The sequence below is a fragment of the Trachypithecus francoisi genome, unplaced genomic scaffold, assembly GCF_009764315.1.
Source record: "Trachypithecus francoisi isolate TF-2019V2 unplaced genomic scaffold, Tfra_2.0 Lachesis_group8, whole genome shotgun sequence".
Lineage (NCBI taxonomy): Eukaryota > Metazoa > Chordata > Mammalia > Primates > Cercopithecidae > Trachypithecus > Trachypithecus francoisi.
The window spans coordinates 64,727,854-64,799,034 of NW_022681473.1; the positions used below are offsets into that span (position 1 = coordinate 64,727,854).

General features: G+C 43.8%; 2 protein-coding genes across 6 annotated transcripts; one reads left to right on the forward strand and one right to left on the reverse strand.

Annotated features, from left to right (window-relative positions):
• Positions 1-247: 247 nt before the first annotated feature.
• LOC117081530 (cytochrome c oxidase assembly factor 4 homolog, mitochondrial) lies at positions 248-4,627 on the reverse strand. The gene is made up of 2 exons (XM_033207618.1): positions 4,400-4,627; positions 248-974 (listed from the first exon to the last, which is right to left on the reverse strand). The coding sequence occupies exon 2, from the start codon at positions 956-958 to the stop codon at positions 695-697; it is 264 nt and encodes an 87-aa protein (XP_033063509.1). The 5' UTR covers positions 959-974; positions 4,400-4,627; the 3' UTR covers positions 248-694.
• Positions 4,542-53,267, forward strand: PAAF1 (proteasomal ATPase associated factor 1). 5 transcript variants are annotated; one of them, XM_033207615.1, is made up of 12 exons: positions 4,542-4,713; positions 6,415-6,455; positions 15,796-15,899; positions 20,943-21,032; positions 26,961-27,059; positions 28,003-28,153; positions 31,567-31,761; positions 38,017-38,108; positions 40,742-40,857; positions 42,989-43,071; positions 49,175-49,257; positions 52,816-53,267. In XM_033207615.1, exons 1-12 carry the CDS (start codon positions 4,667-4,669, stop codon positions 52,891-52,893), a joined length of 1,179 nt encoding a protein of 392 aa, XP_033063506.1. In that variant the 5' UTR covers positions 4,542-4,666; the 3' UTR covers positions 52,894-53,267. The 5 variants fall into 5 exon arrangements, 4 of the variants coding, with proteins under 4 accessions (XP_033063506.1, XP_033063505.1, XP_033063507.1 ...); XR_004436188.1 differs by lacking the exons at positions 4,542-4,713; positions 6,415-6,455; positions 15,796-15,899 and adding exons at positions 17,723-18,168; positions 47,055-47,133 and having other exon boundaries at positions 52,816-52,875; XM_033207614.1 differs by lacking the exons at positions 4,542-4,713; positions 6,415-6,455; positions 15,796-15,899 and adding an exon at positions 17,709-18,168.
• The last annotated feature ends 17,914 nt before the right edge of the window (positions 53,268-71,181 follow it).

A 71,181-nucleotide genomic window follows, 5' to 3' on the forward strand; every position in this document is an offset into this window, starting at 1 on the left:
GGTTGGGAGCAGGTTAAAGCCAGACTCGGTATCTGTTAATTCAACAGAATCTAGTATTTAATAGGTACTCAGTATTTGAATAATTAGCTGGGTGTGGTGATGCACACACCTGTGGTTCCAGCTACTTGAGAGGCTGAGGTGGGAGGATGGCCTGAGCCCACTGAGGATGCAGTGAGCCCCGATTGCACCACTGCACTCCAGCCTGGGCAACAGAGACCCCGTCTCAAAAAAACAAAACAAAAACATATTTGAATAAAAAGTTTCCCCATTTGCTTTCTTCCACTAAACTGATTTAAACATCCAGAACAAGTGATGAAAGAGAAAGGCACTAATCAGATAACCAATTTACCATTAGATTGTGAATTTAATTTAAAATAAAATGTCCCTAAAATCATCTCAGTACTTGGCACACTGACCCAAGATGTGGGGTGGGGGAGCATCCCTTATCACATTCTTTGTTTTCCTGGCAAATACTGGTGGAACAAGATAGCTGAGGATGTGTGAGATCTGACCATGAACATATGACAGCTGTTTGTGCCAGTCACATCCAAACCCATGGCTCTCAACTCCAGATCCAAAAACTATCCCCAGGTTTTATACCTCCCACACCCAGCATTTAGGATTTCTTCCTCTATAATCTTGCTGGGTGCTGATCTTGGCAGGGCCATCTACTGAGGATAGGTGGTTTGAGGTCTCAGTGGTGGGCACTGGCTTGTTCTTTCCTCCTCTGCAGCTCCTCTCGCCGCCTCGACTGCTGTTCACTCATGCAATCCTTGAACGCCTGCACCTGTGGCTGGCATTGCCGCCAGTCCTGGTGCTGGGCCATGCACTCCTGCACTGCAAAGTGGGAGGCAGCACAGCCAGAGCGGGATATCAGCTGGTCCAGCGGGTCCTCCTCCTCATCCTCCTTCTTCACCCGTTGGGTCCAGGTATGGCCTTGAGGGGCTGAGGTTGACATCCTGGGGACGGGGAGTCTATAGAACATTAACAGAGACAAGGTTAGAGTGGGGATATAATATGTAAGGTTCCTAGATTATAAATAGCACTGACCAGACTGCATCGTTTAGCCTGTTTATGTCTCCCGTGGGAAACTAAGCTTGCAGACAGATGCTTGTTTTTTTTTTTTTTTAGGGTGTCTTGCTTTGTTGCCCAGGCTCACTGTAGCTTCCATCTTTAGGGATCAAGCAATCCTTCTGCCTCAGTCCCTCCCCGGCCAGAGTAGCTGGGACTACAGGTGTGCACCACCACACTCAGCTAATTGTTTTGATTTTTTGATAGAGACAAGGTTTTTCCATGTTGCTCAGCATGGTCTCAAACCCCTGGGCTCAAGCGATCCTCCTGCCTTGGCCTCCTGAAGTGCTGAGATTACAGGTGTGAGCCAACTGTGCCCAGCTGATGTTTGTCTTGATTTACTTTTGTGCCTCCAGCACTAGGCCTGGCCGAGAGCAGGCCTGCAAAGTGGTTTGAACTGAATAAGATAAACCATGTGAGAATGCTTGACATAATATTCAATAAGTTCAATGGATTTTGCTACTGGAATATTAATTAGGTGAAATGTCATCTTTTAGATAAGCTATCTCTGATCTACCTAAAAAGAACTAAACTTTCAGCTAGGTACGATGGCTCACACCTGTAATCCTAGCATTTTGGGAGGCTGAGGCAGGAAGATCCCTTGAGCCCAGGAGTTTGAGACCAGCCTGGGTTATGGCAAGACCTCATCTCTACAAAAAAATTTTAAGGCCGGGCGCGGTGGCTCAAGCCTGTAATCCCAGAGCTTTGGGAGGCCGAGACGGGCGGATCACGAGGTCGAGAGATCGAGACCATCCTGGCTAACATGGTGAAACCCGGTCTCTGCTAAAAAATACAAAAAACTAGCCGGGCGCGGTGGCAGGCGCCTGTAGTCCCAGCTACTCAGGAGGCTGAGGCAGGAGAATGGCATAAACCCGGGAGGAGGAGCTTGCAGTGAGCGGAGATCCGGCCACTGCACTCCAGCCTGGGCGACAGAGCGAGACAAAATTAGCCAGGCATGGTGGCGTATGCCTGTAATCCCAGCTACTCAGGAGGCTGAGGCAGGATAATCGTTTGAACCCGGGAGGCGGAGGTTGTGGGGAGCCGAGATCACACCACTGCACTCCAGCCTGGGCAACAAGAGTGAAACTCTGAGGCCTCAAAAAAAAAAAAATAAAATAAGAAAGAAAAAAAATTTAAAAATTAGCTGGGCATGGTGGCACACACTTGTAGTCCCAGGTTCTCAAGAGGCTGAAGAGGGAGAATCCCTTGAGCCCAGGAGTTCAAAGGCTGCAGTGAGCTATGATGCTGCCACTATACTCCAGCTTAGGTGACATAGTGAGACCCTGTTTCAAATAAATAAATAACCTTTCTTCTTTTATCCTACTAGCCTTATTCTATGCTGAAGAACAAAGTTTAAAAAGTGAAAGAGGCTGGATGTGGTGGGTCACACCTGTAATCCCAACACTTTGGGAGGCCGAGGCGAATGGAGCACGAGGTCAGAAGCTCAAGAACAGCCTGGCCAAGATGGTGAAACCCCATCTCTACTAAAAATATAAAAATTAGGCGGGCACGATGGCAGGTGCCTGTAATCCCAGCTACTTGGGAGGCTGAAGCAGGAGAATCGCTTTAATCCAGGGGACAGAGGTTGCAGTGAGCCAAAGATTGCACCACTGCACTCCAGCCTGGGCGACAGAGTGAGACTCCATCTCCAAAACAAACAAACAAAAAAACAAAGTGAAAGGGTGCCCAAATATCGGTAGGTTTTGACACATAGGAAGGACAGAAAGAGTTCAGTGTGGCTGTAGCATACAGCATGCAGAAACCTGGCCTTTGCATCCATAAGGTGAGATGGCTTTGTAAACTATACAAAAATGTGAGATGTATTTATTTGCCCAAACTGTCATGCCCATCTGCATCAGAACACTCAGCAGAAAGCAGCATACAGAAGGAACTTAAGGTCTGAAGAGAAATGACTTCAGCCTTTGCAAAAATTTCACCATGATGGGCTGTAAAGAACTAGAAGGACTCCTTATTGCCTTTACTGTGTCTCTCATTCACTCAACCAATGATTAAGTACCTATCATGTACAAGGCACTATGCTAGTGTTGAGGATTCAAGAGTGTCTAAGTCAGTTAAGTTCCTGGCTTCATGGAGTTTACAACCTAGACAAGGAGACAGGGCAGTTTACTATGCAGTGTACAGATAGCGAAGACTGGGACCACAGTGGAGGGATACCTAATCCAGACAAGGGCAGGAATAGGCAGGGAAGGCTTCCTAGAGGAAGTGATTTCCAATTTGAAACTTGACATATGGAACAAAAGTTAGCCAGAGATGGGAAAACTATTTTTGGTCAATGGAAGAGCAGGTGGTTGAGATAGAATCTGATACATGAGAGAAAAAAAAAAAAGTTCAGTGATGGGAAAATAGAGTATCAGAACAAGACAATATTAAACTGGTGGGCTTTGTAGGACATAGTAGGGAATTTAAGACTTTTTATTCTGAGGGCAATGGGGAAGTCACAAGAGGGAGTTAGGCACTTTACACAACTCATTTGCCTTGAAGGCAGTATAACTTAAGCAGGAGGGGGAAAATGGGCTTTGAAACAGACTCGGACCTAGCTTTGTCACTGCCTCATCATTTGATAACCTCTCTGGAAACACAGAGATGAAGCTGGGTGCCATGGCTCACGCCTGTAATCCCAGCACTTTAGGAGACTGAGGCGGGAGGACAGTTTGCGCCCAGCCTGGGCAACACTGATCATGCCACTGCATTCCAGCCTAGGTGACAGCGGGAGACCCTGTCTCAAAAAAAAAAAAAGGTTTGTAAGGAGGCTAGTACGTATAAAGAGTTCAATAAATGATAGTTTTCTCTTCCTAAACAGGCCAGCAGCAAATAATTTAGAGAAAGAACAGTGGAATGGAAAGTGCTTTGGATCCTAAACCAAGAGATCCGTATTCGAATCCCAGCACTACGCCTTACTATGTAAACTTTTTCATTTTAGTTTCCCCATTAATAATATTTAATTCGCACAATCGAATGAAGATTAACGAATGAAAAGTGCTTGGGCTACAATAGGACTCAGTAAATGCTACCGTACTCTCCTCTCACCACCTTCTGGCTTCAGTCTCCGGAGTAAAATGAGGACGACCCCTGCTCAGAGATCAGGGTAGGCTAGATGGTTGGCAGCTGGATCGTGGAGGCGGGCCTAAACTAGGAAGTCATGGAAAGGATCTTAAAGCAGAAAAATGCTGGCAGCCACGAAGCCTAAAGCGCCTCAGGGGTATCGCGGACTTTGAACTTTGAGGACGCATGCGCGCGCGCGCGGCCGCTAATCGCTGCACCTTTGGGCCCGCAACGCCTTCTGAAGAACGCGGCACGCGATGCTCACCGAATAAGTGGGAGAAGAGGGCCCGAACGCACTCTCCTACGCGGCGGCTTGAGCTTCGCAGGCGGTTGGGGGTCCTCTGTCCATTCTTCCAGGAACCAGCCCCTCGTGGGGAGGGCGCGCACGGAAGGGGCGGGGAAATGTGAAAAAGGCACGTTTTCATTGGCGGCCACTTGGTGTTGAGCCCACCCTCTGTTCTCGCCGCACCCTTCTCGGGGACCCACTTCCGGGAAGGGGCGGAAGAGGTGGGCTGGTGGAGGCGGGGTCGAGATGGCGGCGCCTTTGAGGATTCAGAGCGACTGGGCGCAAGCCCTAAGGTGAATCCAGGCCCGGAACAGAGTCAGAGGAGGAGGGTAGTGGATATTGCTTTTGCGTCAAGGAGAGCCATGCCTGGTCCAGGATATCAATAGAGGTTACTTCATCAATTGTTGAGGGATACAGAGGGAACAGGGTCCGGAAAAAGAAGTATCAAACCCGTATGGTCATTCTCTGAAAAGCTATCACCAGGCCAAGGGAGCACATGAGTTGTGTGATCCCCGCGTCAGAATTAATATCAGTGAGTTGGAGAAAGACAGGGATACTGGAAGGCAGGAAGGCTCTTGGCCAAGCAGTCATTTAGCAAATACTGATAGTCGTCAGTTATTTCCAGAAGTCCCTGAACTCACCACCACTTTGTGTATGTGATGGAACCTTTGTATTCTCCTGGGCCCCTAATGCTATATTGGGCATACTGGACGATACTATTAAGGAAACTAACACTATGTCCAGGCCCCGTATTGGATGCTTGGTGGAGCTCAGATGTATACTCCAAATATGATGGTTCCTGCTCTCAAGAAGCTGATATCCAGGCCGGGTGCGGTGGCTCATGCCTGTAATCCCAGCACTTTGGAAAACTGAGATTGGTGGATCACTTGAGGTTAGAAGTTCAAGACCAGCCTGACCAACATGGTGAAACCCTGTCTCTACTAAAAATACAGAAATTAGCCGGGTGTGGTAGTGGGCGCCTATAATCCCAGCTACTCGGGAGGCTGAGGCAGGAGAATCGGTTGAACCCAGGAGGTGGAGGTTGCAGTGAGCTGAGATTGCACCACTGCACTCCAGCCTGGGTGACAGAGCGATACTCATCTCAAAAAAAAAAAGAAAAGCTGAAATCTTAAGTAGGAATACACAGCAAACTATTCATTCATATAACGTTTATTGATCTTATACTGTGCCGGTTGTTTCTCTAGGAATCAGGATGGATATAGCAGTGCCATATTTGTCAACTGCTACTGCTAATAAGGGTTTTTCAAACTGAAACAATGGTGAAGATGAATGAAACAGCCTTCTGCATTTAAGAAATTTTCACCTTACTAAGTTTATACCTTACTTAGGTGGGCTAAAATACAGACTGGTTGCTAGTACACAGAATGTGATAAGTAGTAAAGAACAATAACATGAAGTGCCACTAGGTACCTATGAGAAAGTACAGCACCAGAATCAGGCTTAACTTGCCCAAGATCATGCATCTCGTCAAATGATAGAGGGTTGCTGTCAACCTAGATCTTTCTGTCTTAAAAGCATAGACCCTTTCCATTATACCCTAAAAGTGCTAGGGTGAAGAGATCAGGATTTGGATGATTGGGCAGGTGCTGAAATAATAAAAGGAATCTTGTTTGGTTATTGTGAGAGTTAATGATTGTATATGGAAAGTGCTTAGCACAGGGCTTGGTTTACAGTAATCCTGATAAATATCTAATTAGATAACCTTGATTTTTCAAAGTGAGCTCACTGTTGATGGATGAGCATTAATTTAACCAACAGATATCTGTTTGTTAAATAGTTAATCCACAAATATTTCTTGAACAAATAAAGTTTGTCTGTCTTAGAATGATCTATACCTGATGAGAGGTTGAACCAGCTCATGTCTAAGTACTGTGACCAAACTGGAGGTTACATGACCTTCTTTCTTCCCTTGTAACTATGGGATCCTGTTCAACTTTGGGTGAGCCTAATTAAGCTTTTGTCTTTCTTCATAGGAAGGATGAAGGGGAGGCCTGGCTGAGCTGTCATCCCTCAGGTAATACCCTATATGCTGTCACTTTAAAGAAGAAGGATTATTACCCTTAAAAGAAAGCTTCCTATTTTCTCCTGGCCCAGCCTCCTTACATAATACTCATAGTCTGCAAATATGCTTGACCAGTCAGTACTGTATGGCTAACACCCCAACTCCTCCATTCCAAGGGAAGGCCTTCAGATTGATTTTCCATTTGAAAGCCACAGACTTATTCATGGAGACATTGTTGATGCATCTTAATTAATCACTTACCCTGTGCTGTTGTATTCTAAGCACTTCTGCAGCTTTAACTGGGACCTTCTTGATGATAATTTCTCGATCTATAGCTCCAGCCCTGACTTCTCCATGTTCAAACAGAGATTGATCAGTTGTTTGCTGGAGATTTCTGCTTAAAGGTCTCACTGTCACCTTAAGTTACTTGACTTACTGAAGTCCAAAACCAAGCTGAGTACATTTGTTGTCAAGTGAGTTCTCTTTCTTGATTTTCTCATTTCTTAGTTACCATCATTTTTCTAGGCACCAGAGTGAAAAACCTAGTTACTTGACCCTGCCATATCCAGGAAGCTCCCAAGTCTTATCAGTTTTTCTTTTGAACAACACTCTTATTTCATTCACAGGATTCTTTTCAAATTGGTAACCAATGTGGTACCATTCTAAAACAAATCAACCTTCCTTCTAAATTCTGTGAGAAAGTTTTGCTGATTATTTTTCATTTCAAATGCTGCTGATATATTGTATTTCTATGAGAAATAAAGTTTTAGCCAGGCACAGTGGCTCACACTTATAATCCTAGCACTTTGGGAAGCTGAGGCAGGAGGATCACTTGAGCCCAGGAGTTCGAGACCAGCCTGGGAAACAAAGTGAGACCCCCCATCTCTATAAAAAATAATAATAAAAAAAAAGGCATAGTGGCATGCTTGTATAGTCCCAGCTACTTGGTAGGCTGAGAAAGGAGGATCTCTTGAGCCCAGGAGGTTGAGGCTGCAGTGAGTTACGATTGAACCATTGCACTCTTGCCAGAGTGACAGAGTGAGACCCCATCATTAAAAAAAAAAAAAGATTATTGTTTATATCAGTGGAATAAAGGACTGACTTTATAGTGTTGTGACTTGCCAGTCATCTTAAAGTATAAGGCCAGATGTGGTGGCTCACACCTGTCATCCACCATTCTGGGAGGCCAAGGTGGAGGATTGCTTGAGACCAGCGTGGGGAACATAGGGAGACCTCGTGTCTATAGCAAATAAAACTAGCTGGGCATGGTGTTGGGTGTCTGTAGTCCCAGCTACTTAAGAGGCAGAGGTGGGAGGATTGCTCAAGTCCAGCAAGTCAAGGCTGCAGTGAGCTGTGATCATGCTACTGGATCTCCTACCCTGGATCAGGGTAGCCGTGATCATGCTACGTGATCTCCTACCCTGGACCAGAAAGTGAGACCCTGTCTCTAAAAAAAGAAACACACACACAAATATACAAATATATATATATACACACATACACATATATATATATATGTAACAAAAACTCAAGGAAAATACTATATTTTATTTTACCGATTTTATTGTACTTAATTATGTTCAAAAATCCTGTTCTAACTGCTTGAGCTAGGATTGTGCCACTGTACTCCAGCCTGAGAGACAGAGCGAAACCCTGTCTCAATTAAAAAATAAAAATAAAAAAATAAAAAAGCTGGGCACAGTGGCTCTACTAAAAAAAAATACAAAAAAATTAGCCAGGCATTGTGGCGGTTGCCTGTAATCCCAGCTACTCGTGAGCCTGAGGCAGGAGAATGGCATGAACACGGGAGGCAGAGCTTGTAGTGAGCCGAGATCATGCCACCACATTCTAGCCTGGAACTGAGCAAGACTCCGTCTCAAAAAAAAAAGAAAAAAAAAAAAGCTGGGTACGGTGGCTCACGCCTGTTATCCAGCACTTTAGGAGGCCATGGTGGGCGGATCACCTGAGGTCAGGAGTTTGAGACCAGCCTGGCTAACATAAAACCCCTTTTCTACTAAAAATACAAAAAATTAGCCGGGCATGGTGGTGCTGCCTGTAATCCCAGCTACTCAGGAGGCTGAGGCAGGAGAATCGCTTAAACCCATGAGGTGGAGGTTGCAGTGAGTGGAGATCACGCCATTGCATTCCAGCCTGGGTAACAAGAGCGAAACTCCATCTCAAAAATAAATAAATAAATAAATAAAAGTTAAAAAAAAATACACAAAAGACTTACATTTTATTTAACTAAAATATATAAACATACATTAAAATTCACCATCTCTTCATTAGTTCACTGATTATTACGAGGACCTTGGCTTTCTTGTAATAAACCATAACCAAAAGGCACAGTTTCTTTAAAGCAAGGCAAATCTTTACTTACGCTGAAAAAGCAATCTAAGAGCAAAATGTCAACTGTGGTTTATATTTTTTTAGATCTTTTCCCTAACATTTTGCATTTATCTTGCCCATACATACTATTAAAGCAGTTTTTTTAAACAGAATCTTGCTCTGTCACCCAGGCTGGAATGCAGTGGCATGATCTCAGCTCACTGCAACCTCCAGTCCCGGGTTCAAGCGATTCTCGTGCCTCAGCCTCCTGAATAGCTGGGACTACAGGTGCATGTTACCATGCCCAGCTAATTTTTGTATTTTTAGTAGAGACGGGATTTCACCATGTTGGCCAGGCTGGTCTTGAACTTCTGACCTCAAGTGGTCCTCCTACCTTGGCCTCCCAATGTGTTGGGATTACAGGCATGAGCCACTGCCCCTGGCCTAAAACAGTTTTTAAAAAAATTATCAAGCCTTTACAAAGCAACAAACTTAGTTTTGTTTTGTTTTGTTTTTAATTACCAAGCTACCTTCAACAATCAAGGAGTTTTTTGTTTGTTTTTGAGATGGAGTCTCACTCTGTTGCCCAGGCTGGAGTGTAGTGGCGCAGTCTCGGCTCACTGCAACCTCTGCCTCCCGGGTTCAAGTGATTCTCCAGCTTCAGCCTCCCGAGTAGCTGGAACTACAGGCATGTGCCGCCATGCCTGGCTAATTTTTTTTTTGTTTTTTTTTTTGTGACGGAGTTTTGTTCTTGTTGTCCAGGCTGGAGGCTGGAGTGCAATGGCACAATCTTGGCTCACTGCAACCTCCACCTCCCAGATTCAAGCAATTCTCCCTCAGCCTCCCGAGTAGCTGGGATTACAAGCATGTGCCACCATGCCTGGTTAATTTTGTTTTTTTTTTTTTTTAACAGAGACACGGTTTCTCCATGTTGGTCAGGCTGGTCTTGAACTCCCAACCTCAGGTGATCCATCCACCTCGACCTCCCAAAGTGCTGGGGTTATAGGCATGAGCCACCGTGCCCGACAATTTTTTGTATTTTTAGTAGAGACAGGGTTTCACCGTGTTAGTCAGGATGGTCTCCATCTCCTGATCTTGTGATCCACTCACTGTGGCCTCCCAGAGTGCTGGGATTACAGGTGTGAGCCACCGCACCCGCACCTTTTTTTTTTTTTTTTGAGGGTAACTTGTAGGCTCAGTTTTCTTTATGAATTGGAGTTAATGATGTCAACTCTTAAGGAGGAGGATGGTTTTTGTTTTTGTGTGTATTTATTTTTATTTTTATATATTATTTATTTATTTATTTATTTTTGAGTTGGAGTTTCACTCTCGTTGCCCAGGCTGGAGTGCAGTGGTGTGGTCTCAGATCACTGCAACCTCCTCCTCCTGGGTTCAAGCAATTCTTCTGCCTCGGCCTCCCAAGTAGCTGAGATTGCAGGCATGTGCCACCACGCCTGGCTAGTTTTTTGTTTTTCTTTTTGTTTTGAGATGTAGTCTCGCTCTGTCGCCTAGGCTGGAGTTCAGTGGCACGATCTTGGCTCACTGCAAGCTCCGCCTTCCGGGTTCATGCCATTCTCCTGCCTCAGCCTCCTGAGAAGCTGGGACTACAGGCACCCGCCACTACGCCCAGCTAGTTTTTTGTGTTTTTGGTAGAGACAGGGTTTCACTGTGTTAGGCAGGATGGTCTCGAACTCCTGACCTTGTGATCCGCCCACCTCGGCCTCCCAAAGTGCTGGGATTATAGACGTGAGCCACCGTGCCTGGCCTGTTCTTATTTTTTTGAGACAGGGTCTTGCCCTGTTGCTCAGGCTGGAGTACAGTTACGTGGTTATGGCTCACTGCAGCCTTGATCTCCTGGGTTCAAGAGATCCTCCCACCTAAGCCTCCTGAGTAGCTGGGACCACAGTCATGCACCACCATACCTGGCTAATTTTTTGAATTTTTTATGGAGACAAGGTCTCCCTATGTTGCCCAGGCTGATCTTGAACTCCTGTGTTTATTTTTTAATGCGTGGGGTCTCACTGTGTTTCCCAGGTGCTGAAATTTGAACTCCTGTGCTCAAGTGATCCTCTCTCAGCCTCCCAAGTAGCTGGGACTCTAGGTGTGATCCACCATCTTGTTTCCTGTTTTTGTTTTTAAATAACAGCTTTATTGAGATAAAAATGTGTGCTATATATGTGCTAGTTGCTTTACATATATTATTTCTAGTATCACTCCCCCCCCTCCGAAAAAAGTCTATACCCGTTAACAGTCACTTTCCACCCCTCAATCCTAACATCCACTAGTTTACTTTCTATCTCTATGGTTTTGCCTACTTTGGACATTTCATATAAATGGAATCATAAAATACATAGCCTTTTGTGTGACTTCTTTCACTTAGCATAATGTTTCTTTCTTTCTTTTTTTTTTTTTTTGAGAGTCTCACTCTGTTGTCTAGGCTGAAGTCTAGTGACGCAATCTCAGCTCCTCATTGCAACCTTCACCTCCTGGATTCAAGTGATTTTTGTGCCTCAGCTTCCTGAGTAGCTGGGATTACAGGCACCCGCCACCACACCCGGGTAATTTTTGTATTTTTAGTAGAGACGAACGAGGTTTCGGCATGTTGGCCAGGCTGGTCTTGAACTCTTGGCCTCAAGTGATCTACCCACCTCGGCCTCCCAAAGTGCTGGGATTACAGGCAACTTAGTACAATGTTTCTATTTGTTGTTTTTATCAGTACTTCATTCCTTTTTGTGGCCCGGTAATACTCTGTTGTATGGATATACTATATTTTGTTTATCCATTCATCAATTGATGGACATTTATTTCTAGGTTTTGGCTATTATGAGGGAAGGAGATTTTGATGGCAGGATAGATGGCATGAGAACTGGCTGCTGTGGGGAATGGGAGAGGTGAAAGGATTACAAAACTGCTGAGTTTAGAAACATGAATTGGATTGGTGACAGTTGGCAGTTGTGTCCTTTTCTGGAGCAGTGCTCAGCAGCCTGCATGTAGGAATGTAGAAGATAAGTGGTTGGATTGATCCCAGTTCTGCTATTATATGGAGAAAACCAAGGCTGAGGTCATTTTAGTGACTTCACAAATGTAGAGAAGTCAGCTGGGCAGGGTAACTCACCCTGTAATCCTACCACTTTGGAAGGCTGAGGCAGAAGGATTGCTTGAGCCCAGTAGTTCAAGACCAGTCTGGGCAACAGTCTCTACTAAAAATAATAATAAAAAAAAATAGTTGGGCATGGTGGCATGCAGGCTACTCAGGAAGCTGAGGTGGGAGAATCACTTGATTCCAGGAGACAGAGGCTGCAGTGAACCATGATCATGCCACTGCACTCCAGCCTGGGTGACAGAATGAGACCCTGTCTCAAATGTTTAAAAACATATATATATGGCCGGGCGCAGTGGCTCAAGCCTGTAATCCCAGCACTTTGGGAGGCCGAGACGGGCGGATCACAAGGTCAGGAGATCAAGACCATCATCCTGGCTAACGCAGTGAAACCCCATCTCTACTAAAAAATTCAAAAAACTAGCCAGGCGAGGTGGCGGGCGCCTTAAGGCAGTTGGTAAACACAGTAGGGAATCATGGAGTGGGATAAAAAGTGAAGTTCCTTTAGTTCTGTTTTTGTGGCATCTTTCTGAAATAGTGCTTCATGATACTTCCTGTGAAAAGCATCTTTACTAGGTCTTCTGTAGGCCAAACTTCTACCCTAGACTTGAGTTTCTCTGGGATTTATCCCTTAACTATCATTTCCATGACTGCTATTACCAAACTGGTGTATTAATTGATGAGTCCTTCCCTCTTGTTTTTTCTGACTTTCTTTTATTATTTTTTTTTGAGATGATGTCTCACTCTGTCACCCATACTGGAGTGCAATGGCGTGGTCTCAGCTCACTGCAACCTCCGCCTCCCATGTTCAAGCGATTCTTCTGCCTCAGTCTCCCAAGTATTGTAGCTGGGACTACATGCCACCACACCTGGCTAATTTTTATATTTTTAGTAGAGATGAGGTTTCACTGTGTTGGCCAGGCTGGTCTTGAACTCCTGATGTTGTGATCCACCCGCCTTGGGCTCCCAAAGTGCTGAGATTACAGGCGTGAGCCACCATGCCCAGCCAACTTTCTTTCATTCTTGATATGCTCCTCCTTAATTTGGAGTTTTCTTTCCCTTATTTTCTTCCTAGCCAGCTCCTATCTTTCTTTGAGGATCCTACGCAAGTCCCATACTCTCTAGAAAGCCCTCCCGGCCGGACGTGGTGGCTTACACCTGTAATCCCAACATTTTGGGAGGCTGAGGTGGGTGATCAGCTGAGGGAAGGAGCTCGAGACCGGCCTGGCCAATATAGTGAAACCCCGTCTCTGCTAAAAATACAAAAATTAGCCAGGTGTGGTGGCAGGCGCCTGTAAACCCAGCTACTTGGGAGGCTGAGGCATGAGAACTGCTTGAACCCAGGAGGTGGAGGTTGCAGTGAGCTGAGATTGCGCCATTGCACTCCAACCTGGGTGACACTAATGAAACTCCATCTCAAAAAAAAAGCCCTCCCAGTCTTGTGTGAATCCATGATGATTTTTACTTCTCTCTTCTGTAACTTCAGTTTGGTTCAACATTTATTTACTGAATAATGAATGTAGCACCCTGCTAGACTCAAGGACTTCACAGTCTGTTGGGCAAGTCAGCCAGCCTAGGTGACAGAGCGAGACTACATCTCAAAAAAAAACAAAACAAAAAATTAGCCAGGCGTGGTGGCACATGCCTGCAATCTCAGCTACTTGGGAGGCCGAGGCAGAAGAATTGCTTGAACCCAGGAGGAGGAGGTTGCAGTGATCTGAGACCACACCACTGCACTCCAGCCTGGGCAACGAGAGTGAAACTCCAACTCAAAAATAAATAAATAAATAAATAATATATAAAAATAAAAATAACACACACAAAAACAAAAACCATCCTCCTCCTTAAGAGTTGACATCATTAACTCCAATTCATAAAGAAAACTGAGCCTACAAGTTACCCTCAAAAAAAAAAAAAAAAGGTGCGGGTGCGGTGGCTCACACCTGTAATCCCAGCACTCTGGGAGGCCACAGTGAGTGGATCACAAGATCAGGAGATGGAGACCATCCTGACTAACACGGTGAAACCCTGTCTCTACTAAAAATACAAAAAATTGTCGGGCACGGTGGCTCATGCCTATAACCCCAGCACTTTGGGAGGTCGAGGTGGATGGATCACCTGAGGTTGGGAGTTCAAGACCAGCCTGACCAACATGGAGAAACCGTGTCTCTGTTAAAAAAAAAAAAAAAAACAAAATTAACCAGCATGGTGGCACATGCTTGTAATCCCAGCTACTCGGGAGGCTGAGGGAGAATTGCTTGAATCTGGGAGGTGGAGGTTGCAGTGAGCCAAGATTGTGCCATTGCACTCCAGCCTCCAGCCTGGACAACAAGAACAAAACTCCGTCACAAAAAAAAAAACAAAAAAAAAAGTAGCCAGGCATGGCGGCACATGCCTGTAGTTCCAGCTACTCGGGAGGCTGAAGCTGGAGAATCACTTGAACCCGGGAGGCAGAGGTTGCAGTGAGCCGAGACTGCGCCACTACACTCCAGCCTGGGCAACAGAGTGAGACTCCATCTCAAAAACAAACAAACAAACAAACAAAAAATTCCTTGATTGTTGAAGGTAGCTTGGGCAAGTCAGGCATGTAAACAGTGTGTTATATGGGCTGTTTTTGACATGAATATATAAGGTGTAGAAGAAGAATGGAAACAGTTTTTAACTTCATCTGCGTGTGCTTATGTGTAGGATAATATCTTACTTAGCCCATATCTCTGCAAAATCAGTATTCTACTTAGGCACATTTTACAGGTTACTGAAGCTTAATTCTTTACTGTGTATTATGTGTATATACTGTGGATAAATACATGTATGCATATTGATCTTCACCTTTCATCCTGGAAGAATTACATTTCACAGCCAGTTACATCAGGTTGAGATCACTCTAGCAGCCCTCTCTACAAATGCTGTATCAAATCACTAAATCTTTGTTCTTTTTTAGTCTTGAAAATGTGTTTTAGTCAGGTCGGGCGCAATGGCCCACACCTGTAATCCCAGCACTTTGGGAGGCCGAGGCGGGCGGATCATGAGGTCAGGAGATTGAGACCATCCTGGCTAACACGGTGAAACCCCATCTCTACTAAAAATATAAAAAATTAGCTGGGTGTGGTTGCAGGTGCCTATAGTCCCAGCTACTCAGGAGGTTGAGGCAGGAGAATGGCATGAACCCGGGAAGTGGAGGTTGCAGTGACCCGAGATCGCGCCACTGCACTCCAGCCTAGGTAACAGAGTGAGACTCCATCTCAGACAAAAAAAAAAAAAAAATAGAATATGTATTTTAGTCTTGAAAGTGTATTCCCTTTCAAATTAGAGTTGCCTAGTGCTATAGTTTGGATGTTTGACCCCTCCAAATCTCATGTTGAAATTTAATCCTCAGTGTTGGAGGTAGGGCCTAATGGGGGGTGTTTTGGGTCATGGGGGCAGATGCCTCATGAATAGATTAATGTCCTCCCTGGGGAGTGAGAGTGACTTAGTTATCACTCTGTTCTTTCCTGAGAAAGCTGATTGTAAAAAAGATCCTGGTATCTCCCTCCTCTCTCTTACTTCCTCTCTCACCATGTGATCTCTGCACACACTGGCTCCCTTCTCCTTCTGCCATGCGAGGAAGCAGCCTGAGGCTCTCATCAGAAGCAGATGCTGGTGCCATGCTTCTTGTACAGTCTGCAGAACCGTGAGCCAAATAAACCTCTTTTCTTTGTAAATTACCCAGCCTCAGGTATTCCTTTATAGCAACACTAAACAGACTAAGACACCTAATCTAATTCTCTTTTTACTTCACCTGACTTTTAACACAGGTACCTGTTTTTCTTTCATGGGCCAATTTCATGGGTTTACTATTTATACAGATGCCTGAATTGGGTCTTCAAAGAGAAAAATATTAAATTTTTCTTATTTTTTGAGACATGCTTTTTTTGTACCATATAGGGAAACCGTCTTTGTATGGCAGCCTAACTTGTCAAGGAATTGGCCTAGATGGCATCCCAGAGGTTACAGCTTCAGAAGGATTTATTGTGAATGAAATAAATAAGGTATGTTTTTATATCTTCTAGATGGCATGATATTTAAAGCTAGGGTAGTACCCATACGGCTACTTTAGATATTTATACCATTATCGTGTATCTCCACTTCATTTATATGAGAATCATAGTTTTTGCTGCCTGTGAGTGTCAATAGTTTTCTTTTTCTCTTGTAGTTACATATACTTTTAAGTGCCATCAGACATCCTCTTACTTCCCTTATATCAGCTCTGATAATGCAAGATGTATGTGTAATTTAAAATTTTCTAGTAGCCACATTAGAGAGAGAAAAATAAATGATGAAATTGATTTTTGTTTTGTTTTGTTTTTTGAGATGGAGTCCTGCTCTGTCACCGAGGCTGGAGTGCAATGGCACGATCTCGGCTCACTGCAACTTCTGCCTCCCGGGTTCAAGCAATTCTCCTGCCTCAGCCTCCTTAGCAGCTGGGATTACAGGCACCCGCCACCACACCCAGCTAATTTTTGCATTTTTAGTAGAGATGGGGTTTCACCATGTTGGCCAGGCTGGTCTTGAACTCCCGACCTCGTGATCCACCTGTCTTGGCCTCCCAAAGTGCTGAGATTACAGGCATGAGCCACTGCGCCTAGCCGAAATTGATTTTAATAATGTATTTGATCTAACCTAGTATACCTAAAACATTATTTCAACCTGTAAATACTACTAAAAATTACTAGAGATATTTTACATTTATTTTTCTTATTAAGTCTTCAAAACTCCATGTATATTTTACTTTTACAGCTTAGTTCAGACTCTAATTTTTATTGGAAATACTTGATCTGTATTTTGGTTTTATAAAATTTACAGTTGAAAACATATGCCTGTATCCAAGTAGTTCTCAGTTGCCTGATATGGCTGTTACCTACTACACTGAACAATGTAGCCTTATAATCCATATCTGTTGAGGCCTTGATGAAGAGTCTACATTAATAGTACTTAACAGTTTTTCTTGTTTGTCTTTGAGGTGAGTAGATGGGTAAGCAAAGCATTGGTGCACCCATGATTTGCCTCTCCCTACTAATTCCGACTGCTGCAATTAGTATGCTCTGATGAGATGATTCCCTAAGGGTGGACCAACCTTTTGTTTCATTTTTCATTTTTTGTGTAATTAAACTTTTTAGTTATAAAAATACTTTGGATATACTTACAAGAATAGAGAATACTTCATTTTTCACATAAGATTTTTAGCAAATGTTCATTCATTCCCTAAGGTGAGATGATTCCTTAAGGGTGGACCAGCCTTTTGTTTCATTTTTCGTTTTTTTTGTGTAATTAAACTTTTTTTTTTTTTTTTTTTTTGAGGCGGAGTCTCGCTCTGTCGCCCGGGCTGGAGTGCAGTGGCCGGATCTCAGCTCACTGCAAGCTCCGCCTCCCGGATTTACGCCATTCTCCTGCCTCAGCCTCCCGAGTAGCTGGGACTACAGGCGCCCGCCACCTCGCCCGGCTAGTTTTTTTGTATTTTTTTAGTAGAGACGAGGTTTCACCGTGTCAGCCAGGATGGTCTCGATCTCCTGACCTCGTGATCCACCCGTCTCGGCCTCCCAAAGTGCTGGGATTACAGGCTTGAGCCACCGCGCCCGGCCGTAATTAAACTTTTTAGTTATAAAAAATATTTTGGGTATACTAACAAGAATAGAGAATACTTTGTTTTTTACATAAGATTTTTAGCAAATGTTCATTCATTACTCTCTTTGGGCCAGGTAATAGGCTACATGTTACTATATATTTCATATTTGTTTTTCATAAACAGCTATGGGTATTATAGGTGTCAGAAGATCTAAGTCTTAGTTAACTCTGACACTTATTAGCTATGTGATTTTGGACAAATAACTTAGTTCTCTGGGTCTCAGTTTCCTCATCAATAAAGCTGAGATCATAATCTACCTCCTAGAATGGTTAATGGGGAATGAGACTGCATGTGGATGAATCTATAAAATACTACAAACGTTAGTTTTGGTTGTTTTACCATAACAATCCTGTGGGATAGCCATTTTAAATTTTCATTTTGCAGATAGGCAAACAAACTCAGAGACGTTAATTAATCTCTAATAATCAAAGACAGACTGTATGCTGGAATTGAAACCCAGTTCTGTTGATTCCAAGTTTAGCACTACCATGCAAGCCTACGTTTTTCTCAGGTGTTTTTGCACAGCCTGGGTGCTGACTTCTTTCTTCCCTTCATACTCAGACCTGGATACAGTCCTTATCACTTCAAACATGATTGCTAATTTTTGCTGTGAACCTGCTAGGTGGGTTCAGACAGTAAGTGCTTATAGTTGAACATTCATTTGTTTCCTAACTGCCATGAGTCACTTTGCTATTTGATATTGCTACACTGTTCTCTTAAACAGTAGATCTGTCATTGTGCTTAAATGTCTAACCCTGGAGGATAAAAATGTTTGACTTAGAATTTTATCTTAGTGCAGCATACTCACACTTTTTCCACTTGGATTTTGTCTGTTCTGATCTCTCTTGCAGTTTTTCTTTAAAATATTTTCATTTTCATTAACAGCATGATTGTCCACTGCTAATATTGGAAGATATTTTAACATTTATCTTCCTTCATAGTCTGTGGATCAAAGGTTGATTTGCAAGATTGCAAAGTAGGAGAAAAGAACTGATTATTGAAATCTGTCACATAGCTTCAAAGAAATGAAGTCTTCTGCCGGGCGCGGTGGCTCAAGCCTGTAATCCCAGCACTTTGGGAGGCCGAGACGGGCAGATCACGAGATGAGGAGATAGAGACCATCCTGGCTAATATGGTGAAACCCCGTCTCTACTAAAAAATACAAAAAACTAGCCGGGCGACGAGGCGGGCGCCTGTAGTCCCAGCTACTTGGGAGGCTGAGACAGGAGAATGGCGTGAACCCGGGAGGCGGAGCTTGCAGTGAGCTGAGAGCCGGCCACTGCACTCCAGCTTGGGCGGCAGAGCAAGACTCCGTCTCAAAAAAAAAAAAGAAATGAAGTCTTCTGAGAGCTAACCCAATTCTTACAGAGGCCCAAACACTAAGCTTTTGAAACTCCTTGCATCCTTGCTAGTATGAATATTCAGCCAAGAGAATTTAGCTGACACTTTAGTTTCTGGTACAAAAGGTAGTTCCAAATCCAGGCCAGCACTCTTGCAGCTATATGGGCTTTGTCACGCAGTTAGAAGCAAAAACTCATTTAAAGAAAGGCCTGCGGGCAGCCAGGCATGGATTTGCTGGCTAAGAAAGTGCTGTTTGTGTAGATAGTCTAATTGTCATTTTAAAGGAGTAGATCTGTAAAGAACATACTGATTCAATGATGAGAATATTTTGACTTTGAAACCATTCTTTCTAATGAACTGTGACAGGACCTGTGCTTGTTGGATATAAGGCGATTCAGAAAATTTTGATTACTGGAGTCATTTTCGTTGTCCTGAAGAATTACCAGAGACTTGGCCGGGTGCAGTGGCTCACGCCTATAATCCCAGCACTTTGGGAGGCCGAGGTGGGTGGATCACGAAGTCAGGAGATCGAGACCATCCTGGCTAACATAGTGAAACCCCGTCTCTACGAAAAATACCAAAAAAAAAAAAAATTAGCCAGGCGTGGTGGTGGGTGCCTGTAGTCCCAGCTACTCAGGAGGCTGAGGCAGGAAAATGTCGTGAACTCGGGAGGCGGAGCTTGCAGATCGCACCACTGCACTCCTGCCTGGGCGACAGTGGGAGACTCCGTCTCAAAAAAAAAAAAAAAAAAAATTACCAGAGATTTTGAAGTACTACTACAGAAGAGATAAAAGGTTAGGGGTCCTTTGGTGAGTGTAGCTCCTCAATTCCTTATAAGAAATCTATACTTAGGTGATAGTATTGGTATTATGCTGGTTAGAGTAAGGGGCTGTCATATTGCAAGAGTCCTTGAGGGAGAGTTTACCAAGTCTTTTTTTGGAGACGGAGTCTCACTCTGTTGCCCAGGCTGGAGTGCAGTGGCACGATCTTGGCTTACTACAAGCTCCATCTCCCAGATTCACATTATCCTACCTCAGCCTCCGAGTAACTAGGACTACAGGCGCCTGCTACCAAACCTGGCTAATTTTTTTTGTATTTTTAGTAGGGACAGGGTTTCACTGTGTTAGCCAGGATGGTCTTGATCTCCTGACCTTGTGATCCTCCCACCTAAGCCTCCCAAAGTGCTGGAATTAGAGGCGTGAGCCACCGCGCTCAGCCACCAAGCCTTTTTTTTAACCTCTACACATGCTACCTTGAAACACCAATATTCTTATCTAAAATGGTTACAGATGGCCTTTAGCAAGTCATGTCTCCTGAATCTAACATCTAGTTCTAAGCATACTTTCCTAATATGCCACCAGTGTTATCTTCCTCCAGTAGTTGAAAGACAGGTGGTAATGACTAGGTAGAACACATGGGGCATCAAAATATAACTGTGTTACAATAACCAGTCTATGCACATGTACAGTCAATTTAAGTCTAAGCAGGGAGTAGGCACTGCAAGCCTGACCCAGGCCTACACATTTTATGGGTGTACCATAATTTGCTTTACCAATTTCATCTGGTCATTGTAAATGTCAGTAGTCTAACATTCTCTCTGAAAGTTCTTATAGACAGCAAGTGTACTTTTCGACTTGTCTTTTAGGACCTAGGCTTGGAGGCTGGTGCTGAGTTTCCTTATATCTCTTTATGTCCTCTTCTGCTGATCCTGTTCCTTGCCCCACTGCCAGTTGAGAGTATTGGTATTAGATTTTCTTCTTAAAACTAATGCTCTAATGCTTGTTGGTTGTATCATATTGCTTGTCTGTCTTCTGTGCAGCAGTTTATTTCAACATAAAAAGATAATGGCATCTTAGCAATACCAAATTACACTGTAGCCCTCAGCAGTTTAAAAGGGCTGCCAATCTATAGGGGAGGGATAGTTTTGTAGGGTGGGAAAGGATGATGAGAGAGAGTACACTGAGAAGATGAGAATGTCCTGTAGTCCTAATGTTTTCTTTAAGAGGCTTTAATTATAATACATTGGAGGAATTTTACTGACGAATCTCATCTTTTCCTCTTTGTTTAGAAAAGCATTCATATTTCATGTCCAAAGGAAAGTGCATCTTCTAAGTTTTTGGCACCATATACTACTTTTTCCAGAATTCATACAAAGAGTGTAAGTATTTTGATAAAATGAAGAGAAAATGTAATAGCATGTTAATTTTTCATTTTATTTGCTTGTCTGGTGCTATAAACATATTCAAAATTAATATGTCTTTCATTTACTTTGCATTGTAAGATGATACAGCTGATGAAGTGTGATGTGTTTGGCAAAACTGGTATTTGAGTCCACATAGAATATGTGTTCAGATCTACTCACTGGTAATCTTAGAGATTATATGAAATTTCCTTGTATATGTTTTAGGAGAGTTAGCAGCTTTCAGATAATGATGTAATACTTGATGCTTGGGTAGGTGCAGTGGTTCACACCTGCAATCTTAGCACTTTGGGAGGCAGAGGCAGGAGGATCACTTGAGGCCAAGAGTTTGAGACAAGCCTGGGCAACAGAGTGAAAAAAACAAAAATTAGCTGGGTGTGGTGGCACATACCTCCTGTAGTCCTAGCTACTCAGGAGGCTGAGGTGGGAGAAATTTTTGAGCCCAGGAGTTGGAGGCTGCAGTGAACTGAGATTATGCCACCATAGTGCAGCCTGGACTGTGTCTCCAAAGAATAAATATAAAAATAAATTTGTAATAGTTGATGCTTACATAATAACGCTGCTGCTCATATTTTATTCCTTTTCCTACAGGACAGGGACATTTTCTCAAAATTTCAAATATACCATGTTGAGGAATAATTTTTGAAGGTCTTTGTAATAAAGCCTTTTCTACTACCATGGGCTTCTTGGAAGCAGAAGTGAGAAACTGGTAGATAAAACTGATTATATTGAAGCCATTCACTTCTTACTGTGTGGTACGTTTTTTAAAAGAGTGATTTTTGGCCAGGCACGGTGGCTCATGCCCATAATCCTAGCACTTTGGGAGACCGAGGTGGATGGATCACTTGAGCTCAGGAGTTTGAGACCAGCCTGAGCAACATGATGAAACCTTGTCTCTACAAAAAAATACGAAAATTAGCCAGACATGGTGCCACATGCCTGTAGTTCCAGCCACGCTGAATGCTGAGGTAGGAGGATTGCTTGAGCCCAGGAGGTTGAGGCTGCAGTCAGCCATGATCATGCCACTGCACTCCAACCTGGGCAACAGAGTGAGACACTGCCTCACCAAAAAAAAAAAAAAAAGGCCGGGTGCGGTGCCTATCACCTGTAATCCCAGCACTTCGGGAGGCTGAGGCGGGTAGATCACGAGGTCAGGAGATTGAGACCATCCTAGCTAACATGGTGAAACCCCGTCTCTACTAAAAATACAAAAAAATTAGCTGGGCGTGATGGCGGGCCTGTAGTCCCAGCTACTTAGGAGGCTGAGGCAGGAGAATGACGTGAACCTGGGAGGTGGAGCTTGCAGTGAACCGAGATCGCGCCACTGCACTCCAGCCTGGGCGACAGTGCGAGACTCCATCTCAAAAAAAAAGAAAAAGAGCTCTTTTTTACCCTTATTACAAAACAAATATATACTTAGTGATGAAAATTTAGGACATGTAAAAAAAGTGAGAATCACTCATGTTTCTATATCCTAAAGGTAACTGTTAGGAAATTCTGCTGTATATCCCTTTTAAATAATAATCATAGTAGTAAAGCTCACATTGATTGCCTACTATGAGCCAGCACCATGGCAACTCAGCATATCATTATTTTACTTAATACTCTGTCTTTTCCTTAAATATTTTACCAAAATGGGTTTTTGCATTACATGTTATTTTGTAACTTGCTTTTTGTTTTGTTTTGTTGTGTTTTTGTTTTGTTTTTTCATTTTTTTTGAGATGGAGTCTCACTCTGTTGCCCAGGCTGGAGTGCTGTGGCATGATCTTGGCTCACTGCAAGCTCTGCCTCCTGGGTTCATGCCATTCTCCTGCCTCAGCCTCCCGAGTAGCTGGGACTACAGGCACCTGCCACCATGCCTGGCTAATTTTTTTTTTTTTTTTTTTGTATTTTTAGTAGAGACGAGGTTTCACCGTGTTAGCCAGGACTGTCTCGATCTGCTGACCTTGTGATCCTCTTGCCTCGGCCTCCCAGAGTGCTGGGATTACAGGCGTGAGCCGCTGTGCCTGCCCTATAACTTACTTTTTATTACATAATTATATGTCTATTATTCTATGCTGTCTTTCAATGTATTCTTCTGAGAGCTGCATGGTATTCTATTGATGAGTTTACTATAATTTAATTTAACAGTTTTATATTACTGGACATTCAAGTGTTTCCAGTTTTGTGATTTTGTATTTTGTATTTTTTTTTTTTAATTGAGACGGAGTCTTTGCTCTTTCGCCCAGGCTGGAGTGCAGTGGCGCTATCTCGGCTCACTGCAAGCTCCGCCTCCCGGGTTTACGCCATTCTCCTGCCTCAGCCTCCCGAGTAGCTGGGACTACAGACACCCGCCACATCGCCCGGCTAATTTTTTTTTTGTATATTTAGTAGAGACGGGGTTTCACCGTGTTGGCCAGGATGGTCTCGATCTCCTGACCTTGTGATCCACCCGTCTCGGCCTCCCAAAGTGCTGGGATTACAGGCTTGAGCCACCGCACCCGGCCTGATTTTGTATTTTTATGAATACATTTATAGCTAAAGTTTTGCTCCCAAAGATGGGAAGAAATTAGAATTCATTAGTAAAAGTGGAATTGCTGATTCATAGGGTGTGTCAGTTATAAGGCTTCGGGTGTGTTCTAATGCATCGCCACTTAACTGATTTATAGAGTCAATTTTTGCTCTGCGTTTCCTCTGTAAAACATACCATTAGGTTGAATGTTTATCAAGAGTCAGTTGTAATGCCAGTTATATTATTTTTGAAATTATATAAATTAATTAAATATTATGTTAAATCAATAAAATGTGAATGTGAAAAGCAGAGAGCAATTATTTATTTGAAAACTAGGCTGGGCGCAGTGGCTTTTACCTGTAATCCCAGCAGTTTGGGAGGCCGAGGCCGAGGCCGAGGCCGAGGCAGGCAGATCATGAGGTCGAAGTTCGAGACCAGCCAACATAGTGAACCCTGTCTGTATTAAAAATACAAAAAAATTAGCCAGGCGTGGTGGGGCACACCTATAATCCCAGCTACTCGGGAGGCTGAGGCAGGAGTATCGCTTAAACCCAGGAGGTAGAGGTTGCAGTGAGCCGAGAGCATGCCACTGCACTCCGGCCTGGGCAACAGAACAAGACCCCATCTCAAAAAAAAAAACCAAAAAACAAAAGCACCACAAAAAACAAAGTTGAATGCTTTGAAAAGACGTGATAAAGATGATTTAAAAAAAAAACTGCTTTAATAGTGTGCTGGGCAAGATAAATGCAAAATGTTCAGGAAAAGATAAAAAGAAAAAGCAACACTAGTTGAAATTTTGCTCTTAGATTGCTTTGTAAGTGTGAGTAAAGATTTGCCTTGCTTTAAAGAAACTGGAAGCTGTAAATTGCGCCTTTTGATTATATTTTATTACAAGAAAGTCAAGGTCCTTGTAATAATCAGTGGACTAATGAAAAGTTAGGGAATTTTAATGTATCTTTATATATTTTAGTTAAAATGTAGATCTTTATGTGTCATTAAAAAAAAATTGAGATAGGATCTCACTCTGTCTCCCAGTCTGTAGTACAGTGGTACAATCATAGCTCACCCTAGCCTTGAACTCTTAGGTTCAAATGATCCTCGCACCTCAGCCTCCTAAGTAGCTAGAACTACAAGGTTCATGCACAACACGTGGCTTACTTTTTTTTTAGATGGAGTCTCACTCTGTAGCCCAGCCTGAAGTGCAGTGGCATGATCTCACTTCCCTGCAACCTCTGCCTCCTGGGCTCAAACGATTCTCCTGCCTCAGCCTCCTGAGTAGCTGGGATTATAGGTACCCAATACCACACCTAGATAAGTTTTGTATTTTTAGTAGAGGTGGGGTTTCACTATGTTGGCCAGGCTGGTCTTCAACTCCTGACCTCAAGTGATCTGCCCATCTCGGCCTCCAGAAGTGCTGGGATTACAGGTGTGAGCCACCGTGGCTGGCCTAAAAAAAATGTTTTTTTTTTTTTTTTGAGACCTGTCGCCCAGGCTGGAGTGCAGTGGCCGGATCTCAGCTCACTGCAAGCTCCGCCTCCTGGGTTTACACCATTCTCCTGCCTCAGCCTCCTGAGTAACTGGGACTACAGGTGCCCGCCACCTCGCCCGGCTAGTTTTTTGTATTTTTTAGTAGAGACGGGGTTTCACCGTGTTCGCCAGGATGGTCTCGATCTCCTGACCGCCCATCTCGGCCTCCCAAAGTGCTGGGATTACAGGCTTGAGCCACTGCACTTCAGCCTGAGCAACAGAGTGAGACCTTGTCTTAAAAAGAAAAAGAAAAAGAAACTATAAAAGTGAATTTGGGCCGGGCGCGGTGGCTCAAGCCTGTAATCCCAGCACTTTGGGAGGCCGAGACGGGCGGATCACGAGGTCAGGAGATCGAGACCATCCTGGCTAACATGGTGAAACCCCGTCTCTACTAAAAAATACAAAAAACTAGCCGGGTGAGGTGGCGGGCGCCTGTAGTCCCAGCTACTCGGGAGGCTGAGGCAGGAGAATGGCGTAAACCCGGGAGGCGGAGCTTGCAGTGAGCTCAGATCCGGCCACTGCACTCCATCCTGGGCGACAGAGTCAGACTCCGTCTCAAAAAAAAAAAAAAAAAAAGTGAATTTGGAAAACAAAAAGTGAGTCTGATATTTCTCTATTCTTTATTCTGAAAGATCTATATCTGTATATTTTCTATAGCTATACCTCTATATAGGTATATGTGGAAATACCTGTGCTCTTGAATCCTCCTTTTGCATCTTAGAACATTATCTTTTGTGTAACTGGGTTCCTAAGAATTAGGAGAGGTATCTTAATTTTCTTTTTATTTTTTATATTTACTTTAAAATTTTTTGTAGAGATGGAGTCTCATTATATTGCCCAGGCTGGTCTCAAACTCCTGGGCTCAAGTGGTCCTCCTGCCTTGGCCTCCCAGAGTGTTGGGATTACACAGATGTGAGCCACTGCACTTGGTCTTAATTTTAAAATAAAATAGCAGAGCTGGGCCTAGTGGCTCATGCCTATAATCTCAGCACTCTGGGAGGCTGAGATGGGAGAATCACTTGAGCTCAGGAGTTTGAGACTAACTTGGGCAACATGGCGAAACCCCATCTCTACAAAAGAATACAAAAATTAGTCAGGTGCAGTGGTGTGCGCCTGTAGTTCCAACTACTCGGGAGGCTGAGGCAGGAGAATCGTTTGAGCCTGGGAGACAGAGGTTGCAGTGAGCTGAGATGCGGGCATTGCACTCCAGCCTGGGTGATGGGAGTGAAACTCTGTCAAACAAACAAATAAATAAATGCAACACATGGAAACTATGGAAATGAAATGGGGATAGGGAAAACTTTTTAGCTGAAGCATTAGACTACAGATGATTAGAGGAATATCTTTTTGTTTGAAGAAGTAAAAGGTGTTTACTTCAGCCTTGTTGGGAGGTTGATGATGATAACTCAACCTTTACATCAAACAGAAGTACCTTTTTTTGGCAACATAGGCTTCAGGAAGTCTTGGAAGAGTGAAACAAGGGAAGTTTATAACATATTTCAAGGGAATAAGAGTATTTCATTTTTTCCTTTTTTTTTTTTTTTTGAGACGGAGTCTCGCTCTGTGGCCCAGGCTGGAGTGTAGTGGCCGGATCTCAGCTCACTGCAAGCTCCGCCTCCCTGGTTTACGCCATTCTCCTGCCTCAGCCACCCGAGTAGCTGGGACTACAGGCGCCCGCCACCTCGCCCGGCTAGTTTTTTGTATTTTTTAAGTAGAGACGGGGTTTCACCGTGTTAGCCAGGATGGTCTTGATCTCCTGACCTCGTGATCCGCCCGTCTCGGCCTCCCAAAGTGCTGGGATTACTGGCTTGAGCCACCGCGCCCGGCGTATTTCATTATTTCTAACACATTGTTTTCTCTTTGAACAGATAACATGCTTGGACATTTCCAGTGGAGGAGGTCTTGGTGTGTCTTCTAGTACTGATGGGACCATGAAAATATGGCAGGCTTCCAATGGAGAACTCAGGGTAAAGGATTTGGATATGCTTTTAGGGTCTTAAACACAAAGGGTGGTCTGAGAAGCCTTGGACTGGGACATGGAACGAAGAATGGCCCATTCTAAAAATGTGGGACCACACTGCATGTCAGTTGATCTCTTTTCTCCCATTTTTGTGTTTTTTGTTGTTTCTTTTCTTTTCCTTTTTTTTTTTTTTGAGACGGTCTTGCCCTGTTGCCCAGGCTGGAGTGCAGTGCTGCCTCCTGGGTTCAAGCGATTCTTGTGCCTCAGCCTCCCAAGTAGCTGGGATTACAGGCATGTGCCACCGCACACATCTAATTTTTGTATTTTTAGTAGAGATGGGCTTTCACCATGTTGGTCAGGCTGGTCTCCAACTCCTCACCTCAAGTGGTCTGCCCACCTTGGCCTCCCAAAGTGCTAGGATTACAGGTGTGAGCCACCACTCCTGGCCTCCCATTTGTTAATTGGAGAACCATTCTCCAGCTCAGTGATTTGGCAGAACAGAGTGGGGCTGGAGCAGTTAAGGAGCCAGACCAGTGAAGGTCTAAGTGGGTGTGCCCTTGTTTTTTATTGCCTTCAGTGATCCATTTCCAAGACAGAATAGGATTTTAAACAGAGATGAGTAAAAGGGTCCCCAAGCCACCTCAGCGCTTTATTCTTAGAACTAGACCTAGAGATAGCTGTGAGAGCCATGGATTTTTTTTTAACCTAGGCTCTGGGGTGTTTTTACATGGAATTCAATTCTATAACCTCTATAGCTGAATTCCGGGAAAGAGCCAACACTGCCTGCTAGACAAATGAGCTAAGAGATCCTTTGGATATCCTTAGTTTTAAAACCTAGCATGTGGGTTTAGCATGTAGGTATTTCATATAAGGAACCAGAGTATGGGAGGTAAGAGAACATCAAGGGATGGACAAGAGAACTAGCATGGAATTTTCTTTTGTTTTTCCAGAGAGTATTGGAAGGACATGTGTTTGATGTGAATTGTTGCAGGTTTTTCCCATCAGGCCTTGTGGTCCTGAGTGGGGGAATGGATGCCCAGCTGAAGATATGGTCAGCTGAAGATGCTAGCTGCGTGGTGACCTTCAAAGGTCACAAAGGAGGTATGAAGTGTGGTTTCTCCAGAAGGCTTCTCTAATGATACCCAGAAATGAATCACTGAAAAGGTAGAAGCATCCAGCTGGGCATTTAGATGAGCTGCCATTTCCCTAAGGACCAGAAATTCCTTTGCCACACAATCTTTTTATTGCTGTCTTGAACTGTCTTACACAGTTGGTTTGATACCTAAAGCCTTTTCCAGCTGGGTGCAGTGGTGCATGCCTGTAATCCCAGCTTTATCAGTTGTTTTCTACAATTGATTAAAAAAAAAAAATCTTCTCCAGGAAATCAAATACTTATGTGCTGGGAAATAGAGAGAGTGAGAGAGAAGGAGGTGTGCCTACATTTTCTCATATTAGTCTTTTGGCTGAGAGAACAGTAAAAGCTGGGTAGCTAATGGCTGCATCATCAGACATTATAGATAGAGCTTGATGATTCCCATAGATTTAAATTACAATTCATGTTTTAAAAATGGATTAGCCTTATAACCAGTTAATATCAGATTATAGAGATAGAGTGGGAGCATCTTCCCTTTGTAACTGACTTTTGCGGGGAAAAATATAATGTAGGCATGTTTTATCCTTAATTGGAATATTGAAAAGGAGATAAAGATGCTATTCCTATTTTACAAGTTTGAATATTTTAAAAATATGTGATGGCCGGGCGCGGTGGCTCAAGCCTGTAATCCCAGCACTTTGGGAGGCCGAGACGGGCGGATCACGAGGTCAGGAGATCGAGACCATCCTGGCTAACACGGTGAAACCCCGTCTCTACTAAAAAATACAAAAAAAGCTAGCCGGGCGAGGTGGCTGGCGCCTGTAGTCCCAGCTACTCGGGAGGCTGAGGCAGGAGAATGGCGTGAACCCGGGAGGCGGAGCTTGCAGTGAGCTGAGATCCGGCCACTGCACTCCAGCCTGGGCGACAGAGCGAGACTCCATCTCAAAAAAAAAAAAAAAGTGAAATTTCCAGTAAGAATTGAGAGACATGGTTCATCACATTGGATTGGCACTTGTACGTTACGCTAAGTTGCTGTAGAGTTTTTGTCAGGGTTTGTGTATCTGAAGTCATTTCATTTTAAGAGGAATGAAAGTATGCTAAAGACCACTAATTAGCTATGTGACCTTTGGTCAGGTACTCTTAATTTATTGGGCACCTATACTAAGCATCGTTAAATGAGTTTTAATAAAACAAATACTAGCCCTGCCTGGATCACCATAGGGTTGCACTACCTCTCTACCCTATACAACTCTGTGTTTTTACACCTGTGCCATTGTATTGTAAGTCTTTTTTTTTTCCAGATATATTCTGTTTGTGTATTTTTTCTCTTTTTTTTCCGTTGTAAGTCTTTGTCTATAATTAAGTCTATTTTTTTGTGCTATGTATTCCTGAAGCTAGGGACCAAATATTCAGATTATAGATAATAAAGGGCTTCAAAAACTGTAAAACTGATAAGAGATTTTGGACATTATAACACTCGATCTTAATTCCATCATCTTTTTTGGCAGGCAATTCCCTGTTGAGGTGTGGTATGAGGGCTGGGTAGATAAGAATGCTCAGCCTCCTACTGGGCTCCCCTGACACTACCCTGGCAAAAGTGGAGCACTGACTTATACCGCCTCACATTGCAGACGGGGGAGGTGGAAGTTCAGCTTCCCCCTTGGTCCTGTGTCACCTTCTTGGTGAAAGTAGGACACAGTTGCACCACCTGACTTGCATCACCTCATTGCCTCCTAGTGGTGTTACAAGCTTGGTTCCCTGCTGACTGACACCTGGGAAGGGGTTATGGGCACCTCAGGGCACCTCTTTGTGCCTGTCAGTGCTAGACGGGGATGGAAGCTGAGCTCACTGCTGGATCCTGATGACAGTACCCTACTTAGCCTGGTCAGCCCCACTGGGTAGGGGAATGGGAGTGTTGCTGCCTGCTTCCATGGCGAGATAGACGATCACCTCCTGTTCAGCCCCACTGAAACCATGGGGGAGGGGGAGTAACAGTTTTTCTGTTGGTGTCTACTTGTATAGGGTGGATGTTGCCAAGAAGATTTCTATTTTGTGAGCTATGTCCTTCTCAGTCTGTGCGCTAGGGGCAACAGACTTTACTGGGAGTTTTGTTTTGTTTTGTTTTTTAACTCTGTTCCTGTTAGCAGTTTCGTGTTGGAGGCTTCTGCAATGTCCTGTCCAGGATATGTGGGAGGCAATAAAGAAATCCAGGAACTCATTGCTGTGTTGTTCTTTAAATCCTGAGGTCCTTAGGTGGTCCACCACCTTCTTTCTGTCATTCCGAGTCTTCCTTTGCTTGTTGTGTCCACGACTTTTCAGTTGTAAACGGAAGGACCTAGGAGCAATGGGACTACTCTCTCTTGGCCAGAACCAGAAGTCATGTCCTTTTTTAAATGGGGAGGCTAACCCTTTTAATCAATTATCAGTGAAAGCAGCAGCAGGATATATGTAATTATTTATATATAGTGGGGTCTTGCTCCACTGCCCAAGCTGGAGTGCAGTGAAGCAGTCGTGGCTTACTGTAGCCTTGAACTCCAGGGCTCAAGCAATCCTCCCACCTCAGCCTCCTGAGTAGCTGGGACTACAGGCACAAGCCTCATGCCTGAATTAAATTTTTTGTATAGACAGAGTCATGCTGTGTTGCCCAGGCTGGTCTCGACCTCCTGAGCTCAAGAGATTCTTCTGCCTCATCCTCCCAAAGTGCTGGAGTTACAGGTGTGTACCACTGTACCTCACCAAGGCAGTGATTTTCAAACTGAATTCTCTTAGGTGTCTATTTTTTTTTTCTCCAAAGTTCTTGTTAATGTGTCTACTTTATTTATTTATTTATTTGAGACGGAGTCTCCTCTGTCGAAGGCTGGAGTGCGGTGGTGTGACCTCAGCTCACTGCAACCTCCGCCTCCCAGGTTCAAGCGATTCTTCTGCCTCAGCCTCCTGAGTAGCTGGGATTACAGGCGTGTGCCACCACACCTGGCTATTTTGTATTTTTAGTAGAGACGGGGTTTCATCATATTAGCCAGGCTGGTCTTGAACTCCTGAGCTCAGGCAATCCACCTGCCTCCGCCTCCCAAAGTGCTGGGATTACAGGCATGAGCCACCATACTCGACCTCTTAATTTTTATTTTTAAAAAAGGGTTTTGAAGATAAAATAAAAAACTTGAACATGATTGCTCTAGCACACTCCACTAAAAGTTAAATCCAGAATTTGTTTTTCCATGCCTGTCTTTCACAACTAGACTTTGATTCATTGGGGAGCTGGGACTCTATTTCTGTTTTTCTAGCACTTGAACATGGCCAGCATGTAGTACCTGTTCAGAACATGTTTGTAAAGGGATGGAGTCATTTATGCAGCTCCATCTTCTCTGCCCTTGTAGTTCCTTTACTCCATCCTCCATCTTAGGGAGTTTTTTTCTCTTGCTAGGTATCCTGGATACAGCCATCATTGATCGGGGGAGGAATGTGGTATCTGGTTCTCGAGATGGGACAGCACGACTTTGGGATTGTGGGCGCTCAGCCTGCTTGGGAGTCCTTGCAGATTGTGGTTCTTCCATCAATGGAGTGGCGGTGGGTGCTGCTGACAACTCCATAAACCTTGGCGCCCCTGAGCAGATGCCCAGTAAGTTGATAATGATATGTAGGATTGTTTTTTTTCTTGGGCCCCCTTCAGTGATTGCCTTAGTTTCTCTATTTCTTCCTCATCCTTTTCTGCTCTGTACCTGGTATTTCTGTTTTTACCATACAATTAATGTTTATTCTGTACCTACTATGTTTCTATTGCTTTGGAATCTACAAAGGAAGTATATGTCATAGCACTGCATTTCAGTAAGTACAGTCTAATTTAGCAGACGAGATTAATGCCTATAAAACAGGGGTGTCCAATTTTTTGGCATCCCTGGGCCACATTTGAAGAAGACTTATCTTGGGCCACACATAAAACACACTTAACATTGATGATAGCTGAGCTAAAAATAAATAAATAAATCTCATAATATTTTAAGGAAGTTTATGAATTTGTGTTGGGCCTCATTCAAGCCTCCCTGGGCTGCAGGTTGGACAAGCTTGCTATAAAACATTTAGAGAACAGTAACATTTGGCTGAAATAATTAGTGATTCTTTTTATTTATTATATTCTTTTAGTGATAGAGTCCTGCTGTTTTGCCCAGGCTGGCCTTGAACTCCTGGGCTTAAGTGATCCTCCCACCACAGCCTGCCTAATAGCTGGGACTATAGGCATGTACCACCATGCCTGGCAAATTAGCGAGTCCTAATGCAAATATAATAGGTTTTCAGAGGGATGGAGTGTTCCCGGTTAGTATAGATAGGAAAGGTGTCACAAAAGAAGTTGGCTTAGGCCTTTAAAGGGTAAGTTCAAGTTGAACAGACAGGAATGGTAAGGATAGGACAATGGGAGCTAGGGCAAGGGGTAGGTGTAGGGGCAATTTGCATTACAGCTTGGATGTGAAACTGAGTGTTATATAAAAAGATATGCTTGGCTGGGCTAGAAAGTTGAATTAAGAGGGGTAGTAGTAGGAAATGGGTTGAATAGCTGTGGTGAGAGACTAATAAAGGTCCTAATAAGGCAACTTTCATTCCTATTTTCCCATAATAATAGTTGCATCTTTGTTCCATAGGACAGTTTTTTTTTTTTTGAAACGGAGTCTTGCTCTGTCTCCCAGGCTGGAGTGCAGTGGCACGATCTCGGCTCACGGCAAGCTCTGGTTCCTGGGTTCACACCATTCTCCTGCCTTAGCCTCCCAAGAAGCTGGGACTACAGGCGCCCGCCACCATGCCTGGCTAATTTTTTGTGTTTTTTAGTAGAGACGGGATTTCACCACGTTAGCCAGCATGGGACAATTTTTTTTTTTTCTACCATTGTCTTAGCCCTTCACATTTTAAAAAATAGACCTTATTTTTTAGGGCCATTTTAGGTTCACAGCAAAATTTAGCAGAAAGTATAGGGGGCTGGGCACGGTGGCTCACGCCTGTAATCCCAGCACATTGGGAGGCCAAGGAGGGCAAATCACAAGGTCAGGATTTCGAGACCAGTCTAGCCAACATAGTGAAACCCTGTCTCTACTAAAAATACAAAAATTTAGCTGGGTGTGGTGGTGTGTGTCTGTAATCCCAGCTACTCAGGAGGTTAAGGCAGAAGAATCGTGTAAACCTGGGAAGTTGAAGTTGAGTGAGCTGAGATTGCGCCATTGCACTCCAGCCCAGTGACAGTGTGAGCCTCTGTCTCAAAAAAAAAAAGTACAGGGAGTTCTTATATACCTTTTGCCTTAACCACCCACACGTAGCCCTCCTCACTATCAACATCCCCCACCAGAGTGGTATATTTGTTGCAGCTGATGAACCTACATGACACATTATTATCATCCAAAGTTCAGAGTTTAAAACTTATTATTGGCGTTATACATCCCATAGGGTCTGACAAATGTACAGGGACATGTATTCACCATTGTAGTATCAGACATAGTAGTTTCTTAGCCCTAATAATTCTCTGTACTCTGTTCAAGCAGTTCTTCTGCCTCTCAGCCTCTCAAGTAGCTAGGACTCTAGGCACGCACCACTACACCTATCAAATTTTTTTTTTTTTTTTTGAGACAGAGTCTCGCTCTGCCGCCCAGGCTGGAGTGCAGTGGCCGGTCTCAGCTCACTGCAAGCTCCGCCTCCTGGGTTTACGCCATTCTCCTGCCTCAGCCTCCCAAGCAGCTGGGACTACAGGCGCCCGCCATGTCGCCCGGCTAGTTTTTTGTATTTTTAGTAGAGACGGGGTTTCACCATGTTAGCCAGGATGGTCTCGATCTCCTGACCTCGTGATCCGCCCGTCTCGGCCTCCCAAAGTGCTGGGATTACAGGCTTGAGCCACCGTGCCCGGCCGTCAAATTTTTTTTATTTTTTATTTTTGTAGAGACAAGGTCTCACTATGTTGCCCAGGCTGGTCTTGAACTCCTGGCCTCAAGCGATCCTCCCATCTTAGCCTCCCAAAGTGCTGGGATTACAAGTATGAGCCACTGCTGCTGGCCCTAAAGTAATTTATTTTTTATTTTTTATTTTTTTTTTTGAGGCGGAGTCTCGCTCTGTCTCCCGGACTGGAGTGCAGTGGCCGGATCTCAGCTCACTGCAAGCTCCGCCTCCCGGGTTTACGCCATTCTCCTGCCTCAGCCTCCCGAGTAGCTGGGACTACAGGCGCCCGCCACCTCGCCCAGCTAGTTTTTGTATTTTTAGTAGAGACGGGGTTTCACCGTGTTAGCCAGGATGGTCTCGATCTCCTGACCTCGTGATCCGCCCGTCTCGGCCTCCCAAAGTGCTGGGATTACAGGCTTGAGCCACCGCGCCCGGCCAAGTAATTTAAATGAAAATATTATTTCTCGTTTTCTGTACTTTTTCATTTCCCATTTATTCTTCAGCCCATTCTAGGATGGTTTATGCCCAAGTACTTGACTAAAATGGCTGTTATTAAAGTCACCAGTGAGTTTCCTTTTTTTTTTTTTTTTTTTTGAGATGGGGTCTTACTCTTGCCCAGGCTGGAGTACAGTGGTACGATCTCTTGGCTCACTGCAGCCTCCACCTCCCAGGTTCAAGTGTTCAAGTGATTCTCGTGCCTCAGCCTCCCAAGTAGCTGGGATTATGGGTGCCCACCATCATGCCTGGCTAATTTGTGTATTTTTAGTAGAGACGAGGTTTCACCATGTTGGCCAGGCTGGTCTTGAACTTCTGGCCTCAAGTGATCCGCCCTCCTCAGCCTCCCAAACTGCTGGGCTTACAGGTGTGAGCTATGGGGCCCAGCCACCAGTGACCTTTCTCTTGCCGAATCCATCTTATTTCTCTGTGCTTATCTTTCTAAATTTAGTGGTATTTCACATAGTAAACCCTCTCCTCAGAGAACATTTTTTTCATGGCTTCTGTGATACCACACAACACTGGCTTTCTTCCTGTTTCATTGACTGCTACTTCTTAAAGTTCTCCTTTTATGAAACTCCTCTCTTCTACCTTTAAATACTAGAGGGCCCCACTATTAAGTTCTGGGCCCTCAACTGTAACTACAGTTTCTTCCTTGGTGATCTCATCTGTTCCATAGCTATCATTGTTTAAACTGATAATGATTTCCAAAGTTCATGTAAAGCATAGACCTCTCACCTGAGTTTTAGACTCCATTTCGATGTCTAAATAAATAAGTTGAACTTACCTTGTCTAACAAGGAGTGTTTGATCCCTCCCCACCCCAAACTGTTTTTTTCCATCTCAGAAAATGACACCACTATCTACCCATTTGCTCAAGCCTGAAGCCTGAGATTCACTCACAGTCCACCCCCTCTTTCCTCATGTCCTGCATCAGCAAAGTCTACCATCTCTAACTTCAAAGTGTTTCTAATTTTTCTATTTCTCCGTCTCCCCATCTCTCCCTTCCTCCTGCCAACATCCTGGTCCAAACTATCATCACCTATTTCCTGTACTACTGCCTAGACTATTCTCCTATAAGCCATTCTTTTCAGAGCAATCATTGTGGTCATTTAAGAAAATCGTGCCGGGTGTGGTGGCTCACGCCTGTAATCCCAGCACTTTGGGAGGCCGAGGTGGGCAGATCACAAGGTCAGGAGATCGAGACCAACCTGGCTAACACAGTGAAACCCTGTCTCTACTAAAAATACAAAAAATTAGCCAGGGGTGGTGGTGGGCGCCTGTAGTCCCAGCTACTCGGGAGGCTGAGGCAGGAGAATGGCATGAACCTGGGAGGTGGAGGTTGCAGTGAGCCGAGATCGCACCATTGCACTCCAGCCTGGGTGACAGAGCGAGACTCCATCTCCAAAAAAGAAAATCATAAGTCATGTCATGCTCCTGCTTAGAACGCTCCAGTGGCCTACCTTTGTACATGTTGAAATCCTAACCCCTTACATGGCTTATGACAAGCTCTTTTGCTTTCTGAGCCCTGCACTTCTCTCCAGTCTCATGTCATGCCATCCTCAGCCAGGCCCACTACATTTCAACTATAGGCCTTCAGTTTCTTCTTTCAGTACAGTGGACTCTCCCAGTCTCCCGACTTTGCCTTCTTCTTTTTTTTTTTTTTTTAAATTGAAACAATCTCCCTCTGTCACCCAGACTGGAATGCAGTGGCACATTCTCGACTCACTGCAACCTCCACCTCCTGGGTTCAAGCAATTTTCCTGCCTCAGCCTCCCGAGTAGCTGGGATTACAGACGTGCACCACCACACCCAGCTATTTTTTGTATTTTCGGTAGAAATGGGGTTTTGCCATGTTGGCCAGGCTGGTCTTGAACTCCTCACCTCAAGTGATCTACCCGCCTCGGGCTCCCAAAGTGCTGGGATTACAGGCGTGACCCACCGCACCTGGCCTGACTCTGCCTTCTTTTTCCCTTAGTCTGGAATATACTCCTGCAGCTCTTCACATAACTGGTTTCTGTTCACCTTTCAGATCTCACCGTTCAGTTGAAAAGTTACTTCCACAGAGGCTTTTTAAAGTTAAAGTTTAGGCTGGACGTGCTGTAAACCCAGCACTTTGGGAGGCTGAGGTGGGCGAATTGCTTGAGCCCGGGAGTTTGAGACTAGCCTGGGCAACATAGTGAGACCCCATCTCTATAAAAAGTATTTTAAAAAATAAATGAAGTTTACATTTAAAGTTACCCTCCCCACTTAGCCTCCCACCACCTATTCACTTCTGATCTTATTTTCCTATTTTGTTTTCTTTTAGAACTCATCACTTTCTGAAAGTATCCTACTTGTTTATTTACGTATTCACTAGAATCCTTGAGAGTAAGGACCTTATCTGTTTGTTCATCACTGTTTCCTTAGCAGTTAGGATAGTGTGTGATGTCATCACATAGAAGATGAAGGTAAAAAAGAAAAAGAAAAAAAGAATAGGCCTGATACATAGTAGGCCCTAAAGAAATATTTGGTGAGTGAATGATTACATTTCATTTTCTCCAGGCTGTAAGATCGTTGAGGTCAGAGACTGTATTTTCCAGCATTGTATCCCTGCGCCTAGTGTGGTGTCTTTTCACGGTACAAACAACTTAGTTTTTTTTTTTTTTTTTTTTTTGAGACGGAGTCTCGCTCTGTCGCCCAGGCTGGAGTGCAGTGGCCGGATCTCAGCTCACTGCAAGCTCCACCTCCCGGGTTTACGCCATTCTCCTGCCTCAGCCTCCCGAGTAGCTGGGACTACAGGCGCCCGCCACCTCGCCCGGCTAGTTTTTTGTATTTTTTAGTGGAGACAGGGTTTCACTGTGTTAGCCAGGATGGTCTCGATCTCCTGACCTCGTGATCCGCCTGTCTCGGCCTTCCAAAGCTCTGGGATTACAGGCTTGAGCCACCGCGCCCGGCAACAACTTATTATTTTAAAAGTTGGTTTTATTGCCAGCCATGGTGTGCACATCTGTAGTCCCAGCTATTCAGGAGGCTGAGGCGGGAGGATTGCTCGCGCCCAGGGATTCAAGGCTGTGGGGTGCTATGTTTGTGCTTGTGAATGGCCCATGCACTCCAGCCTGGACAACATACTAGACCCTGTCTCAAAAAAGAGTACACACACACTCATTTTAAAAATACATTTGGATTTACTGAGGTATCTTTTACATATGGTAAAAGTCACCCTTTTCCTTGGCTACTGGATACCATTAAAAAATATTTTTAGAATGTAAAAATAAAGTCAGTCTTTTTAGTTGTATAGTTCTGTGAGTTTTGTCAAATATATCCAGTTTATAAATAATACCACAGTGAGATACAGAACATAATAAATGTTTTCTTTGTAGTAAGTGAATTGCTAACAAAATCAGTAATCAACCATCAGTATTGGTGCTGTGTGGGCACTGCCAGCTGATCAGCCTCACTGTTATTAACATAGTTCATTTGTCATGCAGGTGAACGGGAGGTTGGAACAGAGGCAAAAATGCTGCTGTTGGCCCGGGAAGATAAGAAACTTCAGTGCTTGGGACTACAGAGCAGGCAGCTGGCAAGTGGTTCCTATATGGCCTTTGAACTCTGAGGCAACCTGGGTCATTCTGTTTCTTAGAAGGCTATTTTGGAAACATTTCTACTTGCTCCCTGTGTTCACTTTTGAGAAAGCTGCCTGAGTAAGAGGCAGTACAGCATAATGATTAAGAGTGTGGGATTTGGAATAAGGGCAACATTTATTTATTTTTATTTATTTTTATTTTTTTTGAGACGGAGTCTCGCTCTGTTGCCCAGGCTGGAGTGCAGTGGCCGGATCTCAGCTCACTGCAAGCTCCGCCTCCCGGGTTTACGCCATTCTCCTGCCTCAGCCTCCCGAGTAGCTGGGACTACAGGCGCCCGCCACCTCACCCGGCTAGTTTTTTGTATTTTTTTTAGTAGAGACGGGGTTTCACCGTGTTAGCCAGGATGGTCTCGATCTCCTGACCTCGTGATCCGCCCGTCTCGGCCTCCCAAAGTGCTGGGATTACAGGCTTGAGCCACCGCGCCTGGCCAAGGGCAACATTTAAATCCCAGTTTGTTTGTTTGTTTGTTTTTTGAGACAGAGCCTCACTCTGTCGCCCAGGCTGGAGTGCAGTGGCGCAATCTCGGTTCAGCTTACTGCAACCTCCGCCTCCTAGGTTCAAGTGATTCTCCTGCATTAGCCTCCCGAGTAGCTGGGATTGCAGGCCTACCACCATGCCTGGCTAATTTTTATGTTTTCAGTAGAGACGGGGTTTCACCTTGTTGGCCAGACTAGTCTCAAACTCCTGACCCATGTGATCTACCTTCCTTGACCTCCCAAAGTGCTGGGAGTACAGGTGTGAGCCACTGCACCCAGCCTTAAATCCCAGTTCTTGTGCAACACTTGCAGAGAATAAAAAAATAAAATAAATCTCAGTTCTTATGTTAATAATTAATGATTCCAGCATTGGACAAGTTACTTAACCTCTCTGAGCCTGCTTCCTCATCACTAAACTGGGCATAATAGGGTATATGATGAGGATTAAATGCTCTACTGTTTTGTGATCTTTGTTAAGTCACTTTCCTTCTCTGGGCCTTAGTGTGCTATATGTAAAATGATGAAGTTGTATAGATTTTCTTTCTTTATGAGTCCTGCTACCTCTTAGGTAATGTGAAGAAATTCTGAGTAAAGAACTCATGCGGCTGGGAACAGTGGCTCATGCCTGTAATCCCAGCTTTCTGGGAGGCCCAGAAAGGGTAGATTGCTTGAGTCCAAGAGTTCAAGACTGGCCTGGGCAAAAAACCGATCTCTATTAATAATACAAAAAATTGGCTGGGCATGGTGGCATGCACCTGTAATTCCAGCTACAGCTACTTGGGAGGCTGAGGTGGGAAGATCACCTTAGCCTGGAAGGTCGAGGCTTCAGTGAGCCAAGATTGTGCCACCGTACCCTGTCTCAAAAAAAAAAAAAAGGACTCATGTATTCAGGACTCTTGATCAATTAATGAACAGACCATTAGTTGGAGTTTCTTCCTACATCTGAATTTTTGCTGGGAAGATTATGCTGTTAACTAAATTCTCTCTTCCCAGAGATTAGATTTTTAAAATTTCCTTCTAGCTCCTGGAATTGTCATCCAGACAACTTTAATGATTTGGTTTGGCCACAAGGTTTGCTGTTTTCTTTTTTTTTTTTTGAGGCAGAATCTCACTCTGTCGCCCAGGCTGGAGTGCAGTGGCCGGATCTCGGCACACTGCGAACTCCGCCTCCCGGGTTCACGCCATTCTCTTGCCTCAGCCTCCCCAGTGCCTGCCACCTCGTCCGGCTAGTTTTTTTACTTTTTTAGTAGAGACGGGGTTTCACTGTGTTAGCCAGGATGGTCTCGATCTCCTGACCTCGTGATCCGCCCATCTCGGCCTCCCAAAGTGCTGGGATTACAGGCTTGAGCCACCGCGCCCGGCCTGCTGTTTTCATTTCATCTTGTTACTTCATTGTGCTGGTGATATTTCCATTTTCAAAGTTTGTTTCAGGAACATTACCATTTTTGCTAATATCGCCTTTGTACTTGAGTTTTCACACTGGCTTTTACTTCTAGAGGGAAATCAGGTTTTTTTGTTTGTTTATTTTGTTTTTTGCCTTTTCTTTTTAGAATGTTTGGGGAAGATATGATCAATTTGAGCTAACAGTAAGAAGTAAATGAAAATCTAATAATTTCTTTTTCAGATTCATGGGGAGAACTGTGATTCTTTACATCGCTACTTTATTTAAGCCTGTTTATTTTCCTACAAAATACCCTCCTTCAAAAGGTTGAAGTGACATGGAGCAAAACTTACATGTGGGAATTGCAAGTGTTTCTCAAATAGAAGGTTGTCATGAAAAAGGGGAAAAGAAGGAATTTTGTTGGTGAGGATACTGTGAGATAGTGTGTTGAGTGGTAATAGTTGGAAAACTGCCACCTCAGAGTATATTACATAAACTGCTCAAGTCCTTAACCAACCTCAGGTTCCTGAAATCCTGGGAGTATTTCCTTCTCAGTTTTTGGTGAATGTGTAATTTACCATTTGAGAATAATTAAAGGGGGAAAGAAGAAAATATCTCAAAATATAGTGAAATTTTTCCTTTTTTGGTGCCTGTTTATTCTTGGAAACAAATTAATCTCTAAGCAGCATTTTTGCCTCCTACTTGTTCCCAGGTGTTCCTCTTTATTGGCTCAGATGCTTTCAACTGCTGTACTTTTCTCTCTGGTTTCTTGCTATTGGCTGGGACTCAAGATGGAAACATTTATCAGCTGGATGTGAGGAGTCCAGGGTGAGTCACTATTCATTTACATGATGCAGGTCTTCTACAGAGTGGAAATTTTTATTGGCTTTAATGTTGATTTAGCCTAGCATATAGATGACTATTGAATCAAGGATATATTTTTCCGTTTACAAAGGTTTTCTGGTCTGAATTTTCTGATTGTTCTTATTATTCCTGGACTCAAAATATATGATTCATACTATTATGATTGACTAATGATTGCTGTGAAAATTAAGCTTAAACTAGCATTTCATTTAAATTGATTGTCTAGAACTTTTAACCTTAAAGAGCTCAGTAATTTTCTCTTACATTAGACCCTGCCTACCCTAAGATTGAAAGATTGAATTATTTTTATTTATTTATTTATTTTTTGAGCTGGATTCTCACTCTGTCCTCCAGGCTGGAGTACAGCGGTGCTATCTCGGCTTACTGCAACCTCTGCCTCCCGGGTTCGAGCAATTCTCCTGCCTTAGCCTCCTGAGTAGCTGGGATTACAGGCGTGCGCCACCACACCCAACTAATTTTTGTATATTTGATAGAGACAGGGTTTCACCATGTTGGTCAGGCTGGTCTCAAACTCCTGACCTCATTATCTGCCCACCTCAGCCTCCCCAAGTGCTGGGATTACAGGTATGAGCCACTGTACCCAGCCCTGAAAGATTATTTTTAGTTTAAGGAACCCAGCTCTGTTAATTATGTAGTTTTGATCATGACCTTTCTAAACAGGCTTTCCCTTGGTCTTAAAGATACCTAAAGAGAATCACACAATCTCTCTGTTGCAGGATTTAATAATTTCTACAATTCTGTCCCTTCCTCCTTTGATTTTCTTCCTTTTTTCAACTGATATTTATTGAAAATAGCTTCTGTGGGCATCAGGCTTGGTTCAAGGCACTGAAAAACAGAAATAAAAGGTACAGACTCTGGGCTGGGTGTGGTGGCTCACTCCTGTAACCCCAGCACTTTGGAAGGTCAAGGTGAGTGGATCACCTGAGGTCAGGAATTCGAGACCAGCCTGGCCAACATGGCGAAACCCTGTTTCTACTGAAAATACAAAAATTAGTTGGGCATGGTGGCGCGTACCTATTATCCCAGCTGCTAGCATAGCTGAGGCAGGAGGATCGCTTGAACCTGGGAAGTGGAGGTTTCAGTGAGCTGAGATCGTGCCACTGAACTCCAGCCTGGGCAACAGAACGAGACTCTATCTCAAAAACAAAAATAAAAAACAAAAAACAGACTCTGCCTTTGAGACACCTGGAGTCTAATGGTAAAGATGGACAAGTAAAAGACTATTGTGCAGTGTGATCGCTTGTCTGACAGGGCTAGCCACAGAAATTTAAGGAAGCACCAAAAAGGAGAGGGAAGGAGGTAAGACTACTTCTCCAAGGAAATGAGAAACATTGGATCTTGTTGAGTAAGAAGTTGCCAAGTAAAGAAGGAGGAAAAGAGCTGGGCTGGGTAGAATCCCATGTATACAATCCTATATATGAAGGCATGATTGTTTTCAGGAGTCTATGACAGGTATGTTCCCTGCATATGAGGGCAGTAATGAGAAGTGATGCCAGCAGGAAAACAGGAGCTGCTTTGACCTTACCTGCCATTCTAAGTTTATTCCAAGAGCAGAGAAGAAATTACAGTAGATGGTGTTTAGCTTATACCTTTTCTTCCATCATTTCAGTTACTTAATATTTTTTTCTTTTTTTTTTTTTCTCCACGGAGATAGGGAATCTCTTATCACTATTATAAAATCACCCTTGCATATATATTAAATTGATTCTCACTCAGCTTTCTCTTTCTTTTTAGAGTCCTGACAATTTTAATATTTTACAACAAATCTTAATTCTTTCATTAAGTGAAAAGGTTAACATTCTGCTAATATTGTTATCTTCAACCCATGTCATACCTGCCTTAAAAACCCAGGATTTGGGTGGTGACTTAGTTCTTGTTTAGAGACATGGATGGTTTTAAATGAATTACCTTAATCTGCCAGTTAAGGTTCTTGCCAGGAAAGAAACCATAGAAATCTTTAATTTCTCCACATTTTATCCTGTTTGCTCTTACGTGGTTAGTGCTATATACTGAATATGGTCAAGTATTGCTTTTGAAGAAAGAAAGTAAAATTTCCCCTTTCTTTGTATCCTAGGGCTCCAGTACAAGTCATCCACAGATCAGGAGCACCAGTTCTATCCCTGCTAAGTTTCAGAGATGGATTCATTGCTAGCCAAGGTGGGTCCATGGGCCAATTGAGAGAGATGCTTCTTTGTAGTTCAGTTAATTAAACATAGTTTTAAGTGTATAATCTCTGACTGGGTTGGGGCATAGTCCCCCATGATTCTTTGGCATATTGTAGCTATCAATAGTGTTCATCACTCTGCGTTGTGATTGTCTGCGTCCCCCTCTAGTTCAAGCTCCTTGAGGGTGGTGACTGTGCCTTATTCATTGTGTTATTCCCAGAATTTAGCTCAATGCCCACCACTCTTGTGCCCTAAGGGAGCTCACAGTAAGGCAGACAGACATGTGAACATATGATTGCAGTCCAGTTTGATAAGGACTACATCAGAAGACTGCATGGGGAAATGGAGAATAGCTAATTCTAGAGGCAGGAGTGCTGTCAGCAAGGTCTTTGTGAACTAGGTGACATGTAAACCGATAAAGATTTCACCCACTGGAGATGTAAAGATGGACACTGAAAGCTGAAGCTTTTGTGTATGCAAAGTCATAGATGGGGCAAGGGGGGCAAAAGAAGAAGGGCAGTAGCATTTCCGGAGAGCCTGCTATGTAGTAGGTACTGTGTTTGATGCTTTACATACATATTCTAGGTAAAGCGAGTACCTTGGTGTAGCCAGGACAAACTCTTTGGAATGGAGTTCAGGAATGGTGTTGGGGAAATGCCTGGAACAAAGTGTACATTAAGGGACACTGGATCCTTCTAGGAATGATGTAGGTGAGCAGGACTGGACTATACAGCCTGGAGGGACTACCTACCTACCTTGAGCATTTCAGTATATCAGTTAGGATGTTTTGGGCTGTTATTTACAGAACACTCAGCTGAACATGGTTTAAACAGTTAGGAAAGTGTACTGCTTCACTTAATAAGAAGTCCAGAGTCCATTTCAGAGTATATTAATTTAGTGATTTGAAAATAAAGTCAATCAAGGAGACTAAAGAAACTTGACAACTAAGTCCGTGGTATTCTAGATTGGATCCAGGATGTTAAGGAAAGACTGGTGAAAAAAAAAAAAAAAGTATGTGTTTAGGTAATAGCAGTGTACCAATATTGACCTCTTAGTTTTGACAAATGTAAGGTGATAACATTTGGGAAAACCTGAAACTGATTAAAGGCATATGGGAACTTTCTGTATTATTATTATTATTATTTTTTTTTTTTTGAGACAGAGTCTCGCTCTGTCACCCAGGCTGGAGTACAGTGGCCGGATCTCAGCTCACTGCAAGCTCCGCCTCCCGGGTTTACGCCATTCTCCTGCCTCAGCCTCCCGAGTAGTTGGGACTACAGGCGCCCGCCACCTCGCCCGGCTAGGTTTTTGTATTTTTTTTTTAGTAGAGATGAGGTTTCACCGTGTTAGGCAGGATGGTCTCGATCTCCTGACCTCGTGATCCGCCCGTCTCGGCCTCCCAAAGTGCTGGGATTACAGGCTTGAGCCACTGCCCCCGGCCAACTTTCTGTATTATCTTTAACTAACTTTTCTGTAAACCTAAAGTCACTCCAAAATATAATATTTTTATAAAACTTTTTTTTTTTTAATTTAAAAAACAAATGGGCTGGGCACAGTGGCTCATGCCTATAATCCCAGCATTTTGGGAGGCTGAGGCGGAAGGATCACTTGAGCCCAGGAGTTTGAGACCAGCCTGGGCAACATAGGAGACCCTGTCTCTACAAAAAATAAAAATTAGCCAGGCATAGTGGTTCATTTCTGTGGTCCCAGCTACTCAGGAAGCTGAGGTAGGAGGATCACTTGAGTCTAGGAGATGGAGGCTGCAGTGAGCCATGATTGTGCCACTGCATTTCACCGTGGGTGACAAAGCGAGACTCGGTCTCAAAAATAATTTTTTTAATTAAAAAAATATTAAAAAGATAATGACTGGGCATGGTGGTTCATGCCTATAATCCCAGCACTTTGGGAAGGTGAAACAGGTGGATCCCTTGAGGTCAGGAATTTGAGACCACCCTGGCCAGCATGATGAAACCCTGTCTCCACTAAAAACACAAAATTACTGGGCATGGTGGCGCACGTCTGTAGTCCCAGCTACTCAGGAGGCTGAGGTATTAGAATCGCTTGAACCTGGGAGGCGGAGGATGCAGTGAGCTGAGATCACGCCACTGCACTCCAGCCTGGGTGACAGAGCAAGACTCTGTCTCAAAAAAAAAAAAAAAATTAAAATTAAAAAATAAAGTTGGGCGCAGTGACTCGCACCTGCAATCCCAGCACTTTGAGAGGCCAAGGTGGATAGATCACCTGAGGCCTCGATATTTCTCACCTCTTCTCTCCTACCTACAGGCCATTTTACTGATTGTTATCCCAGCACTTTGGGAGATCCAGGAGGGTGGGTCACCTGAGGTCAGGAGTTTAAGACCAGCCTGGCCAACATGGCGAAATGCCATTTCTACTAAAAATACAAATATTAGCTGGGCATGGTGGTGTGCACCTGTAATCCCAGCTACTTGGGAGGCTGAGGCAGGAGAATCACTTGAACCTGGGAGGTGGAGGTTGTAGTGAGCCAAGATTGTACCACTGCACTCCATCCTCAATGACAGAGTGAAACTCCCTCTCAAAAAAAAAAAAAAAAGGCCGGGCGCGGTGGCTCAAGCCTGTAATCCCAGCACTTTGGGAGGCCGAGATGGGTGGATCACGAGGTCAGGAGATCGAGACCATCCTGCCTAACACGGTGAAACCCCGTCTCTACTAAAAATACAAAAAACTAGCCGGGTGAGGTGGCGGGCGCCTGTAGTCCCAGCTACTCCGGAGGCTGAGGCGGGAGAATGGCGTGAACCCGGGAGGCGGAGCTTGCAGTGAGCTGAGATCCGGCCACTGCACTCCAGCCTGGGTGACAGAGCAAGACTCCGTCTCAAAAAAAAAAAAAAAAATTCTCTGTTTGAAGATGATGTGTGGGTTATATGAGGAGTAGGAGGTGGAGAAGAGCTGACTCATGCTCTACTCTTTGTACTTTTTTTTTTTTTTTGGAATGTTAGAAATTTCTTTTCGTTTTTTTTTTTTTTTTTGAGACAGAGTCTTGCTCTGTCGCCCAGGCTGGAGTGCAGTGGCACCGTCTCAGCTCGCTGCAAGCTCCATTCCCGAGTTCATGCCATTCTCCTGCCTCAGCCTCCTGAGTAGCTGGGACTACAGGCGCCCGCCACCACACCTGGCTAATTTTTTGTATTTTTAGTAGAGATAGGGTTTCACCATGTTAGCCTGGATGGTCTCAATCTCCTGACCTCATGATCCGCCCGCCCTGGCCTCCCCAAGTGCTGGGATTACAGGTGTGAGCCACCATGCCTGGCCTGAAATTTCTTTATTATTACTTATTCTTACTAAGCACCAGCTTAATACTGCAGAAAATTTCAAATCACTGTTGATAACCCACTTTCTTTTCTCCCACTCGAATTCTTGATCAAGAGTTTTTCAAGTAAAAACATGCTCTTCTCTCTTGTGTATAAAACGTTGTGAAATAAAGGCAAAGTATTGTGTATATCTTGCTGGAAAATGCTGCCCAGGGCTCTGGAGATGGTGGCTGCCCCTGCTCCTTTCACTGTCCAGGTCTTGAAAGACTCTAGTTCACGAACTGTCTCTTCACAAAGCAAGTCCACCACTTGCTGCGTTTATCATTCTGAGGGTTGAAAACTTTCTTACAAAGTCTCAGTCCAGTCTCTTGCCTTAGCTGTTGTAAATAGGCCCTCATCACTTCATCTTCCTATTTGTTTGCAGGTTTGGGATAAATTGGGATAAGTGGAAAACCAGGCTCCCCAGGAATGGGAAAGTTAGTGATTCCCAGTGTATACATTTCTTTCTCACCCTGGCTTTTGGAATTGCACTTTTGGAGTTCCTTCAGACACTCAGAAACGTAGAGAGAGATATATATCAAGGTCCTATCAGCTTCATTATTAACTTCATAGTTTTTGAAGAAGACATTGGCCTTGAAGTAATAGATGGCTTCATCCACAGTATCAATATCTTTTGTCTCTCTTGGGGCAGGTCCTTTGAATTGACTTCTGATAGGTAACAGTGCCATGTTTCCAATGAGTTTGGTGTCAGGATCCATGAGAGAAGAGTGGTAAGCTGGCATCTTGGTGGCTCCTGGGTAGAAGGCAAGGCATAACTTCCAGTACTGATATCTAAAGGCAAAGGGAGTAAGATTATAGCTCTGTTTTCAGAGGACAAAACTAAGACCAGTAAGAGAAAGTTATCAGAAACCACATTCCAGTTAATTATAAAGGAAAAGCTTTCTTTTCCTTAAGAAAGAAGCTGCCCTTAAGGTAGTGAGCACCCCTAACTCTGGAGATGGGCAAGTGTAGGCTGTTTGGCCGCTCTGCCATGTGCTGTAGAGGGAGTTCTGTACTGGTTTAGAAGTTGAATATAGATGATCTTTGAGGTCCTTTGGAACTCTTTGATTATTAGTGAGGAGATTTAAATTGCAAGATGAAACAAAATAAAAAACTTTTTTGATGGAAATTGCCAGACATATCTAAAAGTAGAGAGAATAGCACAGTGAACCTGCTATAGCCATTGTCCAACATAAGCTATTATCAATATATGGCTAATCTTGTTTTACCCATTCCCTTGCATTCCTCACTTCATATATTTTTAAATATATCATGAGCATCTTATTTCACCTGTCAGCATTTCTATATGTCTGTCTCAAAGATAAGGATTCATTTTTGGAGAAGATGATTTTTAATAATAATGCAAGAAAGGGTAAGGTACTACCTTGTATATGCTGCTGCTTGGAATGTAGAATAACAGATAAATTTGGAAAACAGTTTTTCAGATTTCCAAAAAGTTTGAAAAGGTTAATTAGTATCTGCTGCTTCTTTTCCAGGTCTTTATATATACAAAGTCAGAAAAAACTGTATGCATAAAGACATTCATTTATGCACATGCTGTCAACCATGAAAAATAGGCACAAAAAAATAGATTAAAATGTTAACAGTAATTGCCTTTGAATGGTAGATTGGGGTGATTTTTCTACCTCTGCTTTGTTTATTTTTAAAGTTTTGTTCAATGAGCATGTACTACTTCTATTTATTTATGTATTTATGTATTTATTTTGAGACAGAGTCTCATTCTGTTGCCTAGGTTGGAGTGCAGTGACACCATCTTGGCTCACTGCAACCTCTGCTTCCTGGGTTCAAGCAATTCTCCTGCCTCAGCCTCCTGAGTATCTGGGATTACAGTCGTGGACCACCACGCTCAGCTAATTTTTTTTGTATTTTTACTACTTTTATATTAACAAAAAGAAATCACCTCATTAAGCAGTTTATAGATCACCCCAAGTTTCATTTGTTCATGCTCTTTTAAGAATTAGATATACTTTTACTTTCTTAGCGTAACTGTCCTCTTTCTCCTAGTGTATACAGTCAAATTTACAGATTGAGGAATAATCTGGGAACATTTTAATAGGCAATATCTACACAAATATTTCTTTAAAAAATGTTAAGGACTTTTTTTAGACATTCCCTATTAAAAATAATCTAGGATAAGTTTATAAATACACACACACACCTGTGGTTGATTGCTCTGTGCCTTTGGCTGGCATTGCTAATCAAAGACATCCCTTCTTCCCACAGAACTCGCACTTGCTCTTCAAATCTACCCCAGCTCAGCATTCTAGGCAGCCACTATGGGTTATCATAATTGGCCCACATAGGCTGAGCACGGTGGCTCATGCTTGTAATCCCAGCACCTTGGGAAGCTGAGGCGGGTGGATGGCTCACCTGAGGTCGGGAGTTTGAGACAAGCCTGACCAACATGGTGAAACCCCATCTCTACTAAAAATACAAAAATTACCCAGGTGTGGTGGTGGTCACCTGTAATCCCAGCTGCTTGGGAGGCTGAGGCAGGAGAATTGCTTGAACCCAGGAGGTGGAGGTTGCAGTGAGCTAAGATCGCGGCATAGTACTCCAGCCTGGACAACAAGAACGAAACTCTGTCTGAAAAAAAAAGATGGCCCACATAATAAGATCTATTTGCCATTCTGGGTCTTTGGACCATCTTCTTTACACTAGTGATCTACAGAAGCAGATAAAAATACTGAGTGTTTAAAACTCTGGATAGAGTTTTCTCTTAGTTATATCAATTTTCTTTCTGCCTTTCAGGTGATGGAAGCTGTTTTATTGTCCAGCAAGACTTAGACTATGTCACTGAGCTCACTGGGGCTGACTGTGACCCTGTGTACAAGGTACAGGCCTGAGACAACACTAGACCTGGGTGATTCTCCTGCGAGATCTAGGGCTTTTACGAGACTGAATCCAGATACCTTGTGGTCATTAGGGATGATAAAATAGTGCTTATTGTATAAGCAGTGTGGTAGGATGGGAAGAAATTAAGAGCTTAAGTCAGAAGTGACGTCTGGGCCAGGCATGGTGGCTCATGCCTGTAATTCCAGCACTTTGGGAGGCCGAGACAGGTGGATCACTTGAGGTCAGGAGTTCAAGACCAGCCTGGCCAGCATGGTGAAACCCGTCTCTACTAAAAATACAAAAAAATTAGCTGGGTGTGGTGGTATACGCCTGTAGTTCTAGCTACTTGGGAGGCTGAGGCAGGAGAATCGCTTGAACCTGGGAGGTGGAGGCTGCAGTGAGCCCCAAGATCGCACCACTACACTCCAGCCTAGGCAACAGAGTGAGACTCTATCTCTAAAAAAAAAAAAAAAAACATAGTGACTTCTGGCTGACAGCTGTACCCCCAGCACTTCTGGAGGCTGAAGCAGGTGGATCACTTGAGCCCAGGAGTTCGAAACCAGCCTGGGCAATAAGATGAGACCCCCACCTCTACAAAAAATACAGAAAAATTAGCTGGGTATGGTGGCGCACATGCCTGTAGTCCCAGCTACTGATTTGGGAGGCCAAGATGGGACGATTGCTTGGGCCTGGGAAGTTGAGGCTGCCATGAGCTGTGATCATGTCACTGCACTCCAGCCTGGGCAAAGAGTGAGACCCTGTCTCAGAAAAAAAAAAAAAAAAAGTTCATCACTTACTGGCTCTAGAAACTTAAAAACTTACTTTACCTCACTAGTCTGTCAATTCATCTGTAAAATGAAGATAGTAATATGAAAACTCCTTGTAAATACATTCTATAAATATTACTCATTATTATTATTATTAAGACTTCTGGACTGATTTTCTCATTTGATTAGAATAGAAAGAGAAAAACAAAAGGGGAAATATGGCCGGGCGCGGTGGCTCAAGCCTGTAATCCCAGCACTTTGGGAGGCCGAGACGGGCGGATCACGAGGTCAGGAGATCGAGACCATCCTGGCTAACACGGTGAAACCCCGTCTCTACTAAAAACTACCAAAAACTAGCCGGGCGAGGTGGCGGGCGCCTGTAGTCCCAGCTACCCGGGAGGCTGAGGCGGGAGAATGGCGTGAACCCGGGAGGCGGAGCTTGCAGTGAGCTGAGATCCAGCCACAGCACTCCAGCCTGGGTGACAGAGCAAGACTCCATCTAAAAAAAAAAAAAAAAAAAAAAAAGGAAATATTTATTGACCAGACACTGTTCTGAACGTTTTATATACATTATCTCATGTAATCTTTGTTACCATTTGTTGAGGTGTAGGTATTATTATTCCTATTTTTTCCTATAATTTAAAAAAAGTTGTACAATTAATATCTGTAAAAGTTCAAACAATACAGAATGATACAGATTTAAAAGTCTCCTTTTGGCCGGGAGCGGTGGCTCAAGCCTGTAATCCCAGCACTTTGGGAGGCCGAGATGGGCGGATCACGAGGTCAGGAGATCGAGACCATCCTGCCTAACACAGTGAAACCTCGTCTCTACTAAAAATACAAAAAAAAAACTAGCCAGGCGAGGTGGCGGGCGCCTGTAGTCCCAGCTACTCGGGAGGCTGAGGCAGGAGAATGGCGTGAACCCGGGAGGCAGAGCCTGCAGTGAGCTGAGATCCGGCCACTGTACTCCAGCCCGGGCGACAGAGCCAGACTCCGTCTCAAAAAAAAAATAAAAAATAAAAAAAATAAAATAAAAGTCTCCTTTTTGGTTCCCTTCCTCTTTTCCAGAAGTAACTAGCGTTAACAGTTTGGCACATATTTTTCAAGACTATTTTCAGAGAATTTGTACACTTACATCTTTATGTATTAATGTGAATAATATACTTTTATCTTCAGTTTGTACATAATTGAGACTATTCTCTATATAGTACCCTGTGACTTTTATTTAAATTACCATCTTAGAGCTGTTTCCAGGTAAATGCATATAGATCTGCCGGGCGCGGTGGCTCAAGCCTGTAATCCCAGCACTTTGGGAGGCCAAGACGGGCGGATCACGAGGTCAGGAGATCGAGACCATCCTGGCTAACACGGTGAAACCCCGTCTCTACTAAAAAATAAAAAAACTAGCCGGGCGAGGTGGTGGGCGCCTGTAGTCCCAGCTACTCCGGAGTCTGAGGCAGGAGAATAGCGTGAACCCAGGAGGCGGAGCTTGCAGTGAGCTGAGATCCGGCCACTGCACTCCAGCCTGGGCGACAGAGCGAGACTCCATCTCAAAAAAAAAAAAAAAAAAAAAAAAAGCATATGGATCTATTTCTTTTTTCTTTTTTTTTTTTGAGATGGAGTTTCGCTCTTGTTGCCCAGCCTGGAGTGCAATGGCACAATCTCAGCCCACTGCAGCCTCTGCCTCCCAGGTTCAAGCAATTCTCCTGCTTCAGCCTCCCAAGTAGCTGGGATTACAGGCATGTGCCACCACGCCTGGCTAATTTTATATTTTTAGTAGAGATGGGGTTTCTCCATGCTGGTCAAACTGGTCTTGAACTCCCGGATGAGGCCTGCCTTGGCCTCCCAAAGTGCTGGGATTACAGGCGTGAGCCACTGTGCCTGGCCATCCATTTCATTTTTTAAAATTCTTGTGTAGTGTTCCAGCCGGGTGCGGTGACTTACGCCTGTAATCCCAGCACTTTGGGAGGCCGAGGCAGGTGGATCATAAGGTCAGGAGATTGAGACCATCTTGGCTAACACGGTGACACCCCATCTCTACTAAAAATACAAAAAATTAGCCAGGCGTGGTGGCAGGTGCCTGTAGTCCCACCTACTGTGGAGGCTGAGGCAGGAAAATGGTGTGAACCCAGGAGGCGGAACTTGCAATGAGCCAAGATGGTGCCACTGCACTCCAGTCTGGGCGACAGAGCCGAGATTCTCAAAAAACAAAAAACAAACAAAGAAAATTCTTGTATAGTGTTCCATATTTTGAATCAACATATTTCCATTGTACAAATGAGGCAGCTGGGGCCCGGGGGGTTGAGAAAGTTGCCCTAGGTCATCCAGCTAGTTGGTAGTAAAGCTGAGATAAGTTAGCTCCAGAATTCATGCTATTTTCCTTGAGGAGTTGATGAAATCCTCCTCAGAAAAAAAGACACACATTCAGAACTTTTTTGTATCCAATTTTATAAGGTTCAAGAATAGCCAAGCTCATCTATGAACCATCTCCTCCCCAGAGGCAGACCATCTGTACTCAACCTGAACAACACTAATGGGTTTGCTTTCCACTTGGGCCAATTAGTTTCTCTGTTCTATAGTCATGGGTGCATCCCAACCACTGGTGATTGGGATGCCGGCATCACTATGAGCCAGCAATTTTTGTAAGCACATAATCATGGATGTAATTCTGTTGCCTTCATAAAGCCTTCTCAGACTCCCTGGGACTAGTTTCTGTCAATCATAAGCCTCCATCTTTTTGAAATGGAAGAATCCCAGGCTTCCTTTTAACTGTGAATTCTTGTGTTCTAGGTAGCCACATGGGAGAAGCAGATCTACACATGCTGTCGAGATGGTCTTGTACGACGCTACCAGCTTTCTGACCTCTGACTTCTTGGAAAGAGCAGTCCTGGTTAGTGAAAAGGTTTGACCCTGATCAACAATGAACAGAAACATCATCAGACCTTCCCAAGGACCATGGCCCTTAGTGTCTTGGGCACCCCTTGGAAATCACAGAAAGTCAGCTGTACTGGCTATATGGAACTCTCATGCCAAGACCTACTTTGAACTGAATAGGAAGGTCACTGGGCCCACTGCATTTGTCCCAACTTCTCCTTGTATAAACTGACCCCAGCAACACAGGGCAAGGATATAGATGCTTTTAGTTTGTTCTTAAACCAGTTGTGTTAAATGTTTACAAGGATCTCAGTACTAAACCTTGTTTTCTGGAGGAAATAAAGAAAATATGTTTGGAGGTGCCTGAATATGAAAAACTTTGTTAAAAACTCTTACTCCAGCAAAATTCGGTCAGGATGATGGAATTCCTTCCTCAGCACTCCCTGTTGCCTGACCATAGAGAAGGCCTGCTTGGCAGTAGCAACAAATGTCCTATAAGAGATTCTTATGCAGGTGGTAACCAACTGTCCCAGTTTGCTTGGAACTATGGGGTTTTCTGTGACTTGAAACTTGCAGTGCCAAAACTGGGGCAGTCTCAAACCAACATAATTGGTCAGCCTATATGTAGGTGAGGAAGTTGAGTCATAATCATTGTAAAGGCATTGGCTGTCAAAAGTGTGGTTCTTAGAACAGCAGCATCAGTATCACCAGGGAACTTGATGGGAAATAGAAATTGTTAGAGCCAATCCTAGACCTAAATCAGAAATTCTATGGGTGCAGCCAGCAATCTGTATTTTAACAAGGATTCCAGGTGATTCTGATGTATGCTAAAGCTTGAGAGCCACTGATCTGGAGGAAGAGATGGTGGAGGGCACTTTAGTCACAGCTGGAACCCAGGGCTCAAAATGACAAGATTGGTCTGTAGGAGATGAGGCCACAGGGGTTGGCAGAGCCCAGCTAGTGAAGGAGCAGGAACATCAGCTAAGAAGCTCACACTTCAAGTGGTTGGCAGTGGGGAACCACTGAAGGGTTTTAAGCAAGAGAATGGCATGGTCCTTTTTTCTCTGAACATAAAAATGGAATCATAATGTATGTATTCCATGGCTTATTTTCACTTAATGTCTCTGAGATTTTCCATCTCAGTACATGTAAATGTTCCTCATTCTTTTTTAATAATGTCCAGAATGTGGATACCATATTATTTATATTTTTGAGATTATTAGAGAAAAGTTTCTTGAAAGATGTGACACTTGAGCTGGGACATGCAGATTAAGATTTCAATTTATTTAAGGGAGGATGGTCATTCATTTCTGGCTGGGGTAATACTATTGTTGACAGAGTTCTTTTTTTTTTTTTTTTTTTTTTTTTTTGAGACGGAGTCTCGCTCTGTCACCCAGGCTAGTGCGATCTTGGCTCACTGCAACCTGCACCCCTCAGGTTCAAACGATTCTCCTGCCTCAGCCTTCCGAGTAGCAGCCTTCCATAGTAGCATGCACTACCATGCCCGGCTAAATTTTTTTTGTGTGTATTTAGTAGAGATGGGGTTTCACCATGTTGGCCAGGCTGGTCTCAAACTCCTGACCTCGTGATCCACCTGCCTTGGCCTCCCAAAGTGCTGGATTACGGGTGTGAGCCACCATACCCGGCCACCAGAGTTCTTAATGGCGTATTCTTGTGTAAATTTTTTTTTTTTTTTTTTTTTTTTTTTTTTTAAGACAAGGTCTTGCTCTGTTGCCCAGGCTGGAATGCTTTGGCATGATTACAGCTTACTTCAGCTTTAACCTCCTGGGCTCAAGCAGTTCACTTCAGCCTTCCAAGTTGCTGAAACCATGGGTGCACACCACCACACTTGGCTAATTTTTAAAATTTTTTGTAGCGACAGAGTCTCACCATGTTGTCCAGGCTGGTCTCAAACTCCTAAACTCAAGTGTTCCTCCCACCTTGGCCTCTCATAGTGCTGACATTACAGGCATGAGCCACCACACTCAACCAGGAACTTTGTCTTAACTTTAAATCTCATTTTTTTCTGCAACACCCTGTTGCTTAAACCAAAGTGTAAAAAGAAAATACTGTAATTCATTTAATATCTACTCTGTTCTAGATACTATATTTATATATCTAATCAAAAAGCAAATGTTGGCCGGGCGCGGTGGCTCAAGCCTGTAATCCCAGCACTTTGGGAGGCCGAGACGGGCGGATCACGAGGTCAGGAGATCGAGACCATCCTGGCTAACATGGTGAAACCCCGTCTCTACTAAAAATACAAAAAACTAGCCGGGCGACATGGCGGGCGCCTGTAGTCCCAGCTGCTTGGGAGGCTGAGGCAGGAGAATGGCGTAAACCCAGGAGGCGGAGCTTGCAGTGAGCTGAGACCCGGCCACTGCACTCCAGCCTGGGCGGCAGAGCGAGACTCCGTCTCAAAAAAAAAAAAAAAAAAAAAAAAAAGCAAATGTTATTATTTGTTTTATTCTGATAAGGAAACTGAGACTCAATACAGTAAATACCAGAGGCTTCCTTGGACAGTCTATACACCTACTACACTGTGTAATCACAGGCAGGTAGCAAGAGACCTTTGTGACCAGAGCAATTTCATTTCAAGGTGCAATTTGTGACAGGGTCAGGTAGACCAGAATGGACATATTCCAGAACTTAGAAATATTAAATCCTAGGAGCTCCAGGTGGAACATCTAAGAAGTCAGATTAAGAAAACAGGATGGGCGCAGTGGCTCATTCCTGTAATCCCAGCACTTTGGGAGGCCAAGACGGGTGGATCACCTTAGGTCGGGAGTTCGAGACCAGCCTGACCAACATGGAGAAACCCTATCTCTACTAAAAATACAAAATTAGCTGGGCATGATGGCGCATGTCTGTAATCCCAGCTACTTGGAAGGCTGAGGCAGGAGAATCAGTTGATCCCAGGAGGCAGAGGTTGCGGTGAGCTCAGATTGTGCCATTGCACTCTAGCCTGGGCAACAAGAGTGAAACTCCGTCTCAAAAAAAAAAAAAAAAAAAACAGGATGAAATGGGCTGGGTGTGGTGGCTCTCTCCTGTAATCCCAGAACTTTGGGAGGCTGAGGCGGGCAGATCACAAGGTCAGGAGATCGAGACCATCCTGGCTAACACAGTGAAACCCCGTCTCTACTAAAAATACAAAAAAATTTAGCCGGGCAGGGTGGCAGGCGCCTGTAGTCCCAGCTACTTGGGAGGCTGAGGCAGGAGAATGGCGTGAACCCGGCAGGTGGAGCTTGCAATGAGCCGAGATTGGGCCACAGCACTCCAGCCTGGGCAACAGAGCAAGACTCTTATCTCAAGAAAAACAAAACAGGATGAAATGTTGTCATTTATTTGTAGAATCTGAAACATTTCAACTCATAGAAGCAGTGAGTAGAAGAGCCAGCGTGGTGGCTCATGTCTGTAATTCCAGCACTTTGGGAGGCTGGGGTGGGTGGATCGCTTGAGCCCAGGAGTTGGAGACCAGTCTGGGCAACATGAGGAAATTCTGTCTCTACTAAAAATACAAAAATTAACCAGGCGTGGTGGTGGGCACCTGTAATCCCAGCTACTCAGGAGGCTGAGGCAGGAGAATCACTTGAACCTGGGAGGTGGAGGTTGCAGTGAGCCAAGATCGCACCACTTCACTTCAGCTTGGGCAACAGAGTGAGACTGTCTCAAAAATATATATATATATACACACACACACATACGTGTGTTTATATACACATATGTAATAGATATGTGTATATATATTTTGATACTTTTATATTTTTATGTATATATACATATATTTTATATATACATATTTACATATATGTATGTGTATATAATATACTATAATATATAATATATATAATATATGTGTGTATATATATAGAAGCAGTGAGTAGAATGGTGGTTACAGAGACGTGGGGAGGAGGAATGGGGAAATGATAGTCATAGAGCTTAAAGTCTCAGGAGGAATATATTATTTTTTGAGATCTGTTGCATAGCATGTAGATTGCTAAGAGTAAATTTCAAATGTTCTCAACCCAAAAAATGTTAAGCATATGAGGTGATGGATATGTTAACTGGCTTGATTTAATTATCCCACATTGTATTTATAAGTCACAGTAGGACTTTGTGTCCCATAATTATAAACAAGTATAAATTGTCAATTTACAATTTAAAAAATCAATTAAAAAAAAAAACAGGATAAGGAAGGATATGGCTGAATACACACAACACGTGAATGTCTGTGAGTTCCCATTCCAGGGCTCACTATTCTACATTGCCACCACATTCGTCCACTCCTTTTCATAGGTCTCTAGAGTCGATGTCCTAGTTGTGATATATGCAGTGACCCTTGACGGCTGCTCTGAAATCTGGACCCAAACAGAAGGAAAGGAGGCCAGCTCTCAGGTGCTTCATAGCCTTGTCCACTGTGAAAGGAAGGAGCCCCTGTTTTTAGCAGACAAAGCTTTTTCTTTTTTTTCTTTAGGATTAAGGAGTGCATTCTGGGTAAGGAAGGGTAGGACACTGACAGCTCTACAGACTCAGTGAACTGTGCTAGACGGTGTTTCTTGGCTTTGGGATGCCGCCTTGTGACTTCTTACGAGAAATACCTTTCTCTCCAGACCAGAAAAGCTGGCAGTAGCATCAGCTATTCAGCATGTACTTGGTACCAGGCACAGGCCTCACAATAGGTAGATTTCTAAACAATACTCTTTGTGCATATACTTTTATGTTCTTTTTCTGTTTTAACTTTTATTTTGCCCAATAATCTTAAACTTGCAGAAAAATTGCAAGAATAGTACAAAGGATAGGAAACAGACATGAGAAATATTTAAAAATAATGAATAAAAAAGAATAGTATCAAGGATTTCAGTACACCCTCACCCAAATCTCCCAGTTGCTGACTTTTTTTTTTTTGAGACAGAGTCTCACTCTGTCACCCAGGCTGGAGTGACGTGGCGCAATCTTGGCTCACTGCAACCTCTGCTTCCTGGGTTCAAGCGATTCTCCTGCCTCAGTCTCCTGAGTAGCTGGGATTACAAGGGTGCACCACCATGCCTGACTGATTTTTGTATTTTTAATAGAGACAGGGTTTCACCATGTTGGCCAGGTTGGTCTCAAACTCCTGATCTCAAATGATCCACCCGCCTCAGACTCCCAAAGTGCTGGGATTACAGGTGTGAGCCACCGTGCCCGGCCCAGTTGTCAACTTTGTATTATGTTTGCTTTATATATGTGCAAAGTCTCTTTCTGTATATATGTGCACAGATTATATATGCTATATTTTTTCTGACTCATTTGAGAGTAATATGTAAATGTTATATTCTATTACTCTATTACCATTTGTGATGGTAAATTTTATGTGTCAGCTTGACTGGCCATGGTGCCCAGATAGTTGGCCAATTTTCGGGATGTTTCTTTCAAGGTATTTTTTTTTTTTTTTTTATGAGATGAACATTTAAAATCAGTGAATTTGGGGGCTGGGTGAGGTGGCTCAGGCCTGTAATCCCAGCAGTTTGGGAGGCCAAGGCGGGCGGATTACTTGAGGTCAGGAGATAGAGACCACTGGCCAACATTGTGAAACCCTATGTCTACTAAAAGTACAAAAATTAGCCAGGTGTAGTGGCAGGAGCGTGTAATTCCAGCTACTCAGGAGGCTGAGGCATGAGAATCATTTGAACCCAGGAGGCAGAGGTTGCAGTAAGCCAAGATTGCACCACTGCACTCCAGTCTGGGCAACAGAGGTAGGCTCTGTCTTTAAAAAAACAAAAAAAAAAATCAGTGAATTTTGGCTGGACACAGTGGCTGATGCCTGTAATCCTAGCACTTTGGAAGGCTAAGGCAGGAGCATCGCTTGAGCCCAGGAGTTCAAGACCAGCCTGGGCAACACAGGGAGCCCTTGTCTCTACCAAAGAAAAAAAATTAGCCAGGTGGCGGGGGGTGGCACACTCCTGAAGTCCAGCTACTCAAGAGGCTGAAGTAGGAGGATCGATTGGGCCCTGAAGGTTGAGGCTTCTGTGAGCCATGATCATACCACTGAGCTGCAGCCTGGGCAACAGAGCAATACTATGTCTCAAAAAATAAATGAATAAAATAAAATCAGTGGATTTTGAGTAAAGCAGATTACCCTCCATAGTGTGATAGTGTGAGTGGGCCACATCCAATCAGTTGAAGCCCTTAATACAACAAAGACTGTTGTTCCCCAAGCAAGAAGTTCTGTCAACAGACTGCCTTTGGATTCAGACTGCAGTTCTTCCCTGAATCTCCAAACCATCAGCCTACCCTATCAGTGTCTGGATTTGCCAAGCCTCCTGTGAGCCAATTCCTTAAATGTCTCTCTCTCTTTCTTTGTATATATACACATACATACACATATCTATATGAAAACAGAACCTACACATCTTATTGGTCCTGCTTCTCTGGAGAGACCTGACATATGTCATTGTATGGATATATACCACATTTTTATCCATTCATCAGTTGATGACATTTAGGCTGTTTCCACTTTTAGCTATTACGAAATACATTGCTAGCAGCATTCATGTGCAAGTTCTTGTGTTAACATATGCCTTCAGTTTTATTTGGTATATACCTAACAGTGGAATTGCTGGGTCATATGGTACCTATATTTAACTTTTTGAGGGGCTGCCAACTGTTTTCCAAAGTGACTGTAACCATTTTATATCCTCACTGGCAGTGTATGAGGGTTCTGGTTTTTCCATGTCCTTGTTTTTTATTTATTAATTTTTTTTTCTGAGACAGAGTTTCGCTCTGGAGTTTCCTCCAGGAGGCTGGAGTGCAATGGCATGATCTCGGCTCACTACAACCTCCACCTCCCAGGTTCAGGCGATTCTCCTGCCTCAGCCTCCTGAGTAGCTGGGATTACAGGCATGTGCCACAACACCTGGCTAATTTTTGCATTTTTAGTAGAGACAAGGTTTTACCATGTTGGTCAAGTGAACTCCTGACCTCAGGTGATCCACCTGCCCCAGCCTCCCAAAGTGCTGGGATTACAGGCTTGAGCCACAACGCCCAGCTATGTCCTTGTTTTTTTCCATTTTTAAAAGTTATAGTCCATTTTAAAGTTATAGTCCATTGATGTTAAGGTGGTTAAAATGGTGTCTTCCTGGTTTCTCCACAGAAAATTAATAAGCATTTTGTGGGGAGCTACTTTGAAACTATATAAATATCCTGTTCCCATGAAGCTTACATCAACTAAATGCTAAAGTTTTAGCATTCTTTGATGATTCTTGTCTGAATCAGTTATTCCCATGCTATTAGTAATTGTCAAAGGGTGACTTTCTTATTCCATCATTTTTTCTATATTTATAATTAGCATTCTACCATAAGGTAGAACTTCCCTTCTCCCTCATTTATTTATTTTTTAGTCATTTGCTTGTTTGTTCATTCATAGATATATCAGTGTGGACTACTCATGGATTCATATTCTATGATCACAACTCATTCTTTTTTTTTTTTTTTTTTTTTGAGACGGAGTCTTGCTCTGCCACCCAGGCTGGAGTGCAGTGGCCGGATCTCAGCTCACTGCAAGCTCCGCCTCCCGGGTTTACGCCATTCTCCTGCCTCAGCCTCCCGAGTAGCTGGGACTACAGGCGCCCGCCTCGTCGCCCGGCTAGTTTTTTGTATTTTTAAGTAGAGACGGGGTTTCACCGTATTAGCCAGGATGGTATCGATCTCCTGACCTCGTGATCCGCCCGTCTCGGCCTCCCAAAGTGCTGGGATTACAGGCTTGAGCCACCGCGCCCGGCCACAACTCATTCTTACTATCATTTACTTTGATGCTTAAATTGTCCCAGTTTGGCCAGTGGACACTCCTTCAAGCTGGATCCTGTGTCCTTTTGACATGTTCCCATCATTCTCTGAGCACTTCCATCTTTTCTGGTACCACAAGATGTTCCAGCCTCACCCTGTATTTTTCCAGCCCCAGCCCTAGAACCAGTGACTTGTGTAAGTGGCCCTGGTTCCATTTAGTAGAGAATGGTATTCAGAAACCAAGATCCAGGCACTAGTATACTCTATTACTGGAGTGTTCCTGCTTGGGGCCCTATCGGGGACAGTACACGAATGGCCCTTTCCACATCCATCATATTCTGTAGTAAAAAGCATGAGTTCACACTGATGTCTCCAGTTCCAGCCCACCTCCACATGTTTTATCCTAGCCTTCCACATACATACTTCCTTTCTTCAATAGTGAGGAACTTGCCTCTCCTAATCCTCAATATAGTCACTAATTTTGGAGTACCTCTGTGAATAACCAACCTGCCAGCACACAGGCCAGCTCCTCCTGTTTTACCTACCCCCTGCACACATGGTTGTCACTCACATGGGGTCTTCCTCTCTCCCTCCACCTCAGCCAGGTCTAGGCTGAGCAAGGCCTTCTCCCAACCTTCTGGATTTTCATTTTAATATATTTGTTTTCTAGTGGTAAGAGTGAAACAAATGACTAGCAAACATGAAAAGATGCTCAACTTCATTAGTAATTAAACAAATGCAAATTAAAATTCAAAAGAAGGCTTGGTAATGCAAGAAATTAAAAGGGTAATTCCATATTTTCATTTTGTAAATAGGAAAATGTGGCTAAGAAATAATTGTTTGGCCGGGCGCGGTGGCTCAAGCCTGTAATCCCAGCACTTTGGGAGGCTGAGACGGGCGGATCACGAGGTCAGGAGATCAAGACCATCCTGGCTAACCCAGTGAAACCCCGTCTCTACTAAAAAATACAAAAAACTAGCCGGGCGAGGTGGCGGGCGCCTGTAGTCCCAGCTACTCGGGAGGCTGAGGCAGGAGAATGGCATAAACCCGGGAGGTGGAGCTTGCAGTGAGCTGAGATCCGGCCATTGCACTCCAGCCTGGGCGACAGAGCCAGACTCCATCTCAAAAAAAAAAAAAAAAGGCCGGGCGCGGTGGCTCAAGCCTGTAATCCCAGCACTTTGGGAGGCCGAGACGGGCGGATCACGGGGTCAGGAGATCGAGACCATCCTGGCTAATACGGTGAAACCCCAGCTCTACTAAAAGATACAGAAAACTAGCCGGGCGACGAGGCGGGCGCCTGTAGTCCCAGCTACTCGGGAGGCTGAGACAGGAGAATGGCGTGAACCCGGGAGGCGGAGCTTGCAGTGAGCTGAGAGCCGGCCACTGCACTCCAGCCTGGGTGGCAGAGCAAAGACTCCGTCTCAAAAAAAAAAAAAAAGAAAAGAAAAAAAAGAAAAAGAAATAATTGTTTAAGGTCAGAAAACTAGTAGCTAACAGATAGGATTTGGAACTTGGTCTTTGACTCTACTGCCTCAAGGCTGAGGGAGCATCTTCTCTATGCTACATGCTTTCCTATAACTTACTATTTTAATTTTTTGTAGACACAGGATCTGGCTATGGTGCCCAGGATGGTCTCAAACTCCTGGCCTCAGCAGTCCTCTGTTTCTGCCTCCCAAAATGCTAGGATTACAAGTGGCTGAAGTAGGAGGATCGATTGGGCCCACCTGGCCACCTATAACTTTATATATTTCCCACCAACCCTGTGTTACAGTTGATTGTTAATAATCCCATTTATGTGAACAAACTTAGACTTAGAGCCATTAAGCAAGCTTGCTTCAAGTCATACAACTGGCAGGTAAGCTCGGCAGCATGAAGATTTGGTCACTTTCTGACCACTCAATTTACCCAAACCTTGCACTTTAGTTTTTAGCTCTTTAATAGACTTTTCTGTCCTTTGGCCCACCTCCAAAAGTGTGTTTTACTTATTCCAAATACACCTAAAGTAAGCCTTTTGCCTCAAATAATATGAAAGAGCTACTTTAAGGCAGGCCTTCCTCTGTGACAGTGTGGTTTCAGAGACCCAGGAAAGTTCTTAAATATCTCAGGCACTAGTATCTGAAATGCCATCAGGGAACCAAGCTTTTCCTTCTGCATTTAGAGATGAGATTTTAAACACAGCATTCCTTTTTCCCTATATGAGTGATGTTAGATTCTTCTCCTCAGCAGAGGAGTCTCTCTCTGTTGCCCAGGCTGGAGTGCAGTGGCATGATCTCACCTCACTGCAACCTCTGTCTCCTGGGTTCAAGCGATTCTCCCTACCTCAGCCTCACAGGTAACTGGGATCACAGGCCCCTGCCACCACACCTGTTTAATTTTTGTATTTTTTCAGTAGAGATGGGTTTCGCCATGCTGGCCAGGCTGGTCTCAAACTCCTGACCTCAGGTGATCCACCAGCCTTGGCCTCCCAAAGTGCAGGGATTACAGGTGAGCCACTGCACCTGGCCTGAGCCAGCGCACCCGGCCAGATTCTTCTTTTTTTTTTTTTTTTTTTTTTTTTTTTGAGACGGAGTCTGCAGATCGCCCAGGCTGGAGTGTCAGTGCCGGATCTCAGCTCACTGCAAGCTCCGCCTCCGGGTTTACGCCATCTCCTGCCTCGCCTCCCGAGTAGCTGGACTACAGGCGCCCGCCAACTCGCCCGGCTATTTTTTCTATTTTTTTAGTAGAGACGGGGTTTCGCCGTGTTAGCCAGGATGTCTCGATCTCCTGACCTCGCGATCCACCCGTCTCGCCTCCCAAAGTGCTGGTTACAGGCTTGAGCCCCGCGCCCGCCCAATTCTTTCTTAAGAGCACGTTTCCATTTGAGGGGAGTAAGAGGCTGACTGGTTGGGTGTAGTGGCTCATGCCTGTAATCTCAGCACTTTGGGAGGTGGAGGCGGGTGGATCACTTGAGCTCAGGAGTTCGAGATCAGCCTGGGCAACGTGGTGAAACCTCGTCTCTACCACAAATTATTAAAAAAAAAAAATCGGCTGGGCACAGTGGCTCACGCATGTAATCCAAGCACTTTGGGAGACTGAGGCTGGTGGATGATGAGGTCAGGAGTTCAAGACCAGCCTGGTCAAGATAGTGAAACCCTGTCTCTACTAAAAATACAAAAATTAGCTGGGCGTGGTAGCACATATCTGTAATCCCAGCTACTTGGGAGGCTGAGGTAGGAGAATCACTTGAACCCAGGAGGTGGAGGTTGCAGTGAGCCGAGATAGCGCTACTGCACTCCAGCCTGGGCGACAGAGCAAGACTCCATCTCAAAAAAAAAAAAAAAATTATCTGGGCATGTTGGCATGCCATTTTGGTCCCAGCTACTCTGGAGGCTGAGGTGGGAGGGTCACTTGAACCCAGGTGGTGGAGATTGCAGTGAGCCATGATCATGCATCATGCCACCGCACTCCAGCGTTGGCAATGGAGTGAAACCCTGTCTCAAAACCAACAAAGAAGAGGCTGACTGAAGGAGCAGTACTTAGGGAAGATACTCCTGAAGAAAAACAATGGGGAGAGGGAGAGAAAATTGTGGCATTGTGTTAGGGTGATCAGACCCAACACCAGGCTGTGGGGGCTACAAAGTATGGTGGAGTCAAAGCAATGAGACAAGACAGCTCTTCCTGGTGGAATCGTCATTGATTGGTCCCCTAAGGGGATTTTCAAACCAAATTGCACCAGAAGACCCTCTTGTAAAGCAAATGTAACAAACCGATGGAATTGCTGGCAATGGAATCATACACAATACATTCAGACGGAAGCTGATGCCCCTATCATATGGAATCCTGCTGGCATTGGCGCCCCTAGTCCAAAAATGATATCTCCTGCCATAGGACAGGATCATTCAGAATTATGAAAATTAACTGTAGCTCAAAGTCCAATTAAAATTTGGGAGGGTAAATATGAAAAGTACCACAGGAATTATTTTGTACACCTCAGCCTTACTTGCTATACAGTCTTCTCAAGTCCAAGTATCTACACCTTTCAACCAAACTTTATTTTGCTTACATTCGAGCTTGTTTGGACGGAATTGCTGAGTTTTAGGGCTGGAATGGTTATATTTTAAACTTTGCCCCAAAATCATTTGTAAAGCAGCCTGTGATTTATTTTTTCCAGGGATAACTGCCAACTAGACTTGTGTGCCAATTTGTAAGAATCCAGCGGCAGGTCCCAGGCATATTGGAGGATATTTATATCCTATTGATATATTCATTTTCATCCCTTCCTCATTAGAATGCATTGGCCCGCATCAGAGAAATGCAGATCAAAACCACAATGAGATACCATCTCACACCAGTTAGAATGGCAATCATTAAGAAGTCAGGAAACAACAGATGTTGGAGAGGATGTGGAGAAATAGGAACACTTTTACACTGTTGGTGGGATTGTAAACTAGTTCAACCATTATGGAAAACAGTATGGCGATTCCTCAAGGATCTAGAACTAGATGTACCATATGACCCAGCCATCCCACTACTGGGTATATACCCAAAGGATTATAAATTACTCTACTACAAAGATACATGCACACGTATGTTTATTGCGGCACTATTCACAATAGCAAAGACTTGGAATCAACCCAAATGTCCATCTGTGACAGACTGGATTAAGAAAATGTGGCACATATACACCATGGAATACTATGCAGCCATCAAAAAGGATGAGTTTGTGTCCTTTGTAGGGACATGGATGCAGCTGGAAACCATCATTCTTAGCAAACTATCACAAGAAGAGAAAACCAAACACCGCATGTTCTCACTCATAGGTGGGAACTGAACAATGAGATCACTTGGACTCGGGAAGGGGAACATCACACACTGGGGCCTATCATGGGGAGGGGGGAGGAGGGAGGGATTGCATTGGGGAGTTATACATGATATAAACGTCATGCACATGTACCCTAGAACTTAAAGTATAATAAAAAAAAAAAAAAAAAAAAAAAAAATAGAATGCATTGCCCGGCCGGGCGCGGTGGCTCAAGCCTGTAATCCCAGCACTTTGGAGGCCGAGACGGGCGGATCACGAGGTCAGGAGATCGAGACCATCCTGGCTAATACGGTGAAACCCTGTCTCTACTTAAAAATACAAAAAACTAGCCGGGCGACGAGGCGGGCGCCTGTAGTCCCAGCTACTCGGGAGGCTGAGGCAGGAGAATGGCGTAAACCCGGGAGGCGGAGCTTGCAGTGAGCTGAGATCCGGCCACTGCACTCCCGCCCGGGCGACAGAGCGAGACTCCGTCTCAAAAAAAAAAAAAAAAAAAGAATGCATTGGCCCTCGATTATCTATGGGCTTAGGCATCCAGTTTCTGTTGTTGTTGTATACTTCAATAACCGGGTCCATCCAACTCACAGACCTAATTAAAGGAGGAAATGGGACATATGCCTAATAAGTAAAATTTTGAGTTGCTCCTACAGTAGGGAGGTTTACCACCACAGTGAGTACTGCCAGCATGGCCATCATTAAGTTACTAGTTGTTTTTGGTTTGTTCTGTGCTCTCAAGCTGTCCTCTGCCATCTGCACCAGCTTCTTGATTCGTTCCCATGTTGGAGGATCTGCCTGACAAGTATTCTCAGTCTTCTCTTTTGTCTGTGAGATGTTCGTTCATGCCATCACTTGTATTGGGAGCTCTGGCTCTTCCCAGAGTCCTCTCTTCCTGGTGTGGATCATGATACATTTCAAATGTTTGGTGGGCACCCACACAGGTACCTCATTTTCACCTGGAGAGACACAAGCAAATCCTCTTCCCCATGTAAGTATCTTTCCTTTTTCCCAGCTTTTTGTATGAGTATCCCTCCACCATATATCTTGTTTGGCCTTTTTGTTTTCCTTTTGTCCTGTCAAGTGTTGTTCAGCTGCAGTCATGGATTGATCTTGTTGTAAATTTAGAAAACTTAATGTTGATAAAGCTAAGTATAATTGCGTATGCAGTATTTTGTATTCCTGGTCTCCCTCTTTTTGTTTTTGTTTTTGAGTTTTTAAGGTATGATTAGCTCTTTCAACTATTGCTTGTCCTTGTGAGTTATATGGAATACCTGTAATATGGGTAATATTCCATTGTTGAAAAAATGTAGCCATAGCTTTACTACAGTACCCTGGGCCGTTATCAGTTTTGATTTTTTTCTGTGATTCCCATAACTACAAAGCAAGATAAAAGACGTCTTTTAACATGAGCTGTAGCTTCTCCTGTTTGACATGTGGCCCAAATAAAATATGAGTAAGTATCTACTGAAATATGAACAAAGGACAACTTTCCAAAGGCAGGAACATGTGTTACATCCATCTGCCAGATGGAATTTGGAGATAAACTTCTAGGGTTAACTCCTGCTCCTTAATGTGGCAGATGTGAAACTTGGCAGGCAGAGCAATGTTGTACAATTTCCTTAGCCTGTTTCCAAGATAAGCCATATCTGTTTCTGAGGCCTGTGCATTAAGATGGGTTAAAGAATGGAATGTTTGTGCATCAGTAAAAGCTGCAGAAACCAGAGCATCTGTCCTTTGATTGAGTTTGGTTAAAGGGCTGGGGAGGTTAGTATGTGCTCTTGTATGAGTGATATACAAAGGGGAATGCCTTTGTTGTACTGCTTGTTGTAAAGAATGAAATAAAAGATTGAGTTGATCATCAGTTACGTTTTGAATTAAGGCACATTCAGTATTTTGCGTGGCTTGCATCACATAGGCTGAATCAGAAATAATGTAGCTGTTTAAAGGTTTTTAGTACTGTAATTATAGCCATAAGTTCAGCCCTTTGAGCAGAAGCAAAGTCAGTTTGAAAAACTTGTTGTTGAGGTCCTACAAAGAGGCCTTTCCATTACTAGATCCATCAGTAAAAACAGTATTGGCCCCTTCAATAGGGGTCTTTTGAGTATTGGAAACTAATATCCATGATGTCAATTTTAGAAATTGGAATATTTTGGATTTAGGATAATGATTATCAAGTATACCAATAAAACTAGCTAAATTAACTTGCCATTTCTGGGAATTAACATAAGCTTCCTGAATTTGCTGTTATTTAAAGGAACTATAATTTGATTTGGATCATGTCCCATTAATTTTGTTGTATACAGCCTTGCTTGACCTATCAGTACAGCAATTTGATCTAAGTGTAGAGTAAGTGTTTTAGTTGTATTGTGAGGTAGAAAAAGCCACCCAACCAGATCATCCTGTTGAACAATAACACCTGTAGTTGACTGTTTAGTAGGAAAAATTAAAAACTGTAATGACGTAGTGGATCAATTTGAGTCACTCGTGCCTGTTGAATTTTTTCTTCAATTAATTGAAGTTCTTCTAATGCTTCTTTGGCTAGAGAGCATTTGCTGTTAAGGTCAGAATCACCTCATAAGGTAGAAAAGAGGTGAGACATAACATAAGTAGGAATGCCTAAAGTGGGATGAATCCAATTAATGTCTCCTAATAATTTTTGAAAATCATTTAGATTTTTTTTTTTTTTTTGAGACGGAGTCTCGCTCTGTCGCCCAGGCTGGAGTGCAGTGGCCGGATCTCAGCTCACTGCAAGCTCCGCCTCCCGGGTTTACGCCATTCTCCTGCCTCAGCCTCCCGAGTAGCTGGGACTACAGGCGCCCACCACCTCGCCCGGCTAGTTTTTTGTATTTTGTAGTAGAGACGGGGTTTCACCGTGTTAGCCAGGATGGTCTCGATCTCCTGACCTCGTGATCCGCCCGTCTCGGCCTCCCAAAGTGCTGGGATTACAGGCTTGAGCCACCGCGCCCGGCCGCAAACTTTAGAGTTTTAAATTATCTCTTCGAATTTGAACCTTTTGAGGCTTAATGGTACTTTGTTCTACTTTCATTCCAAATATTGAAATGGAGTGGAAGTTTGGATTTTATCAGGGCTATGATTAATCCTGCTGCAGTTACAGCCTTTTCTGTTTGTAGCATAGTATTAATTCCTCCCTAGTTTCAGCTTCACATAAGATTTCATCCATGTAATGGATGATATAACATTTTTTAAACTGTTCTCTAACTGACTTAATAACTTTTCCGACATAAGTTTGACAAATAGTTGGGCTATTTAACATGCCTCGTGGAAGTACTTTCTTTCCAATAGTATCTATCCACTGGTTCTTTGTTATTTATGGTGGGAACAGTAAAAGCAAATTTTTCATAATCTTGGGTCACTAAAGGAATGGTAAAAAAAGCCATCTTTTAAATCCGTCACTATGAGAGGCCAGTATTTAGGAATCATAGTTGGGGAGGGCAGCCCTGGTTGCAGCACACCCATGGGTTGAATTACAGCATTAACGGCTCTCAAGTCTGTTAACATTTTCCATTTCCCTGATTTTTTCTTAATAACAAACATAGGAGAATTCCAAGGAGAGAAAGTAGGCTCTATGTGTCCCTTTTGCAATTGTTCTTGCACCAATTTTTTTAAAGCCTCCAGTTTTTCCTGTTTCAGCACCCATTGCTCTACCCAAACCAGTGTGTCAGTTAGCCAAACAAGAGGAGTGGGAGCCAGGGGCTCAACAATGGCTGCTCCTAAAAATGATACCCCAATCCAGTTCGCTCTGTTTGCTCTTTTAGTTTTAAAGGTTCTGGTTGGCCATTTTCATTTTTTCCTATTCCTTTCCCTGGGAGATATCCCTTTTTTTTTTTCATTATTTATTTACTGTTGTTACTATATTGATCCATAGGAATAGATATTTCAGCACCCCATTGTTGCAATAAGTCACTTCCTTTCCATCTGGCCCTTGACATGGCAGAATTAAGGAACTTTGATAAACTTCTGAGGCAGCTCCTACTCCAACAATACTAATGGATGCCTTTTGTTTGGGCCAGTGCCAGGGCCACTGATCTAAAGCAATAATAGAAACATCATCTCCAGCATCTACTAGTCCCTCAAAGTCTTTACCTTGAACGGTTACTGTACAAATAGGTCTTTTGTCAGACACTTGATTAACCCAATAGACAGCCTTTTCTGCTGGATTTATACTACCAAATCCTCTCATTCTTTTTACCGTGCTGCTTCCCAGTTTTGTATAAGGTAGAACTAAAAACTGAGCAGTTCTTTCTCCTGGGGAAGCTGACCACGGAGTTGCGGAACTGATAACTAGTTGAATTTCTCTGGTATAATCAGAATCAATTATTCCTGTATGTACATTGACATCTCTTAAATTTAAACTAGACCTTCCGAGCAAGAGACCAACTGTTCCTGAGGGTAAAGGCCCCTAACTCCCACGGGGACCTTCTTTGGTGGCTCCTCAGGAAGTAGGGAGACAGGACTTGTGCTGCAGAGGCCTACGGCAGCTCTGCCTGCTGTGACGGGGGACAATTGTACGTTTGTAAGGGCACTGGCTGTGCCGGATACACCTCGGTTTGTTGAGGGGCCCGAGAAAGGTTGCCCATCTTTGCTCAATGTAGAATGACACTGATTTGCCCAGTGATTTCCCTTTTTACATCGGGGGCAAATACCGGAACTTTTTTGCTGCTTACTGGTAGTAACCTTTGCCTGTTGATTTCCTTTTTTACATTCCTTTTTTGTGTGTCCAAATTGCCCACATTTAAAACAAGAGCCTGAGAAATGAGGCATATTTTTTCCGACTTTTAATCCAGCCATAGCCTGAGCTAAAAGAGTAGACTTATGTAAGTTACCCGCAGTGCCATCACAAGCCTTAATATACTCGGCCAGATGAGCCTTCCCCCTCATAGGTTGAATAGCAGTTTGACATTCTGCACTGGCATTATCATATGCAAGAAGCTGTATTACAACATCTTGAGGCTGTTTTGTCAGTTATGGCTTTATTCACAGACTCTTGGAGCTGAGCAATAAAATGAGTATATGGTTCCTTGTCGGACAGAACTGAAAGATGGATATTTTTTCCCTGTAACATTTATTCTTTCCCATGCCCTTAAGCACACAGAGCGTAACTGAGCCATGGCAATATCCTCCATTAATGCTTGATTGTCTAATCAACCCCAATTAGGGCCGACCCCCATTAACTGTTCAGAGGACACAGGCGCAGGCGGCTGTGCCTGTGTGTTTTCTCTTGCCTAAGTTTGAGCTTCATTAGCCCACCAAGTTTTAAATTGCAAGTACTGAGACGGAGTGAGAACAGATTTTGTTGAAGTGTCCCAATCATATGGTATTAACCTATTATCAAGAGCCACATATTTTAGTAAAGTTTGCACAAAAGGAGAATTTGGCCCATATTGACTAATGACTTGCTTAAATTCCTTTAACAACTTACAAGGAAAAGTGGCCCAATTAGCTATATTCTGTCCTCCTTGTTGGGTTATAGTAACTGGAAACTGCCATGCTTCAAGGTCTCCTTCAGCCCTTCTGAATAGAATTTTGTATAGCACCACCAGTTGCTCCAGATTTTAATGTTGTCACTACAGGAGCAGTAAGTTTTACAACTACTTCACTTTCTCGCCCATTGTGGGAGAGGTGGCCATTTGCTTAATTCAGCAGACGGAGCCAACGGACTAGTAAAATATGTGTTTTTCAGCTTTCCTTTCTTTTCTGTGATTTCC

What these genes read in the sequence shown, in the direction of transcription:
- LOC117081530 (XM_033207618.1), bottom strand. Translation starts at nt 958, where the DNA reads ATGTCAACCTCAGCCCCTCAAGGCCATACCTGGACCCAACGGGTGAAG.
- PAAF1 (XM_033207614.1), top strand. Translation starts at nt 17,974, where the DNA reads ATGCTGGAATTGAAACCCAGTTCTGTTGATTCCAAGTTTAGCACTACC. An exon ending in CCAGAATTCATACAAAGAGT is followed by an intron (nt 21,033 to 26,960) that starts GTAAGTATTTTG and finishes CTCTTTGAACAG; the next exon opens with ATAACATGCTTGGACATTTC. An exon ending in CTGGATGTGAGGAGTCCAGG is followed by an intron (nt 40,858 to 42,988) that starts GTGAGTCACTAT and finishes TTTGTATCCTAG; the next exon opens with GGCTCCAGTACAAGTCATCC.